Source organism: Papio anubis, unplaced genomic scaffold (assembly GCF_008728515.1).
Source record: "Papio anubis isolate 15944 unplaced genomic scaffold, Panubis1.0 scaffold170, whole genome shotgun sequence".
Lineage (NCBI taxonomy): Eukaryota > Metazoa > Chordata > Mammalia > Primates > Cercopithecidae > Papio > Papio anubis.
In genome coordinates this window covers 1-51192 of record NW_022161691.1, presented here as the reverse complement: position 1 = coordinate 51192, position 51192 = coordinate 1, and the positions used below count along the sequence as shown (strand labels likewise).

Below are 51192 nucleotides of genomic sequence, written 5' to 3'. Positions count from 1 at the left end.
GCACTTCTGGTGCGGTTATGTAAGTCCTCCAGTAATTTAACGCTTATGTAAATAACCTAGAGAAACTCTTGGACCTTTGCTCCAGGAGACAGATAAGACTGTTCAGAGCCACGCAGCTTACAGTAACAAAAGTTGCAATGTTTATTGACAGAAGATGGAGAAACGTGACGTATTCATCAAATGGATGGCAGTCAACAGAAAAACCATATGAACTGCAGCTATAGACATCAACAGGATGAAGCTCAAAAACAATGCTGGCCGGAAGCAACTCACAAAAGGAACATACCATGTGATTCCATTTATGTAGGAAAAAACCTCAGAGTACGTTATTTAGAAGTCCATACAGGATACCGTTGGAGGAGGGAGGAGGTAGATTTGGAGACGAGCACATAGGGATGCAGTGATCAGCTGTCCAGGCTTCCTCAGAGTAAATGGTTAACTAGGATCTGGGACATTCAGTGCCAAAACCAGGACAGTTCTGGACAAACCAGAAGGAGGCAGTCACCCCTTGGACAGGTTCAAAGATACTGGTAATGCTTCAGTTCATTACAGCTGAGATATGAGAACATGGTGGTTTTTTATTTTTGTTTAGTCTTTTAAAATGTATGTATATGTCACATAAACTTTTGTATGTGTGATATATTTTACAAGGTGTAAAAAGGTGCAAACTGTTGAAAAAATATACTAAGAAAGATACACCATGACAGAGGATAAAACTAAATCAGTACAACTTTTCTGGAGGGCACTTTGGCAACAATATATTTCAAAAGCCTTAACAATAGGCATAATCTTTAATCCAGAAAGTTAACTTGCATGATTCAACACACTGGAAAAAAAAATCAGATAAGTGAACACAAATGTATACATAGAGGTGTTCATTATTACAGTAGTTATAATATCAAAAAATTAGAAACATGTTAAATGTTCAGCAAAAGGAAATTTTAAAATTAAGGAACATTCATATGGTTTATAACTCTACACCCATGTATTTATTTATTTATTTATTTTATTCTTTTTTTCTATGGCTTTAGGGGTACCAGGGTGCTCATGGGTTTTGGTTACATAGATGAATTATATAGAATTCATCTACTACTGGGCACAACGTATACTCCTCAAGGGACTGGCGCACTGAAATCTGAGACTTCAGCACTCCTCACCAAAGTAGTGTACATTGTACCCAACATGTACTTTTAAACCCTCACCCCCTCCCCCTTCCTCCCCCTGGGTCTCCACTGTCCAATATAACACTCTGTGTGCCCTGTGTACACATAGCTTAGCTCCCCCCTATAAGTGAGAACATATGGTATTTGGTTTTTCCATTCCTGAGTTATTTCACTTAGAATAATGGCCTCCAGCTCTATTCAAGTTGCTTCAATAGACATTATATTGTTCTTTTAACGGCTGAGTAGTATTCCCTGGTGTATATACACTACATTTTCTTTATCCACTCATCAGTGGATGGGCACTTAGGTTGGTTTGATATCTTTGTAATTGTGAATTGTCTACACCAATATAAATCACATTAATTTCTAAAATTAAAAGCATACAAAAAAAGGACTGTGGTTGTTGTCACAAAACATCTTCAGAGGCTGGGCATGGTGGCTCATGCCTGTAATCCCAGCACTTTGGGAGGCCGAGCTAGGTGGATCACCAGAGGTTGGGAGTTTGAGACCAGCCTGACCAACAGGGAGAAATCCCACCTCTACCAAAAATACAAAATTAGCCGGGCGTGGTGGCACATGCCAGAATTCCCAGCTACTTGGGAGGCTGGGGCAGGAGAATCACTTGAACCCAGGAGGCAGAGGTTGTGGTGAGCCAAGACTGCACCATTGCACTCCAGGCTGGACAACAAAAGCGAAACTCCGTCTCAAAAAAATAAAAAATAATCAGAGACAAGAAGACTTCTCTTTAGTTTAGGAAAATACTTCAGTGGGCCATTTTCTATATGAAAGGTGGAGATACCCTGGAAATGGTGAGGAAGGAAAACATTGCAGGCAAATAAACTATCTCTGAAGGGGAACGTGATAGTAATTTGTCTGCCAACTGACGGTGACCAACAGACCTTTGGAACAGGAACAAAGGAAAGCTGGGAGAAGGGTCTCACCTAAGGGGAAAGATGGACTGTGAGGAATTTCCACAGTGGGGAAAAGAGATGTCTAATATTCTGGGGTAAACCCTAACCACCCTTCACCACTCCCAAACTTTGAGGGGAGTGCTCACACTCATGACCACCTTACACCACTGTCACTTGGGAATGAAGGAAGAAGTGCCTGGCCAAAACTCTCCTAGGGTGGGGACTAAGCATCACTATTTTCTTTGAAAATTTCCTCAGATATTTCTAATATGCAGCGAGAATGGAGCGCTATTGGACTAGAGTAAAAATAAAAACTCAGGCCAGGCACAGTGGTTCATGCATGTAATTACAGGCAGGGTGGCTCACACCTGTAATCCCAGCACTTTGGGAGGCTGAGGCAGGTAGATCACCCGAGGTCAGGAGTTTGAGACCAGCCTGGCCAACATGGTGAAACCCCATCTCTACTAATAATAAAAAATTACCTGGGTGTGGTGGCGCACACCTATAGTCCCAACTACTCGGGAGGCTAAGGCAGGAGAATCGCTGGCACCCGGGAGGCGGAAGTTGCAGTGAGCCGAGATCACACCACTGCACTCCGGCCTGGGTGACAGAGCAAGAATCTGCTTCAGAAAAAAATAAAATAGAATAAAATAAAAAATAAAAGCTCAAATTGATGGGGGCTGGCTGGGCTAAGCCTTATACTAGGTAGTTACTCATTTAAAGTTTCCAACTTGATGAGGTGGATACGATTCCTTCCATTTCACAGATTTGGAAACTGAGACACATGGAGGCCTAAGTAGTCCAAGAAAACTGAGATGGACTGTGGGTCTTGCAGGCTGTGGGAACTGGAGAGGAGCTGGGGGAGCACTGAAGGGAAGGGGGAACAGTGTGGCAGGGCTGGAGTAGGCAGCACACGGTAGGCCAGGGGTACATGAACAGGTGATAAAGACACTCAGGGGCATTCGCGCTGTCACCAGGGACAACTTCACCCCTGGAAATGGGAGACATCCTCTACTTGAGCCCTGTGTGGCAGCCGTGTGGCCATGGGGAGCAGGGGTGAAGAAATTGTGCTATTTTTAACTAAAGTTGCAATGGGAGGATTGAGGTCAGTAGAACATCATCGACTTGACCAGAGTTTGGCTTAGACAGCAAAGCTGACACCCTCTCCTGTGGAGAACAATTCTGGGAAACTTGTTTTTATTATTATTATTTTTTCGAGACAGGGTCTTGCTCTATCACCCAGGCTGGAGTACAGTGGTGCAATCTCAGCTCACTGCGACCTCCCCCTCCCAGGTTCAAGTGATTCTCCTCTCTCAGTCTCCTGAGTAGCTGGGATTGCAGGCACCCACCACCATGCTCGGCTAATTTTTTGGATTTTTAGTAGAGATGGTGTTTCGCCATATTGGCCAGGCTGGTCTTGACCTCCTGACCTCAGGTGATCCGCTCGTCTCAGCCTCTCAAAGTGCTGGGATTATAGCCGTCAGGCACTGTGCCCGGCCAATTCTGGGAAACTTTTAAGGTCAGCAAGGGCTAACAAACTTAGGGTATTAAGAACCATTTACAGAGAGAAACTCTTAGCCCCTCACATGACTTTCAAACCTGCCCACTGAAAAGAGCTACAAACAACAGCTAACCTGGTAGCAGTGAGCAGCTCTAGAGCCCAGATTATGGCCTTGAAATACAATTTCTCACCAAACTATAAAAATAAATAAATAAACACAAACAGGGCTTCTTGGAGGAATGGCTGAGTCCAGGTCTGGGCAAAATGAGCCCGGAACAGATATGTGCAAGATAAGCCTGGAACCTATTGCTTTACCAAATAACAATAAAGCTACCGAAGATAACTAGGATTATGTCAGAAAGATTCAAGAAGAAGCCACTTGAAGAGAATTCTAAAATAGCACCTGTTATGGGTTGCATTGGGTTCCTTACAATTTATACACTGGGTCCTAACCCCCAGTACTTCAGAATGTGACCTTATTTGGAATAGGGTCATTACAGATGTAATTAGTTAACCTGTGGTCATACCACAATAGGATGAACCCCTAATCCAATATGCCTGGTGTCCTTATAAAAGGGGGAAATTTGGATACAGATATGCACCCAGGAAGAACACCACATGAAAATAAAGGCAGAGATCAGGGTAATGTTTCTATAGCCCAGGGAACACCAGTGATTGCCAGGAAACCACCTGATGTCAGGAGAGAGGCATAGAACAGATTCTTCCTCACAGCCCACAGAAGGAACCAAGCCTGCTGACACCTTGAACTTCTGTCCTTCAGAACTTCAAGACAATGCATTTCTGTTCAAAACAAAAAAAGTGCACTAGGAGAAAGAAAGGTTTCAGATATGCTAAAAATAATTCTACTAATTGCCATCAGTTGGTAAGAAGCACTCAGTGGAAAAGAGGTCTTATGTGTCTGAAGAAGCATAATGAACCCACCCCCTCACCTTTCAGATGCCACATACACGTGTGGCTTAATGGAGACTATTGATAAGGAGGAGGAGGAGGGAATTATCTTCTTCTTCCCACTCTTACCCACCCAGAAGCAATTAGTGAACAGGGAACAAAGAAAGGTACATGCCTTCTTGTTCTAAGACTTAGGAGACTGGAGCCAGGTGAGGGAGAGAGGCACCCTGGGAAATGTTTGCATCCCAAAATGTGACAGAGCCCGGCAGTCCACTGAAAGTGACAAACATTGACTGAGTAGCCAGTGGATTTCCAGGTCTAGGGGAAGTATTCTTCCCGTCCTGAGGAATCTATTTAACTCTTGACCGAGAGAACTGGGAGGATGGGTTGCAAAGTAGCTCTTATTGGGCATCTACTAGATGCTTTGGTACTGGTTGCATACTGTATCAGATACTTTCACACTGTAATTTTAGTTAATCCCCATAGCCATCGGCATTAGCGTTTTCCAGAGAAACAGAACCAATAGAACATGAGACTATTTAGAAAGAGATTTACTGGCCAGGCGCGGTGGCTCACTGTCATCCCAGCACTTTGGGAGGCCAAGGCAGGTGGATCACCTGGGGTCAGGAGTTCAAGATGAGCCCTGGCCAGCCTGGTGAAACCCCATCTTTACTAAAATACCAAAAATTGGCTGGGCATGGTGGTGGGTACCCTGTAATCCCAGCTACTCGAGCCTGAGGCCAGGAGAAGTCACTCTGAGCCAGGAAGCCAAGGGGTTGCAGTGAGCTGAATCATACCATTACACTCAACCTAATTGCTCAAAACAAAACAGGAAGGAAGGAAAGGAAGAGGAGGAAGGGAAGGGAGGAGGGGGAAGAGAGGAGAAGAAGAGGAGGAAGGGAGGAAGAAAGAGAAGGAAGGAAGGAAGGAAAAAGAAGGAAAGGAAGAAGAGGTGCAGGAAGAAAAAGAAGGAAGGAAGGAAGGAAGGAAGGAAGGAAGGAAGGAAGGAAAAGGGAAGGAAGGAAGGAAGGAAGGAAGGAACAGAAAAGGAAGGGAGAAAGGGAGGAGGAGAGGAATACCTCACTGAAACATCAGAATAATGTTTGGCCAAATATCCCATCCCATCATCAATAATTCAACACATAAGTAACCATCAACCATCTGAAGTTCGTCTCCTCTAATTTGTACAGAAATTCAGAGCTCAGGGTCGTGGTAACCTTCCAGTATTACCGCAAGCTGATTCAGAGGATCAGAATATGATGGCTCCTCCTCTTTCTGACTCAAAGTTTAGGGGCCAAATACTACCTATAATTGAATCTCCTGGAAAGAAAGAAAATGCAGTTCTCTCCACCACCATGTCATAACCCTCAACTGTATTCAGTCAAGCTATGAAAATTTTAAAGCCCTACTGGCCTCTGAGCTGTCAGAAGTAAAATATGGCCCACAAATCAGAGCAAAAAGTCACAAAAGTCTGTAGCGGGTCTTATTTTCTCTCTGGTACAGGTGCTGGGCAGGAGTTGGGGGTGGGAATGGAAAGTTGAGTCACACCAGAAGCGGGCAGCAGCGTGGGGACCAGGACCCAGGTCTGTCACCGCTCCTACTTTGAGGCCACTTTCCCTCAAAGGTGGGTGACCACGGGAAAGATTAAGAACTCAGGCTCTGGGAATGAGCACTGACATCAAACAATTCCCTTTCACAAGGGGGGCTGCCTGCCAGGGTCCATTGAGAAAGAGGGCAGGCATTCCAAAAGTCACTTATTTCGGCAGGATGTAGGCAGAAACTATTCCTTTAGATGACCAAAACGGGTCACACGGGTCACAGTCATACAGCAAATGTCCCAGAACCCTATCGCCCACGTTCCCCCACACCACGACACTTGATCTGGTGCCTCAAGTACGGTTGTGAGTGTGAGTTTCACCCCCTCAGGAAGCCAACTTCTCCCTCCACCGCAGCCTCCAGGTTTGTCCCCAGACCTGCCAACTGGTGTGGCCTCCTTCCTTTTGGTGGGCTGCAGGACCACTGGTGACACCTAGTGACCAAGGTGGCAGGAGCAGCCGAGAACCAGAATTCCTGATTTTCTCTCCTGAAGCTGAGAGTAACGACACTGTCCCCCAGGACCAAGGAAGCCCCCAGGGAGGGGGTGTGTGAGATTTTCCAGGACGGAGATCCCCCAGGATGAGAGAAGAAAGTGAGGCATGATAAGGGCTCATGACACCCTCATCATAAGTCATGTGGTTTGAACATTAAAAGGAATGTGACCGGCCGGGCGCGGTGGCTCAAGCCTGTAATCCCAGCACTTTGGGAGGCCGAGACGGTCGGATCACGAGGTCAGGAGATCGAGACTATCCTGGCTAACACGGTGAAACCCCGTCTCTACTAAAAAATACAAAAAACTAGCCGGGCGTGGTGGCGGGCACCTGTAGTCCCAGCAACTCTGGAGGCTGAGGCAAGAGAATGGCGAGAACCCGGGAGGCGGAGCTTGCAGTGAGCTGAAATCCGGCCACTGCACTCCAGCCTGGGCGACAGAGCGAGACCCCGTCTCAAAAAAAAAAAAAAAAAAAAAGAATGTGACCTCATTTCTTATTCTAAGCTGATCAAGGGGCACCTATGTTAGAAAGCACTGAGAGGCTCTTGGCTTTTTCTTGATTCCAGTCCCCCAGAAAGGGCCAAGAAAAGACTTCCAGGGTCTAACCCCTATCTGAGGCCCCCTTTGCAGCCCTCTCCTCTCAGCCACACACCACTGTCCCATCCTCCCGGCTCCATAGCCATGAATCATATGTGGCTATCTAAATTAAATTAATTAAAATTACGTTGAAAACTCAGCTCTTCAGGCACACCAGCCACACTTCAAGTGCTCAGCAGCCACAAGTAACTAGTGGCAGCACACATTATAGAACATTTTCATCACCACAGAAAGTTCTCATAGACAACGCTGGTCTGTAGGCTAGAAATTTCTTTCCAGGCATCTTAAGATTTTTTTTTAAATCAAAGTTCTCTTTGGAAAGAAGAAAAGGCAGAAATCGGGGTGGAGCTGTCATCTTGGTATACTGTGCTTGGAAGCACAGGCTGACAGAGAACGAATTGACGCAAATTTGGCTTGAACTGGGTTTTTTCCAGATGCCACTTTACCGTGTGTCTCTCCCAAGAACAGGAGCCGTGTGGGCGTGTGTGTTTCAGGCTGCGTTTGGCACTGGAGGTTAAAACAGGGCGTTCTCTTCCTTCTCGCTTTCTCTTCAAGAGAAATAACTTTTTCCTCAAACTTATGATAAAGAAGACACTTGGTAAAAATGTTTGGGAACCTCTGGTTTGGGCTAAATGAAGGCTCTTTGGAGACACACACTAGCCAGATTCTAAGGCATAAAAGAAGTCTTGGACGCCAGGGGACACTGGACTGGCCACCAAGATGAATCATCCCATGGGGTCTCTTGGTACCTCATTCATTCACTCATTCAACCAGCATTTACCAAGCGCCCGCTACGTTCCAGGCACTATTCTAAGCTACAGAGATACATCTGTAAGCTGAACAAAGACCTTCCCTCATGGAACTTACCCACAAGAATGGAAGAATCTGACCTACAGTATAAATAATGGTGTCACATCAGTATCATGGATCCAGGCCAGCCATACACTGATGATAACAATAGCTGCCTCGCTTTGAATTCCATAATCCCACCACTATTCTGTACCAAGCACGGTACACTCCTCTCTCAGTGGATGGTCATAGTCCTCACAGCTACCATAGTAAGTCTCAGTTCTATCATTAGTCTCATCTTCCATTTGTGCAAACACAGAAAGGCCAAGCAAGTAGCTTAAAATCATACCACTGTACAGGCGTGCACCAGTGCTCCAACCCTGGTCTCACTCATGCCATATGGTAGAGGGAAAGCATACACTGTCAAATATTCAGGGATTCTAGAATGTTGCAAATAGAAGAATGAACAAGACATACCCACTGGTAAAGACAGATACAGTGTGATGTACCTCATGGTCAATAGAAAATAGAAGTCACTACCGAAACAGAGGAAGGGCATATAAACCAGCCTCCAGGGATGTGACCAGGGTGTTATCAGGGAATGCTTCCTGGAGGAGGTGATACATAAATGAAGTCCTAAGGGAAAAATAGAAGTACAAGTGTTGAAAATGTGGGGAGGGAAGAAGGTATGCTGGGCAAAGGGAACAGAAGGGCCTAGGCCTAGAGGGAAGCAGGTATTCAGTGTGGGTGGTGTACAGTTTGGAAGAAGAAGAAAAGGGCCCAGTGATGGATTTTACAACCTTCTCAGAAGTATTCACTTGACTTGGAAGGTTTGGGGCAGTCATCAAACAATGCTGCGAATGAAAGCATGGTTAAAAAAAAAAAAAAAAAAAAATGCTCCTTAGTATCTACATCAGGAAGGTCGCTTGTCACCAGCTTGAGATGGTGGCAAGAGCGCCATGAATATCCACCTTAGCCGGGCGCGGTGGCTCACGCCTGTAATCCCAGCACTTTGGAAGGCCGAGGCGGGCGGATCACAAGGTCAGGAGATCGAGACCATGGTGAAACCCCATCTCTACTAAAAATACAAAAAATTAGCCGGGTGCGGTGGCGGGTGCCTGTAGTCCCAGCTACTTGGGAGGCTGAGGCAGGAGAATGGCATGAACCCAGGAGGCGGAGCTTGCAGTGAGCCAAGATCACGCCACTGCACTCCAGCCAGAGGGACAGAGCAAGACTCCGTCTCAAAAAAAAAAAAAAAAAGAATATCCACCTTAGGCTTTTACACACAGCCCTTTGTAGTTTACAAAGCAATTTCATGTGCCCAAACTCCTAAAGCTGTTAAATGGCAGCGCCAGTCCTCTGCAAGCTCAGATCAGGGCTCCAGCCTCTATTCCACAGCCAGCCTGCCAGACCCAGGGGTTAGTTGGCTGACTGTCCTGGAAAAAACTAAAAGCAGAGAGTTTCCATTGCAGATGACTTTGAAAGGACCTGGGGATGCCATCCTGGTCTCCAGGCTGAGGCAGTGAGTCTGAAATCAAGAAATGCTCTGGTTAATACTTCTACAGGCTAGCCTCAAATTCCTAGCCTCAAGTGATCCTCCTACCATGGCCTCCCAAAGTGCTGGGATTATAAGCGTGAACCATAGTGCCTGGCCAAGAGAAGATTCTTGACCAAAGTCTGTACTTAAAAGCCCTGGCCAACATCTCACTGAAACTTATGAGAGACTCTGAGAAAGAACTGCCCAGCCAAGCTGCTCCCAAATTCCTGACCCAGAGAAACTGAGAGACTGTTTATTTTTCTTTCAAGCCACTAAGTTTCAGGGTCATTTATTAAGCAGCCACTCATCTAGTTTATAGTGTGTGCCCTCCAGGGGGACTGCATTTTAATGGGGGACTCAGAGAGGCTGCCCATGGAGCAGAAAAAGCCCTAGGCTGGAAGTCAGGAGACCTGGGCCTGGTCTTACTTCTACCTCATAAAAGCTGCGTAGCCCTGGAAGACATGCTTCAGGGCTCTGAATGTCAGTGTTCTCATCGTAAACACTTTTTTAACGGAAGGGGCAGGTGTTGAACTAGATATCCTCTCAGATCTCTTCCAACTTTCATTTTCTAACTGTTGGAAGAGAGAAACTGGGAGCAGAGCACAGCACTCCCGGCCAGGCCAGCAGCTACTTTCTCCCCAGCTCGCAGGCAGAAGCCAAGGCCACGGGAGGAAAGGAGGCCCCTGGCCCTTTCCTTGATTGAACCCAGGTTCTCCATTCCCGGAGTCGGCCTGTGACCCTTTCAATTTGGTGGGTGGAAGTCTCCAAGAAGACGATGTACAAGTCACAATCCAAGCCCTCTGGAAAAGACTGAGGCTTAACCCATAAGCAGCAATGGAAAACGAAAGCTACAATCTCTAAATCAGTGGTTCTCAACCAAGGACAGCTCCCAGCTCGCAAGCAAGGACAACTCCTGGCTCTCCTGGCCGGACATCTGACATTTGACAATGTTTGTGACACTTTGGGTTGTCACAACTGGAAGTGTAGGTGCTACTGGCATTATACTGCTGAGCTCCTTCGCTCGCTCACTGTCTCATCCACACCCATATACTCACACACACCCCAAGACACTTGTCTCTGTGGATGCTTGCCCCAGTTTCTCAGCAGCTCTGGTGGATCTGGGGGTTAGGGATCTAGACTGTCGAGGGGGCAACCAAACTGAAACCTGGAGTGGAGCCACCAAGAGGCAGAGCCTGGTTTTGTGGGTCTGAAACATACATACTTTCAGGGAATCTCATATAGATATATGCATGAACATGGCCTTGGGGTGGCAGAAGCGTTAGCGTTTTCAGCTTTGGGGTAAATCCATTCTCTGGAACCTTGGCTTTAAGGAGCCCCCGCAAAGCGCAGAGCTTTCTTCTGGGGACGCATTTCTGCAGCCCGGAGTCAGCACGGTCCGCTCGCCCAGAAACATCCCCGGCGGCGAGTACAGGCAGGCACGCGAGAACTCTCTCCTGCCTGCGTGGGAGGCAAAAGCCGCCCTGGCTGCCCACGCCGCAGCCCTGTGCCCCGCGCCCGCCAGCCCCCAGTCCCACAGCGACGCGCCTCCTAGTCCCACAGCCCCGAGCCCCGCAGCCCCGCGCGCCTCAGCCCGCAGCGCTCTCGCCCGGCAGCACTGCCCCCTGGTGGGCGCCACGAGCAGCGCCCGCCCTCTCCTCCGACACCCAGGCTGAGCTGCTCCCAGCCCGCTCCAGACACTGCACCCACCGGGCTCCGCTCCACACGCCCGCATGTCCCAACTGCCAGCCTTAGGACCAAGCAGAAGTGCATCCCTGACGTTCCTGTGGTCCCAGCGCACAATGGCCAAGACACCACAATCACAATGTATCTTGCAGGTCATAGCTCCCCTTTCTGATATTTTCAACTCATGGGCATGGCTCCTGCTGGCCTCCTTCACGCTTGCTCTGCACAAAAATACACACACACTCACACGCTCACACTTGCGCGCGCGCGCACACACACACACACACACACACACTCCTCAGTACTACTGACATCCAACCAGGTGCCGTGGACAGAAGAGCCATCATCTGCCCAGCGGTCTGGCACCCTGGAGACCTTTCCCCTGGCCTAGTTCTCCCGGCTCCTCAGGTCTCAGTTTGGACGCCCCATTCCAATCCAGGAAGCCTTCCTCACCCGGGCAAGGTATTCTCACCACACCCCAAACCTCTTTTGCTCTAAGGCAAGGTGCCACATCCCAGGCCGCAGACCAGTACCCGTTTGTGGCCTGTTAGGAACCGGGCTGCACAGACGGAGGTGAGCCGTGGGGCGAGGACGAGCATGACCGCCTGAGCTCCGCCTCCTGTCAGATCAGCAGTGGCATTCGATTCTCATAGGAGCGTGAACTCTGTTGTAAACTGCTTATGGGAGGGATCTAGGCTGCGTGTTCCTTATGAGAATCTAATGCCTGATGATCTGTCTCTGTCTCCCATCATCCCCAGATGTGACCACCTAGTTGCAGGAAAACAAGCTCAGGGCTCCCACTGATTCTACATTACGGTGAGTTGTAATTATTTCATTATATATTACAATGTAATAATAATTATTATTCTTACATTACAATAATTATTTCATTATACATTACAATGTAATAATAATAGAAATAAAGTGCACAATAAATGTAATGAGCTTGAACCATCTGAAACCATTCTACACCCCACACCTCCAGCCCTTTCCAGTCTGTGGAAAAAAGTGTCTTCCATGAAACTGGTCCCTGGTGCCAAAAAGTTTGGAGATCGCTGCTCTAAAGATTGATTGGTTGATAAATTGATGTTCGGATTCAGTCTCCCAGGCCCTGGGTTTGTCTCTGGGAATACAAAGAGGAGGAGGCCATGTGGTGCAGGCAGGGAGATGCCAGACTGGATGGCCTTATCCCTCCAGACATCCTAAGATTTGGGAAGAGAACAGGTTTTCTTCCAAGTGAACCCCCAGGCCAGCTTCCTAAAACCCCCTCCTTCCTAGTTCAGCCCACATCACTCTCCTCCTTAGTGCTGCCTCCCTTCACTGCTTCTCGGGGTATTTTCCACAGCTGGTTGTAGATAGGGGTACTCCTCCCTGCCTCAGAGGGAGAGCATGAAAAGGTATTACAGGAAATTTCACCAGGGACCATGGGAGAGAAAGAGGAAACCCTGGGTACGTGTGTGCCAGCACGTGTCAGTGTGCACGTATGTGTGCATGCAAGGTGCATGCACACACGGGGGGGAGTCTAGAGGTTCCACAACACTAAATCCATTCTGGCGGTTTTAGCTAAAAGTGGGGAGGGGATTCCACATGCTTGGCACATGACAGTGTAGTGGTTCAAATAATGTTTCCCCAAAATTCACCTTCACCCAGAATCTCAGAATGTGACCTTATTTGGGAATGGGGTCTTTGCAGATGTCATTAGTTAAGGTCATACTGGATTAGGGTGGACCCTAAATTCAATGACTGATGTCTTTATAAGATAAAGGAGAAACTTAGACACAAGGTCACAGGGACACAAGGAAGAAGCCCCGTGACAATGGAGGGAGAGACACAGAGCAGATTCTCGCTCGGAGTCTCCAAAAGGAGCCAACCCTGCCCACACCTTGATTGTGGACTTCTGGCCTCCTGAACAGTGACAGAATAAATTTCTGATGTTTCAGGCCACTAAGTTTTGAGCTGATCTGTTACACAGCAATGGAGACAGGCCCAAAGGCCATGTGAAGGATCAGGAAGAACACACAAAGCTCTGAGAGACTCGAGTGAAGGGAATGAGGGGGAGATGCTCAAAACCAGAAAGACTGGCAAGGAAGGCAGGGACCAGATCGTGGAGGAGACTTCAGATCACACTCAGGGTCTCCAATAAGGTTTGCTTTGTTCTAGGAGCAATGGGGAGGAACTGGTGGGACCTGAACAGGAAGGACACTGTCAGATTTCACTCTAGAAAGACAGCTCTGGCTCCAGAAGGAGGACAGATGGGCAATAGATGGTGGCACCTTCTCCAGGATAAGGAGAAATGGATGGATTTGAGACATTGGAGAAGTGGAATTAAGAGGATTTATATACTATTAGATTGGATATGGGTTGGGCACAGCGGCTCATACCTATAATTCCGACACTTTGGGAGGATCACTTGAGCCAAGGTGTTTGAGACCAGCCTGGGCAACATAAAGAGACAAAATTTAAAAATTAGCAAGGCATGGTGACACATGACTGTGGTCTCAGTGACTCAGGAGGCTGAGGCAGGAGGGATCCCTTGAGCCCGGGAGATGGAGGCTGCCTTGAACTATGATTAAACCACTGCACCCAGCCTGAGTGACAGAGCAAGACCCTGTCTCAAAATAGATCAGATATAGACAACTGAGGGAGGTAGGGACTGCCTCTGCCAACTGAATGGAAAGTGACACCACTCACTGAGAAAGTGGACAAGGCCCAGATTTAAGAGAGGTATAAGTACAGGCAAATGTGAGGTGTCTATGGGCATCCAATAGAGATGGCCAGGAAATAAGGAGACTTGCAGACCTGTCACTGAGGAAAGAGAGATAGCTTGTGGCTCCTCACTATGGCCACAGGATTGTTAAGCAGTAGATTGTTTTGATTACTAGCTGCCATTTACAAAAATCTAAGGATGCTCAAGTCCAGGATATAAAATGCAGTACTTGTATATAACCTATGCACATTCTCCCCACACCCTTTTTTTTTTTTTTTTTTTTTTTTGGTCTGAGACAGAGCCTTGCTCTGTCACCCAGGCTGGAGTGCAGTGGCACAATCTCCGTTCACTGCAACCTCCACCTTCTGGGTTCAAGCAATTATCCTGCCTCAGCCTCCTGAGTAGCTGGAACTACAGGCGTGTGCCACCACGCCAGGCTAAGTTTTGTATTTTTAGTAGAGACGGGGTTTCACCATGTTGGCCAGGCTGGTCTCCAACTCTTGACCTCAAGTGATTCGCCCACCTCAGCCTCCCAAAATGCTGGGATTACAGGAGCCAGCCACCGCTCCCAGCCTTTCCCTATACTTTAAAGCATCTCTACATTAGTTGTAATAACTATTACAACGTAAAGGCTACATACATAGTTGTTATATTGTATTGCTTACAGAATGACAAGAAAAAATACTTTCCGCCGCCGCCGTCCCCAGAAGCCGCCAGGACCCTCGCGCTGTCGCCGCCGCGGCCCAGATCCCCGCACCTGCCGGGGGAGACCTTCAGGCAGGGCCGCACCTTCGAACAAAGGGTAGATGTCCGACTTATTCGAGAGCAGCATCCAGCCAAAATCCCGGTGATAACAGAACAATACAAGGGTGAGAAGCAGCTTCCTGTCCTGGATAAAACGAAGTTCCTTGTACCTGACGTTCGAGACGTCAACGAGAGTGAGCTCATCAAGATAATTAGAAGGCGCTTACAGCTCAATGCTAATCAAGCCTTCCTCCTGGTGGTGAGCGGACACGGCGTGGTGGGCGTCTTCATGGTCTCAGAGGTGTATGAGAGTGAGGATGAAGATGGATTCCTGTACATGGTCTATGTCTCCCAGGAGACGTTTGGGATGAAATTGTCAGTGTAAAACTAGAAAAATGCATCTATTCTAGAATTTTTTTAAACCTTTACCAAGGCAAAAAAAAAAAAAAAAAAAAAAAGGGATGTTGCCAACTGAGATCGACCAGTTCATCTAATCACAGATCATCAAACAGTACTGTTCCCACCTACGAGTGTTAGAAGTTGTGTTTGTATTTCAAGCAGAAAAACTGAGCTCCAAGTGAACTCAGTTTTGGAAACCGTATTATTTAATGTAGGCCAGCTTGTTTTCAAATTTTAAAAGTTTAAAAATAAAATACTTTGTGTTCTAAGTTGCCAATGAAATAGACCTTCAAGTTATTTTAATGCTGTTTTCTCACTAATAGGAACTTGCAATTCCAGCAGTAATTTAAAGGCTTTCAGAGAGACCCTGAGTCTTCTCTTCAGGTTCACAGAACCCGCCGCCTTTTCGGGTAGTTTTCTACTTAGCTGGAGAGATCTCCGTAAGAGGATCTGTAGGCCTGAGTTGTGAAGCATAATCCCTGCAAAACGCATTTGCCGTAATAGTTGGCGCAAACGCAGGGTAAATGGGGCGTGTGTAAGAAAACAGCCCTGACTGTAAACGCTGCTCGAAGCTCCTGACTCCTAACAGAGCTATACCCAAAGTCCACACTCTTGCAGGGGTAGACATTTCTTATTTGGTTTGTTCTCTAGATAGTTACACACATAAAGACACCACTCAAAAGGAAACTTGAATAATTTATAATTTTGGTCCAGTTTCTTAAAAGACCCCGGAGGAAGGGTGGCACTTCTTCTGTTTCAGGTTTTGTCTGAGTTCAAACTAGTGCCTGTGTTGGTGTGGAAAGAAGCAGTGTAGCCGTGTCATTCTTTAAGACAGTGGTAGAAACCACAGAATAGTATAACTAAAAGCATTAAAATTCAGACACACTCCCTTCTACCTTTTGGCTTAAAGCTATGGATGATCCATGTTTTTCTTTTTGTTTTTTTAATGTTAAATGTGTAACTCAATATTATTGAAAAGGTTCCCACATTTTTAACAGTAGTTCAGTTATCACTGTTAGGTCAAACAGCCATCAGAACTCCCCTGCACTGAATGCATGTCAGCTGTGGAGAAAACAGAAAAAGGAGCCATGCACTCTTTACAAATACTAATGTCAAGAGTTAAACCTCTTCAGGTTCAACCTATGATAAAAGACCAGTGCTTCCCACTACCTGCATGGGGTTCACTATTTACAGTTTTCTTGGGAGTATCACAGGAAGATCACAGTTACACCACTTTAGACTGTACATGTAGCAGGTCACAACTTACCCTCGTGTGTTCAGATGTGTATGGAATACCTGTATACGTTAGTGAAAGCTATTTACTGTAACAGGGGAAGTCCAGATTCCTTGCATCTGAGCCCTGTACTGATCGTTAAAGGAGTTCCTATCACCTGCTCTCCCCGCTGCATGCATCTGTCCACTTGGCTAGCTTTTAGTATGTATATGTTTACATCATGTAAATTCTTAACTGGCCTGTCTCGTTTAGACTGTATACATCATATCTGACATTATTGTAACTACTGTGTGATCAGTAAGATTCCTCTAAGAAATACTGCTTTTTAAAAAAATAAATAACATGCTGAGGGGTGACCTATAGCCCATGTTAGTTTGTAGGATCTTTAAAACAAGTACATTTTTAATGAACTAAGTGGAATAAAGGCACAATTAAAAACTGTAAAAAAAATACTTTCTACATATTCAGTACTGAATTTTTTAAGTGTTTTTTATCTAAGGCTGGTTGAATTCACAGGTATACAACCCGTGCATATGAAAGGCCAACTGTATTTTATCCCATTATTTGTACTAATAGGACACTTTTGAAACTGGTAATTCCAATTTGATGCCCACCTGCATGAAAACCTTTAACTCATTTGCATTAAATCCTTTGTGGAAAGAGAATTAAACCTGAGAGTCAAAAGTCCTGGGTTCCCATCCTTGCAATAGCAGTGGTCAAACTACATTTCCAAGCCTCAGCTGTATCATATCCAAAACAGGAATAATGGTAATGCCAGCCTCGCAAAGTAGCTGAGAAGAGTAAATGAGACCACTTACGTGAAAGATAACTTATGTGATGGGCTGTCAAATAAGGTTTGCTTGTAAGAAAATTCCTAGGGAGTCTACCAATTATTTCACCAGACTGAAATTCCATATTATATGTGGCTCGTGGTTTATCAGTTAAAGCTTACAATTCTCAAGTCCCAGCTCCTCCCTGGTGAAAACTCAACCACTGTCTCTTTCCTGCCTCCCCAACACTGTTGATTTCTCTCTACTATAGCGATTCGGCAGAGTCCGGGGCCTTCGTCTCCCTCCCCACATCTGAGCTGCTCCATCCATCCCTATAACCCTCTGCAGGCAGCATAATAGTTAATACCAAACAGACACTTGCTAAGTGTTGATTTAAACTAGATTCATCTTTTAAAAGATGTGAGTTATAATTACATTTGACTTGTGTAAATTGAGCTATTAATCCCAAAAGTTAAATTTCACTCCAGTGGATTAAAAACTTCCTCCAGACTGGCCGGTGGCTAGTGCCTTTTGTCCCAGCTACTAAGGAGGCTGAGGCAGGAGGATTGCTTGAGGCCAGGAGGTTATTGCTGTAGTGTGCCATTATGGTGCCTGTAAATAGACTCTACATTCCAGCCTGGGCAACATAGCAAGACCCCATACCTAATAAACAAACAAAAAAAACAAAACTTTCTCTAAATCACAACTACCTTAAATTGGTTTTAAATACAGCCCCTTTGTAACCTCAGGTTCCACATCCACCTATTCAACATGGATCGAAAATATTCAGGGAAAAAGAAACAGTAAAAAATCATAACACAACAATAAATAATAATACAAATAAAAAGCAATGCAGTTTAACAACTATTTACACAGCATATACATTGTATTAGGTATTATAAGTAATCCAGAGATGATTTAAAGCACACAGCAGGACGTGCAGAGGTAATATGTAAACACGATGCTATTTTATATGTAAGAGTGGAGCCTCTGGGATTTTGGTATGCGGGTTGAGGGGTCCTGGAACCAATTCCCTCGAATACCGAGGGCCAACAGCATTTGCTTTATCACATTGGACAACGTGTAAAACACCTGGGGCGAGGAGTGAAAACTGAATTTCTAAGGGAAGAGAGGAGAGGAAAAGGAAGGCAGAAACATGCTTGGAAAAATCCAGGGAAACATACCTGGGCCCACAAAGAGATTACATAACTTGGCGTTTTGAGACAATGGGCGACCTCTGGGATGATTAGGAACTGGGAAGGGCTTCGCTTGCGCCACATAGCAATGCCTCAAAGAGCCACAAGATGGCAATATTACTCCAGGAGAGTCTTCGTCCCGCTCACCCCGGTAGCCAATGGCTTTCTTTGTTCACAGGAAACCCTCTCTCGCAAATATCATCAGTGCCACTGTACGTTTTCCATTACTTCACGCTCCTGGCCTTACCTTCAGCCACTTCCCTATCACTAGCCCAAATATAAAAATAAACTACCGCTATTTGTTACATCTTAAAAACAGCACTTTGGTTTCTGCGCTCAATTGCCAAAGCAGCTGAATCAAATGTTTTGTTTTAATGAGAAGCATAAAATAAACAAAAACCCAGATGAGGGTGATGTCTTCCTTTTTGTGAGTTAACACCCAGACAGACTTCCCAGGTAAACTAGGTGTCGCCAGACTGGAGACAGTTAAGAGACAGAAGTGCCACTTGAGACAAGATTCAGTTCTCCAGTGGGAGACAGGGGCTGCCAGCCCTCTTAAAACGGTGTGGGAAAGAAGGCTGAGAACCCGCTCTGTAGAGAGTGGAGAACAAAAGCTCAAATACCATCTTTTAACTTCTTATTATGAAAAAATCCAACTATACAAAAGTAGACAGAATGGTATGACAAACCCAAATACCATCTTAAGAACTGTGAAACTGTAAACCAGGAAACAGTCTGCAAGGAAAAAATCTAAGTTTCCAGTTTGTTGAGGACCCCTGAGATGTAAGTTACCAGAACCCTGGGTCTGCCCATTCCAGCCCTTTATAGTATAGTCCTTTAACACAGTCTTTCAACGTAATGCTCTTTTAATGAAAAGTCCTTAAAAGAGAAGAGTGGGAGAGGCTAGCCCCTGAGCTCTGGTCTTCAAAGGGCAAGCTGGAAAAGGGAGCAGGGGTGGCTGCATCAACTCCTGGTCAGACTCAGAAAAAGAGGTCACCCATGAGGAGACACAGATAGTCCAGACTGTCGGGGAGAGAGGCAAACACACCCGTGCCAGTGCCCCAAAAGCAGAGCCCTCAACTTCCTCAGCCACTGTCCCTGACCATAGCCTCAAAAAAGTTCAGTCCTGAAGACTGAGTAACCAATTTCAGCACCAAAAGGATTTGAAAGGTTGCTTAGTCTCCTGCTGGGCAGAGGCTCTTTACCTGGATGGACTACCAGAGATATCTGAACACCCAGAAAATTATATACTGATTGAATGTCCCTTATCCAAAGGGCTTGGAATCAGAAATGCTTGGATTTCAGATCTTATCAGACTTTGGAATATTTGCATTATACAGCATCCCTAATCCAAAAATCAGAAATCTGAAATGCTCCAAGGAACATTCCCTTTGATTGTTATATAGGTGCTCAAAAAGTTCCAGGTTTTGGAGAATTTCTGATTTTTTATTTTTGGGTTAGGGATATTCAACCTGTACATGGACGTTTTCCTACAGCTTTTCTATTGCCAAAGAACTCTGGGGCCACTCCTTGTCCCCTCACCTCTGCCAGAAAAAAAAAAAAAAAAAGTCTAAAAAAACCACTGTAATGATACAGATAATGCTTAACCAGTCTTTCTTCTCTTACGGTCTTTTTTTTTTTTTTCTTTGAGAGAGAGGGTCTCACTGCTTGGCCCAGGCTGGAACACAGTGGTGCGATCTCTGCTCACTGCAACCTCTGCCTCCTAGGCTCAAGCAATCCTCCCATCTCAGCCTCCTGCATAGCTGGAACTACAGGTGTGCATCACCACACCTGGCTAATTTTTGTGATTTTGGTAGAGACAGGGTTTCACCATGTTGCCCAGGCTGGTTTTGAACTCCTGAGCTCAAGCGATCCACCCACTTAAGCATCCCAAAGTACTGGGATTACAGGCGTGAACCACTGCACCAGACCTGTATTTGAGATTTATATCTATATGACATGACTATAGAAGTTTTAGTAAAAATAGGCCGGGCGCAGTGGCTCAAGCCTGTAATCCCAGCACTTTGGGAGGCCGAGACGGGCGGATCACGAGGTCAGGAGATCAAGACCATCCTGGCTAACATGGTGAAACCCCATCTCTACTAAAAATACAAAAAAAAAAAAACTAGCCGGGCGAGGTGGCAGGTGCCTGTAGTCCCAGCTACTCGGGAGGCTGAGGCAGGAGAATGGCCTAAACCTGGGAGGCGGAGCTTGCAGTGAGCTGAGATCCGGCCACTGTACTCCAGCCTGGGCGGCAGAGCAAGACTCCGTCTCAAAAAAAAAAAAAAAAAAAAAAAGAAGTTTTAGTAAAAATAAACTGTTCTTAGGTACTTTATGCTGGAAATATTCTCATGTATTAACTTCACAGCTCTGAGAAGAAACCAACAAGTAACTACAATTATTTTAAGCATTTTTAATAACAATGGTACCCAATTCATTAACAAATGAATTCAGGCAATGTGCTTTGCTCTACAATCCATCAGATACATTTTCACCGCAGATAGTTCAGAAATCATTTTGGAAATAGACACACACGTACATATTCATTTGCTGAAAATGCCACTTACAGTTTTAATATCAAATATAGTTATCATAGTTCACAGAAAAAGTATAAAGTGCAAAAGCTCCACTTCAAAAGGCCTTAAATCACTCCCAAAGCAATGGGGATTAAATTTTACCACAGCCAGTGGGCATGCCACCCTTATACAGCACATCTACATAAGGTATATAACAAGGTATATATCTGAAAATACGAGATTGCTCTGATTACATATTGTGGTTATAAAATAGTTTTAAATCTGGTTTAACATATAGAGAAAGATACAATTCAAACAATTAGTACTATAAAGTAGGGGTCATTTTTTTTTTAAGTTTGTTAAGGGACTTATGTCTATAAAATCCATTGAGAATCCCAATCTGGCCCAAGACTTCTCTTTGGCCAGCTGGAATAATAGCACCTAGGCAAAGCCTTGGCTATGAAAGCGTTCAGATTAATTTCAGTGTAAAAGGAGCTAGGAGAGGGGCCCTGACCGGGTGAGCTTCAGCATCCACCTGTCCCTCAGAGATGGTTCCATGTCTGCCCCAAGGGATAAAGAGCCAGGAAGACTCAAATCCCAGTCCTGGGGACTCGACATGGCACTGGCTCATGGAAGCACGATGAACTGGCGAGAGAAGTTTTACACACCTGAGAGATCCAGTAAGTGGAAGAGGTGGTTGTATTTTTACAAAGCCTTGTGTTTGATGACCATCAAGCTTTGTCCCTCAACAGAACATCTTTGATCTACAATTAATGTTTTAGGCACTCTTCACTGGACAAGCATAGAGTTCCCCAAAAATGCAGCCCGTCCCCAAATGGATTCAGACATCTCATCTCCACGCACCTTAAATGTGTTCACAGAAGGACTTGATTTATAATGATGTAATAAAGGGAAGAAAAGATTACTTTTTCTAATCAACAACTAAACACTGTAAAACATGAATCATTGACGGAAATGATCACTCAGAAACATGAATGGTTTTTTATAACCTAACTCCAGTTTCTGCTGGGTCTTGATCTTGGGCAAATTCTGACCAGAACAAAATCTGATTAGCCATGCCAAGTAACCACCACCATGACCTAACTCCTAAGTGTCAGCCCTACTGGAGGGAGGGAGGTTCTTGACTGCCCATCAATTAATGAAATAAGCTGTTCATTTTTTACAATCTGAACATATCAAAATCTGTACAGTCACATATTTAACAGCTATTTATGATGACTCACCAAGCCAAGTGCAGAGGCACATCAAAAAGTAGAATTCCATTCATTACTTTTTAGGGCCCATTCATGTCAGGCTTGATTAAAAAGGTAGACTCAGTAGTCAGTCTCAGAAGTCAATGATCAGCATTCAAGCATATAGCTAACTCTAGTGTATTCCAAACCCACACTTCATGAAAAAATACACAACTGGCATGTATATGCCATTCAAGCTACAGGATAAATGTCAAATCTGAAAGACATCATTTATTTACAACTATATTGGGGGGAAAAAGAGGAGACTATACCAAAATATTAACAAGGATTATACCTGGGCAATAGAAATATGGGTTACCTTTTTTTTTCTTTGACTTTTCTGTAGTTTCCCAATTTTCTTTAAAGAGTTTGTAGTGCTGGCCGGGCGCGGTGGCTCAAGCCTGTAATCCCAGCACTTTGGGAGGCCGAGACGGGTGGATCACGAGGTCAGGAGATCGAGACCATCCTGGCTAACAGGGTGAAACCCCATCTCTACTAAAAAATACAAAAAACTAGCCGGGCGAGGTGGCGGGCGCCTGTAGTCCCAGCTACTCGGGAGGCTGAGGCAGGAGACTGGCGTGAACCCGGGAGGCGGAGCTTGCAGTGAGCCGAGATCCGGCCACTGCACTCCATCCTGGACCACAGAGCGAGACTCCGTCTCAAATAAAAAAATAAAAAAATAAAAAAAAAGAGTTTGTAGTGCTTTTACATAAATGAGTGATGCCATAAATCCAACTTAAAATAAGATGGGTATATTTCTACTCTTTTGGTTTATATCCCATGCTGGCAAGCTAGAGTGATTTCTGTTCAAAAGTGAAATAATGTTTTGTCCTCCTCAAATATACTCCATTCGACATTTCTTTCCCAGCTCATCTCTTTAAAACCGTTTCTAGAAACACATTCTGCTTCTCACATTAAAAAAAACAAAAAAAAAAGCTGGGCTTAAAATATACAACAAACCCCCTACCTTGGAGCATTTATACCATAAAGTAGATGAGACCAGAATCCATGCCTGATAAAGTCAATCTAAAATAAGAATGGTCTGATATTTGCCTTTAAAAAATTCTAGACTTGGCCGGGCGCGGTGGCTCAAGCCTATAATCCCTGCACTTTGGGAGGCTGAGACGGGCGGATCACGAGGTCAGGAGATCGAGACCATCCTGGCTAACACGGTGAAACCCCGTCTCTACTAAAACATACAAAAAACTAACCGGGCAAGGTGGCGGGTGCCTGTAGTCCCAGCTACTCGGGAGGCTGAGGCAGGAGAATGGCATAAACCCGGGAGGTGGAGCTTGCAGTGAGCTGAGACCTGGCCACTGCACTCCAGCCTGGGCGACAGAGCGAGACCCCGTCTCAAAAAAAAAAAAAAGAAAAAAAAAATTATAGACTTGAAACCCAAAGGACTTAACAGCAGTTCTGTTACATCAACCACATAGGTCTCAAAGAGGTACATTAGAAGTTCCACGAATATTTAATTCAAATATCGTTTTAAAAATATTTTTTAGGCCAGGCGTGATGGCTCATGCCTATTCCCAGCACTTTGGGAGGCTGAGGCGGGCAGATCTCTTGAGCCCAGGAGTTCAAGACCAGCCTAGGCAAAATGGTGAAACCCCATCTCTATGAAAAAATACAAAAATTAGCTGGGAGTGGTGGCATGCACCAGTAGTCCCAGCTCCTGGGGAGGCTGAGGTGGGAGGATCACTTGAGCCTGGGAGACAGAGGCCACAGTGAGTCATGATTGCACCACTGTACTCCAGCCTGGGTGATACAGCAAGATCCTGACTCAAAAACAAAACACACTCTCTCTATATATATAAGTATAATAAAGCAACATATACACTCATTCAACACCTAATTCTTCTACCTTGGAAATTACCAATTTGTTAATTTGCATTTTTACCACCTCATATATTATTAAGTAAATGCTAGAAATTTGACCTTAAATTTAAGTTAATAAAATACAATTTATTTCACACACTGGGGTTCCACAAAGATTTCTTACTACAAACAGGGTTCTGCTCTTGAACAAGCTACATAATTTGATAACCACAGATGTAGCATAAAGTCATTCATTTTTAAACTCTAAATTCAGTTGCTTATTGGGGTTTTCACCTTGGATCTTGTACAAATTCTAACTAGAGTAAGAGTTCCTGGATGTGCCAAAAATCATCACCTTCCCAACTCTTACATATGTAGGACAGTGACATGACTCCTGCCCACACAAGAATGCACCTGTCCTGCCCTCTCCCAACAACGGAATGTTACAAAGCAGGACATGCCTGAGTTAAAATGAGTATCCCTGAGGTTGATAATTCCCACCATGCACCTTGAAGACAGTTCTTGAATCTTGCATTCAGCCCGACGAAGAGAAGATTCATTGTAGCCAATGTCACATTAGGTGAGAAAAATTCAGAAGGCAACAGATTTGCACTGCTGCATCAGCGGCCCAAACTAGCCCGTGAGTGCATAGTTACTGCCAGCACTTGAGAAAAGTGAGCCGTTGGATACTCTGGGAAACCCAGAAAGCACCTTCTACCGCAAGAGTGAATAACATGATGCCCACAGAAAACACAACAGAAACAAGAAGTGAGATTCTTGAAGGTAATTTCCAGAATAGTACAGCATACTGGAGACTTTAAATGAGAGAAAGTTTCCAAAAACTTCATGTGTGCTCCAAATTTTGAACCAGAACCCCCACCACAATTGTGAGGAGCCCTTTGGTAAACTTATGGAGGTCAAGTCTTAAAGATGGTGGGTCTGTGGGAATGTTCATGCCATAATTCTTCTTCTCTGTGGATTTGAGGCTGCTGAGCTGGGGTGGGAGGGGGAAGCGGAAATGATGTCAGTATTTAAAAACTGTGCTCATCTTCAAGAATGGCCTACAGTGGAGTGTAGGTTTTGGCAGAGAGGGTTTTACGCGTTAGCTTCACCTTTATCTGAAGTCTCTCCATCTCTCCACAGAGGTAGTAGTAAAAGGATTCACAGATGCATGTTAGTTGAGAAATGCAAGTGAAAAACTAGCCTTTTTTAGCCACAAGTCCTGTGTGTGTTTCATCTGTTTGGTTTTGTTTAAGGACAATTACCCCAAAGGAAAATCTCTGGCATCTTCCATCAGAGAGTCAGAGGGTCTTGTCTGTCAGAGGGTCTGTCTGTCATCAGTAGAGTCCACTCCAAGGGTGCCTGGGAATGGTGGGGTCTGGAGCAGGCCAGCTTTCTCCAGGACGAGATGCATTGTACAGGGCTGGATCCCTCAAGGGACTGCTCTGCCATGGCCATTAAGGACGCAGCCCAACAAGTCACTGCATCTGGAAGCGATGCTGAGAAAGATGCATCTAGTGTCCCTAAGCCCTCCATTTTCCGTCTTTGGGAAAGGAATAGACACTTTTCTCCTTGCACAGGGGAATCCTGGTGGTCCACAGACATATTAGTGAGAGCCTCAGCAAACAGATTTTTGAAAAGATAGCCCACATCCCAACTCTTCGAAATCCCTTGGCTGTCTTCCTAGCAAAGGAAGCCCACTGCATGAGGGGCGATAAGCAGAGAAGCCAGCCACCACCTTGCCATCACGTGATCTTGACTGATGATTTCTTGTTGGCACACAGAAGGGACACGTAGGGGACACCAATGAAGGCCCATTTCTCGCTGGGCCAGAACTTGATGACAGGGCCTTGCTCAGGAATCTCTGAGGCAGCATCAAAGTAGGCAAAGCATACACAGCCCAGGTAGGCAGCAAGGCAGATGAGGATGTGCCTGCAGAGGGAGACAAGAGGTGAGAACCTGATGAGCATGAAGACTCCGCTGGCCTGAGTTCAGCCTGCTCCTTCTTCCAGTGTAACCACCCACCTTGCTGACTGTACTTGCAGCCCAGGGGCCTCTTCTAATTAGGAAAGGATGAAGATTACCAACAATCCCTGGAACAGCAGGATGATAAATCTTCAGCAATTTGGGACCCATTTTAGAATGTTCTAAAATATTGCTACTGGATAATAGGAACAAATGTGCAAATAAATGCCTTTGGGCCTCAAACAAGAAAACTGAGGCCCAAGGATTTACAACAGAGGTGCTAAGACGGAAGTAACTGAGCACATCTGATTAGATCCCACCTTCTCACTTTAACAACTGGTTACAGATATTTTATGTCCTTCATCAGGAATAATTTTATGTTGATTAAACCACTTTTGCAGTTTAGTGGAAATTTTAAAAAATTTATCCTCACTGGGGCCGGGCGCAGTGGCTCACGCCTCTAATCCCAGTACTTTTGGAGGCCAAGGCAGGTGGATCACGAGGTCAGGAGATCGAGACCATCCTGGCTAACAAGGTGAAACCCCGTCTCTACTAAAAATAATAATTAAAAAAAATTAGCCGGGCATGGTGGTGGGCGCCTGTAGTCCCAGTTAATCGGGAGGCTGAGGCAGGAGAATGGCGTGAACCTGGAGGCAGAGCTTGCAGTGAGCTGAGATCACACCATTGCAGTCTAGCCTGGGCGACAGAGCAAGACTCTGTCTCAAAAACAAACAAACAAAAAAATTTATCCTCACTGTACCTGTAAAAAGTTTTAATTTAATATTAATCTTTATCAAACAATAGACCATTTAAAAGCATATAATCCTTTCTTTTTTTTTTTTTTTAGATGTCACCCAGGCTGAAGTGCAGTAGTGCAATCTTGGCTCACTGCAACCTCTGCCTCCCAGGTTCAAGCAGTTCTCCTGCCTCAGCCTCCCAAGTAGCTGGGATTACAGGTGCCTGTCACCAGGCCCAGCTAGCTAATTTTTGTATTTTTAGTAGAGACGGGGTTTCACCACACTTGCCAGGGGTGGTCTCGAACTCCTGACCTCAGGTGATCCACGTGCCTTGGCCTCCCAAAGTGCTGGGATTACAGGTGTGAGCCACCGCGCCCGGCCGCTGTTACAGTCTTTTCTTTAGAGTTTCTGGATTTTGTGTAGGGAGGGGGTCTTTTAAAAAGACCCCCTCCCTACACACCATCCAGAAATTCTATAGAAAATACTGTCTTTGCGGCTGAGCGCAGTGGCTCACAGCCTGTAATCCCAGCACTTTGGGAGGCCGAGACGGGCGGATCACGAGGTCAGGAGATCAAGACCATCCTGGCTAACATGGTGAAACCCTGTCTCTACTAAAAAAATACAAAAAACTAGCCGGCCGAGGTCGCGGGCGCCTGTAGTCCCAGCTACTCGGGAGGCTGAGGCAGGAGAATGGCGTAAACCCGGGAGGCAGAGCTTGCAGTGAGCAGAGATCCGGCCACCGCACTCCAGCCTGGGTGACAGAGCGAGACGCCGTCTCAAAAAAAAAAAAAAAAAAAAAAAGAAAAGATTAACAGATGTGACAACATGAAAGTTTGAAACCATTATGGTACAAAAATATTAACATACTGAAAGACAAACAGGAAACTGCGGTGGGGGGCAGGGAATATTTGCAGCACATGACAAAGTTTAAACCCTTACATACAAAGAACACTAAAGAAATTAATCAGGGTCAGGGTGGGAAGCAGGTGAGAATGGTATGAACAAGATTGGCCTCATGTTGATATTTATGGAATCTGGGTGTTGCCTATGTGGGGGCTCAATGTATTATTCTCTGCACTTGTGAAAATGTTGCAAATATGCATAAGTGGCACATAGTAATGACTGTCTACTATGTGCCAAGCCTAGATGCTGGATCTAAACTTTTTTTTTTTTTGAGACGGAGTCTCACTCTGTTGCCCAGGCTAGAGTGCAGTGGTGCAATCTTGGTTCACTGCAATCTCTGCCTCCCGGGTTCAAGCGATTCTCCTGCCTCAGCCTCCCAAGTAGCTGGGACTACAAGGAAATGCCACCACACCCAGCTAATTTTTTGTATTTTTAGTAGAGATGTGTTAGCCAGGATGGTCTCGATCTCCTGACCTTGTGATCCACCCACTTCGGCCTCCCCCAGTGCTGGGATTACAGACATGAGCCACCGCATCCGGCCGATATAAACTTTTAAAAATAGAAACACTCAATAGACCAAAGAAAATTAAAAGGGGAAATACACGTCACAAATTTACATCTGAAAAGATGCCCAACAAAAATACTAATTTTGTTAAAAGACATAGTAATAAAAACAAAATATAATTTTTCTCAATCAGGTTAATGGGGATTTAAGTTTCCAGTATATGTGAAAGTGTGGGTAAAAGATGCTCTCTTATAGACTTCAGTAAACAGTGTTAATGGTACAGTTTCTCTGGATTTGGCAATATATATTATTAATTTAATATGAAAATATTCAGAAACTCAAATCAATCTAGGTGTTCATTATAAAAGTGTTTGCAAAAGTGGAAAATTAGAAATAACCTCAATGTCCATTATCAGAGAGAGGCTGGTTAAATAAATTATAAAGCATCCATATTATGAAGTATTAATTAGACAAAATAATGAAGATTTTATATGTATGTATTGGTATGCAATGATGTCTGTATAGCATTAGATCTATGTAGTATAGATTTAAGTATTTGGTTGGTAAAAAAAAAAAAAAAAGTTGGGGCCGGGCTCAATGGCTCATGCCTGTAATCCTAGCACTTTGGGAGCCCAAAGCAGGTGGACTGCTTGAGCCCAGGAGTTTCTGACAAGGCTGGGCAACATGGCAAAAACCCATCTCTACAGAAAAATTCAAAATAAATTAGCCTAGTGCAGTGGCATACACCTTTAGTTCCAGCTCCCTGCAGGGGTGAAGTGGGAGAATCACTTTCAGTCCGGGAGGCAGAGATTGCAGTGAGCCGAGATCGCCCCACTGCACTCCAGCCTGGGCAACGGAGCAAGACTTTGTCTCAAAAAAAAAAAAAAAAGGTTTGCACCATGTATAGAACTATTCTATTTTTTTTAAGTAGATATATATATGTGTGTGTGTGTACATATAAAATCTCAATGGATATATGTCAGACTGTTAACAATTATGTTTCTTTGGGGCATAGAATTATAAGAGCCATTCTTTCTATACTTCTTTGTTGTTTAAATTTGTTATAAAAAACATATATGTCATTTTACAACTGGAAAGAAAAGATGGTTCAACTTTGAAAAAGCAGAAATAACACCAAATTCAGAAACAAATTAAGTTTGAGTCAACATTATTACATAGTTTAAATTTTGAATTTGACTTAAATCACTAGTGTGACAAGGGGACTTAGATAGATAAAAATGACCATCTTGAATGAGGTCATTTACCTAGTGTACACGTTTCTCAAAATTCACAATATACACATAAAATCTGGGTGTTTTGTTATCTGGAAATTACAATTCAACAAATATATAAAGTATATAAATTCGCTAGTATTAGTTGAGGTTGAAATCTAAAAAATGTTGAACAATAGATCCTAAGACTGTAAACTCCAACTTGTGCTGTTTGAGTTTTGTCTTTTGCAAATGCTCCTTGAAGTCCCCAAGTCTTAAATTTAGAGTAGGGTGGGTCTCATGGTAAACATATAGAAGTTCGCATGAGCAAGGGAACGTAAGTGAATTCTATCAAATTGTGTATCTTTAGCCCATCTCTGGATAGAAGTCAACCTTTTCCTGAATCTAGATCTAACAAAGTTTTTCCATTTCTTCACCACTAGAATTCCTTCCTGGGTTCCCTCTATCTATAGGGGATAATCTACAGCAGATTTCTCCTCCTCGTGATCTTTTGCAATCAGAAGTCCTGGAGGAGAGAAAGGAAAGATCACTCTGGGTTTGAGGCTGAAGCAGTTCTAGGAAGAAAGCCACTCCGATTTCCCCCAGCTTTCTCAGAATTGGATTCTGCCTGTATTTTGTAACCCACTTTTTTTTTTTTAACTTAGTGTATCCTGAGCATTCCAAAGTATAGATGCTCCAACTTGCTATTATTGAACTCCAAGGCTGTTTTCTACAGAAACAGGTGGGTGATATTAAACAATTCACTTTAGCTCTCTGGTCTTCTGTATCCACTTAGAGAAATAATGGAAGAGAATGTCCCTAAATGGCCTGTGCGGCCCCTCCTTTCACTTGGTCACTCAGGCCCTAAAGGTGGGGTTCCTACTGAGGACACTCCCAGCCCTCATATCACCCCTTTCCCCAGCTTTCCCCTACCTCTCCCCTCCCCTAACACCTAGCTAGAGCTCAGGTTACAGGTTCAGTTCTCAAGCTCCTTTAGGCTTTAATGATGGAGTTAGAGGTAAGAAACTGCAGACCTAAGCATGACAATCAGGCCTTTTGTTCCAGCTAAGCCTGCTCCCTGGAGTCAATTCAGCTTTTTACAAAGTGAACTTTCAGTGGCTTCTGAACCATCTGACAGTCCACCTGAGGAGAGAAGGAAGCCAGCAACCCCCAGGACACCTGTGCACCACCTGCAGGGTGAACAGAGCCCAACAGCAAGCGCAAACACACCTGTCCCCAGCCACCTCCCCATTAGCAGGGGCTTACCACACGCAGTGCAGGTAGGGGAAGTTGAAGGACGACAGCAGCTCGCAGAAAGCTCGGTCACTGATCCAGCAGAACAGGGCCAGGGTCCACCAGAGGCCCGAAAAGAGGCCCAGCTTAAACACACGCACGTTGTCACATCTGCATGGGGGTCCAGAAGGTCACTCACCGTCAGAACTGGTCTCTACCTCCTCGCCGGCCACCTTTCCTCTGTCTCCTTCGCTGGTTCCTCTCATGCCCACAACCCCTTGGCACTGAAGTTCTTACCCAACACACAGTCACTCCACAGTCTCATGGATGTAAATACCATATGTACACAGATGGCTTACAGACACCCTTCCCACCCAGGCTTCTCGCCTGACTCCAGACTCATACACCCAACTACGTTTTTGACATGAGCACCCTAATATGGATCTAAATTTAACAAGTCCATAACCTATTGCTCTCCCAGTCCTTCTCCTCCTCAGACAGCCCACATCCAGTCCATCAGCTCTCCCTTCAAAATATCTCAAACCTGACCTTTTTCCAACACCTCCTTCTAGATCCACGCTACCGCCATCTCATCAGTCTCCTTCCACCCTTGCCCTTACAGCCAATTTAACAGCCTCCAGCATCTTCCGGTTTAACCAGAGGGAAAGCCAAAGTATTCACAGCGGCCACAAGGCCTTGGATGCATGATCTTCCCTCTTCCCCTTCACCTCCTCTCTTAGGTACTCTTCCCTCTCACTGCCTGTACTCAAGCCACTGCGGGATTTGTGCTGTTCCGCAAATATCCCAAACATGTTCCTGCAAGACCATAGCACACACTGTGCCCTCTTGCCTGGAATGCTCTTCCCCTAGATACAAATCTTTGCTCAAATGTCACTCAGTAAGCCTTTTCCTGATGCTATTTTTAACAACTGCAACACCTGTCTCCACCTCCCAAGTGACTCTCCCTAAGGCCTCCTTCCCTCCTTTAATTTTTTCAGTAGTGATTATAACCTCCCTGACACCCGCTGTGTTTCACTTATATGTTTCCAGTGTATGTTTATCCACTGACATGGAAGCTGTTTACTGCCGTATCCCAGCACCTGGAAACATGCCAGACACAGAAGGCACACAACATGTGTTGAATGAAAGAGTAAGTCATTATACACACTGGGACAAAATGGTTTTCTGAAACAAATCCTAACAGCTCAACGAAAATTTCAATTGCTGTCTTCTTTCCTTGTTAAAGTCTTGCTCATAAAGTGGGTGACTTCTATCCCTGGGGAGGAATGCCTGGAGGCAGCTGGTGGCTGAGGGTCCTTCTTCCCCGAGGGGACCACTCCTGCATCAGTAAGATCTCCTACAGGACTCAGAATACAACACAACATCTGCAATTGAGAAGCAGCTTAATTCCTATTTGTTGAACACACAGACAGGTGTTAAAAGCCTCACTGGCTAGTGCCCTTCCCAGCTGCCTTTCAGAAACATCAGCGAAAGCATCAGTAAAAGTGGGACAGGTTCAGAAAGACCTGCTCAAAAACAAACCAAAATACTCTTGTAGGAAGGCTAAAGGCATCCCTTGAAGTTTTTAGAAAGAATAGAGGCCCATGACACAGGAAGACTTACATTCCCAGTTACTAAAACAAAGAGGTAACAATTTCCATTTCTCACTTCTGCTCACCTCTCTACCTTGAAAGCCTCGCCTTTGGGCTGGTTCCCTCTCAAAAAGAGCTCATCTCCTCACCTTGACCCACCCTCTCCTTCTCTCCAGGGCTCAGTCTCCAGGCTTCTTCTGACACTCCATGCCAGCTACTCCATGCCAGACTACAGGTCTCCCCGTGGTGCAAGCTTGTCCAAAGCCGTGGCCCACAGGCTGCATGCTGACCAGGACGGCTTCGAATGAGGCCCAACACAAATTCATAAACTTTCTTAAAACATTATGAGATTTTTTTCTGTGACTTTTTTTTTTTTTAGCTCATCAGCTATCATTAGTATATTTTATGTGTGGCCTAAGACAATTTTTCTTCCAATATGGCACAGGGAAACCAAAAGAGCCGACACCCCTGCCTTAGTGCACTCTCAGGGCACCCCGCCATGTTCCTTCATCACAAGCTGAAACTATGGATTATCTGTGTAACATCTGGTATTAAACTAGCCTAGAGGCCAGGAGCAGTGGCTCACCCCTGTAATCCCAGCACTTTGGGAGGCCAAGATGGGTGGATCACTTGAGGTCAGGAGTTGGAGACCAGCCTGGCCAACGTGGTGATATCCCATCTCTACTAAAAATACAAAAATTAGCCAGGGGTGGTGGCACGCGCCTGTAATCTCAGCTACTTGGGAGGCTGAGGCAGGAGAATTGCTTGAACCCAGGTTGCAGAGGTTGCAGAGAGCTCAGATCGCACCACTGCTCCAGCCTGAGCTTCAAGAGTGAGACTCCATCTCAATAAATAAACAAACAAACAAACCAGCCTAGAAGCCCAATGACAAGAGGAACTACCCCTGTTTTATTCACTAATGCATACTCCATGCCTGGCAACTCTGCCAGGCACTGTTAAATGCTCCCTGAATTAATGGATAAAATTATGAATAACTGGACTCTAATTTGGTAATTTGTAATTTGGGCAGAACATTATTTTTAGATTATTTAAGATTATCGGCCGGGCGCAGTGGCTCACACCTGTAATCCCACCACTTTGGGAGGCCAAGGCCAGGGGATCACGAGGTCAGGAGATCGAGACCATCCTGGCTAACATGGTGAAACTCCGTATCTACTAAAAATACAAAAAAAATTAGCTGGGCGTGGTGGCAGGCACCTGTAGTCCTACCTACTCTGGAGGCTGAGGCAGGAGAATAGTGTGAACCTGGGAGGCAGAGCTTGCAGTGAGCCAAGATCGTGCCACTGCACTCCAGCCTGGGCGACTGAGCAAGACTCTGTCTCAAAAAAATAAATAAATAAAATAAAAAATTAAAATTAAATTAATTTTTTAAAAACACAATAAATTAGCCGGGCATGATGGCATGCATCTGTAGTCCCAGCTACTCGGGAGGCTGAGGCAAGAGTATCGCTTGAACCCAGGAGACGGAGGTTGCAGTGAGCTGAGACAGTGCCACTGCACTCCAGCCTGGGCGATAGAGCGAGACCCCATCTCAGAGAAAAAAAACAAAAGTATTGATTGGGCATCAAATTCTATGCTAGGCACTATAAAATACAAAATAAATAAGCATCTTGCCTTGAATTTAAAAAATAAAATGAAAATAGTCAAGAACAAATATCAACAAATATATAGACAATTAGTCTGGGACATGAGGATCCACGAACATCCAATGCAATTAAACCTAGAAAGTTTGGCTTAAGGAACACACCAGAACAGAGAGCAAGGTGCTGGAGATGTCCTGCATGGAGGGTATCAACTGAGAGGCAGCATGTCCGGACATTAGTCACTGCAAGCGCCAGGACAGGGCAGGCTTAGCATGTATGAGGCAGGAGCTGGGCTCTGTAGAGCCTGGTCTCAGGGCAGTCTGTTACTCTTCCTTTCTCTGCTTCTAGAGGAAGCAGGTCCTGCTAAAAGCTGCTGACCAGCCTTATTTGCACTCGGGGTTTGTCCAAACCTAACCGGGGGTGGTCCGTTCGGTTTCGCTCCCATTTTTCAGGGCTTTTATCAAAATATCAATGTGAAGTGAAAAGTGGGGGACAAAAATCATATGTACAGCAAGACCTTATTCTACAATAGAAAAATCTTGAGAGGAATGTCTACCATTTCTTTTCTTCTTGACCCTTGATTGTATTCTCAAATTTTTCTTAACAATAAAATCACTCCTATAATCAGAAAAAGTATTTTTTACAATATTATAAATGTATCCGAGTTACTCGGCAATGTACTTAACACCACCAATTTCAGTGTCAGGTCATGACCCAAAATCAGCATAAACTTCTGTTTTCTCATGGTGTGAGGGAGAGGTCAGAAAAGACAATGGAAATACTTCTCAGGAAGCTGATTACAAGAAATGACTAGAAACAAGCCTTAGGAAGAAAGGCTAAAGAGAAAGAGAAAGTGAGAAAACCATTCCTCCTCTATTTCCTCTGAGCAAACGAGCATGCAGTGAAAAACATTCAGCTCAGACATAACATCATCGCGGGTGATAACCAGGGAAGATTCAGGAAAGAGGTCCAAGAGCGATAAGGGCATCCTTTTGTCTGGGTATTTTATCAAAGTAGGGAAACAACCATCTTTTCTTTCTTTTCTTTTCCTGGCTGGGAACTGGTGTGGTAACTGGGACACAGCAGTGAACAAAGAGACCCCATCCCTGCCCACGTGGAGTCGATGTCCAGCAGAGGGGACAGACACCAAACAAAACAATACAAATAATCTAATTACAATCAGGATGGGTGCAATAAAGAAGTTCAGGGTCCTGAAACAGCATATAAATAGTTCAGCCCAAACTGAAGGATGAGTAGAAGTTAGCCAAGCAAGAGGGCCAAAAAAAGGGACTGCATAAATAAGGAAGGGCCTAGGGCTGACAGGTGCAGGGTCCACAGAAGACACAGAAGGTTAGAATGGCTGAGGATGGAAGGCAGAGGAGCTTCTTGTGGGAGCGATCAGCTCACAGGGGAAGGCTGGAGCATGTCAAGGATTTGGAACTTCATCTTCACTGCAACATCGACTGGTAGAAAAATGACTGTGCTCGGGGCTGGGCGCATGGCTCATGCATGCCTGTGATCCCAGCACTTTGGGAGGCCGAGGAGGGCAGATCATGAGGTCAGGAGATCGAGACCTTCCTGGCTAACATGGTGAAGCCCCATCTCTACTAAAAATATAAAAAATTAGCCAGGCATGGTGGCGTGTGCCTGTGGTCTCAGCTACTTGAGAGGCTGAGGCAGGAGAATCACTTGAACTCAGGAGGCAAAGGTAGTAGTGAGCTGAGATCATGCCATTGCACTCTAGCCTGGGTAACAGAGTAGGAGTCTGTCCCCAAAAAAAAGAAAAATGTGCTCAAATGGCATGTGTGGGGAAGGAAGAGGATGTCAGGCTTGAGTAACTGGGTAAATGGTGCTCCCCTTTTCTGCAACTAGAAATATGATGAAGAGAACCAGAGCTAGAAAAGGCAGATCAGGAATCTGGGTTTGGACAAGTTGAATTTGAGATGCCCAAGATACATGGAATTAGGTTAGGTAGGCAGCTAGACACATAATAGTAGAGTTAAGAGGAAGGACTGGGTTGGAGACATAAGTTTAGGAGTCATCTGCATATGTAAGAGAATTAAAGCCACAGAAGTAGAAGAGATCTTTCAGGGGGACATATAAAGGGAGAAAAACAGTGTCTTAATCCATGCAGGCTGTTGTAACAAAACATTGTATACTGGGTGGCTGATGAAAACAGACATTTGTTTCTCATAGTTCTGGAGGCTGGGAAGTCTGAGATCAAGGTGCCAGCAGAATCAGTGTCCGGTGAGGGCCATTCCTTATAGATCACACCTTTCAGCGCTGTATCCTCACATGGTGGAAGGGCCCAGGCAGCTCTCTGGGGCCTCTTTTATAAGACCACTAATCCCATGTATGAGGGCTCTACCCCCACTGACTTAATCACCTTCCAAAAGGCCCACCTCCTAATATCATCACCTTATTAATTAGTATTTCAACATATGAATTCAGGGGAGACACAAACATTCAGACCATAGCAAGCAGGGAGTTGAGGGTGCACCTTAAGGGAGTCCTACATGCAAAGCTGTGTAGAAAAGTAGCAGTCTACGCAAGAAACTGAAAAGGAGCTGCCGAGAGGTAATGGGAAATCCAGGAGGATGTGCTATCACAGGAGCCATGGCGAAGAACATTTCAACCATGGGGAGGAGAACTAATTGGGCAAGCAGCTGAGAGAATAACACATAAGATACAGGGGGGCTGAAAACTGATCACTGGGTGTATAGCCTACAGAGAGGGATTTGGGTATCGAAGTAGGGGCAGAAACCAGATTGGCAAGAGTTGAAGAGCAAATGAGTAAATGAGAGGTGAGGAATAGAGGGAGCTTTTTTTTTTGAGATGGAGTCTTGCTGTGTTGCCCAGGCTGGAGTGCAATGGCGTGATCTCCACGCACCGCAACCTCCGCCTCCTGGATTCAAGTGATTCTCCTGCCTCAGCCTCCTGAGTAGCTGGGATTACAGGCATCTGCCACCACACCCAGCTAATTTTTTGTGTTTTTAGCAGACATGGGGTTTCACCATGTTGGCCAGGCATGATTCCACCACGCAGAATCACCTGGGCAGGTTCTGAGGGTTTTTGTTTTGTTTATATCTTTGTTTATAGCTTTATTGGGGTATACTTCACATATCATAAAATTCCCCTATTTAAAGTGTACAGTTCAAGTCAGGTGCGGTGGCTCACGCCTGTAATCCTAGAACTTTGGGAGGCCAAGGTAGGCAGACTGCCTGAGCTCAGGAGTTCGAGACCACCCTGAGCAACATGGTGAAACCCTGTCTCTACTAAAATGCAAAAAATTGGCCAGGCATGTTAGTAGGCGCCTGTAGTCCCAGCTACTCAGGAGGCTGAGGCAGGAAAATTGCTTGAACCCAAGAGGCGGCGGTTGCAGTGAGCATTGTGCCACTGCACTCTAGCTTGGGCGACAGAGTGAGACTCCATCTTAAAAAAAAAAAAAAATGTACAGGTCAGTGTGTTTTGGTATCTTCAACCCATTACCACAATCTTATTTTATAATTTTTCCAACACTCAAATACGAAGCCCTTACTTATTAGTAGTCATTCCCTTTTCTGTCTCCCCTACCACCTCCCTACATCCCCGCTCTAACTCTACCCTCACCCCAACTTCAAGACCAGACTGGCCAACATGGCAAAACCCCATCTCTACTGAAAATACAAAAATGAGCTAGGTGTGGTGGCAGGCACCTGTAATCCCAGATACTTGGGAGGGTGAGGCAGGAGAATTGCTTGAACCCAGGAGGCAGAGGTTGCAGTGAGCCGAGAATGTGACACTGCACTCTAGCCTGGATGACAGAGCGAGGCTCCATCTCAAAAAATAAAAAATAAAAAAAAGCATTTTTTAAATGGCTGGAAATAAAAAGAAGTGTTTTCAAAGAGCATTAAAATAAGGGCAGTGATTAGATGTACTTCAGTTGGGTCTAGAAGAGGACAATGATGTACCAAGAAGCGCTAAACAAAAATGTTTCTGGATATCAACCTGAACTCTGAGTACACAAGTTCCCAAAGGAAAATGCTAGTGCAAAGAGCAAAACCTTTGCCTAATAGATTGTAAATGAGACACTAAGCCTCAAAGAAAGTATCATAGTCAACTGCAGTCCACCTGATGTGCATATTTTCTTATAGATACAAACTCATTTTCCCTGCCCTCTTTCTCTTTTTCCTTCTGTGTGTGAATGCAATAACCTCTCTAGGACTTTTCTTTTCTACAGAATTAAGTCTAGACAGCCTGGTCTAGGCGCTGAGATGGTCCTGGTAAGCTAGCTTGTGATCAGTAGGATGCACTGCATCTGCAAAACAGCTGTTCCCCTCTTACTAAAAATGAGATTATTAGCATTTTGAACCAAACCATCAAACCTGCTTCCATCCAACAGCCAGCAACTAACTCTTCATGAGGAATAAAACTCTTCTTTGGCTGCAGGACAGCAAAGAAGCCCTGAGCTGGTGTTTTCCTAGCACAGGGAGAGCTAAAGGGTAGGCAGGAATGACGGCACCTACCTCTTTAGCTCTGCGATGAGCAGTGCAGTGCAAGGAACTCCCAGGGTCATCAGAGAGATGTTGTTGATGGCAGGCTTGACAAATGCCAGGCACGTCGTAACTGCAGACAGGACACAGACCACCACCTTGAACCTGCCCCTGAATCCATGAAAACAAAACCAAATCCATTAGAAAAGGAATTATTGTTTGCTTGTTTAATGTTAGCAAGGTACAGGCATTGCCAGAAATGCAGGCTGAAACGAAATTCTGTGCTAAGTACCAAGGTTCAAAAAGCCACTCACACTCATTGGCTTAGGAATTCCACTTCAAGGAACTTATCCTTAGGAAATAATCAGAGACTTTCAAAATATTTAGCCATGAGAATGGTAAAATTACAGTCAACCTACATCACTGAGGGTGAGATATGGATAACTGTTTTCTTCATGCGATTTTTCTATATTTTTTTAGATATTCGATTTCTCTGTATTTTTTCAGATGTTCTACAGCAGGGTTTAGCAATTTTTTTCTATAAAGGATTTTTGGGTTTGGGCTAGGTATGGTGGCTCACATCTGTAATCCTAGTGCTTTGGGAGGCCAAAGTGGGAGGGTGGCCTGAGCCCAGGAGTTTGAGGTTACAGTAAGCTATAACCTAAAAATAAAATAAATTATATATATATATTTTAAATTAAATACATGTTTTTATATATAAGTGTAAAGAATATATAGTATATAGTTATATATAACTATATTATACATATCTAAATATAGTGTAACTATATGGTTATATATAAGTATAAATATATAATTAAATATATGCATTAATATGTGTAATCATATTAAACATCAATTATATTTAATAAATCATACATACATACACACATACACACACACACACACACACACACACACATATATATAGGTTTTGCAGGTTCTAAGGTCTCTGCCACAGCTACTCAACTCTGTCATTACAGAGAATAAGTAAATGAATGGGCACAGCTGGGAGCCAATAAAACCTGATGTGCAAAACAGAACCCTTTAGGCCCACAGGATGTAGTTTGTCACCCTCTGTTCTACAAAGTGAACATGTATAACTTTCATAAGTAAAACACAGACCATTCACAAATCATACAGCATCCTAGTTTAAAAGAAAAATTATCCTATGTGTCTAGCACACCCAAAAAAAAGTTTTAAGAAAAAATTTCAATAGACTAAGAAAAAATAATCTATATTTACTGACAACCTACAAGTCTAGTATGCACTAGAATCTACATGGACAAGTTTTTGAAACGACAAGTCTTAGACAAATAATTGATACTATCTTCACACCCCTCAGTGGAGGTCATTTCAGTAGAAAGAGCCAGAAGTGGCGACGTGATCCTAGACATGCTTTTTTTACTCCCTGGGACCCATTTCCTTATCTGTAAAACGAAAAGGCTGGATGAGACGATTTCCAAGGCCTCATTCATGACTTAAATTTAGGAGTACATGATTTTCCTGAAGTTTCTGTTATTCCTCATTAGCACAATTTACTTTGGCCAAGAGCCCCTGGAACAGGTCACAGTTAGGAAGCCAATTTGAATGAAATTCCATTATAAAGAAATTAAAGGGCATTGAACCCTCAAAATACAAATTTATCTTTTAAATAGGAAAGCCATTCATCATCAAGGCACAGGAAATCATTGATCAAGCTGCCAACTTTCAGACTGGAATGAACAGGAATTATAGCTCTGAACTTCTACCAGAGGAAAAAATATATGTGGGAAAGGCTCCAGGCAGCTAATCCTCAGGAGAGGCATGTTTTTCTCCTGGCCTCGGCTGGTGTCCTTCATCTACTGGAGGAAAGGCCGCCTGCTCCAGCCTCAGGGTGACGGCCCACAGCCATCACGTGCAGGGCCCTTGGGGACCCACAAGAACTCTTCCACTGGGTTTGACACATGCCAAGGCAATTTGGCCTTTTCGTTAGGATAAACACATAATCAGAAATGTCCAGAGTGCATCACCTCTCTGTACCCAGTGGTTTAAGAACTAGGCACAGATCAGAGAGGGCAACAGAGTGATTCAAGGCATAGGTGTTCCAGTGAGACCGATATGCATTCAAATCCTGCTTGCATTACTTAGCAGCTGTGAGATCTTTGGCAAGTAACTCAACTCTTTGAGCCTTTCCCACATAAAAATTAAGACGCTCTACCTCATAGTGTTCTTGTAAGCATTAACACAGTGCCTGGTACATGTTATGTGCTAATAAAATTCATTATTACTATTATCCTTACCATCATTTTAAAAATAAATACTACTTTAAATAATATTCTTGTTGTTGATATCATACTCTCAGGGAAAATGTAACTGAGCTGCTGTTGCAATCACCAAAGGCTCCACAGAGTACTGCCAAATGGTTTAAAGGCAGTAAGCTTTAAAAATGGGTTTTGGCCGGGCCGTGGTCAAGCCTGTAACTCCCAGCATCTTGAGCCGGTACGGCGGTCAGGAGAGATCGAGACCGCATCCTGGCTAACACAGTGAAAACCCCGCTCTACTAAAAAATACAAAAACTTAGCCGGCTAGGTGGCGGGATGCCTGTAGTCCCGACACTGGAGGCTGAGGCAGGAGAATGGCGAACTGAGGCGGAGCTTGCAGTGAGCTGAGATCCGCCACTGCACTCCAGCCTGCGAGGAGCGACCCGCCTCAAAAAAAAAAAAAAAAAAAAAATGGGTTTGTTGTTGTTGTTTTGTTTTGTTTTTGTTTTTTTTTAAGACAGAGTCTCACTCTGTCACCCAGGCTAGAGAGCAGTGGCACAATCTCAGCTCACTGAAACCTCCGCCTCCTGGGTTCAAGCTGCATTCCTCCTGCCTCAGCCTCCCACAGCTGTGGGACAAGCAGGCTTCACCACCACACTAAGCTAATTTTCGTATTTTTAGTAGAGATGGGGTTTCACCATGCTGGCCAGGCTAGTCTCAAACTCCTGACCTCAGCCTCCCAAAGTGCTGAGATTACAGGCATGAGCCACTGCAGCCAGCTGCAAAACATGCTTTCTTTAGAGAGGTCATCTGCAGACGACTCCCCATGTCAGGTCCAGAAGGTGTACAGGAATGTGCAGGCCAACAAAGACATCCTGTGAACACAAACAGCTGGGAGAAGTAAACAGAGGCCATGTGGGCAGCAGAAAGACAGCCAGCCAGCCCAGCAGACCCCAGAGTCAACAGAGGCCCTGGGTACAAGAGAGCTAGAAATATCCAGGAGTAAGAGGCCCTAACGGGGTGTTTTTCTAAACTGTGATTGATGACAGCCTCCGGTCCTGTTTTCAACTTTCCAGCCCATTAGGGTCTCACACTGAAACACAAGGTCAGGAAACCCTTAGCACCACTGCTTCCTGTATTCTGTAATCCAAAATCTAATAACCCAGTACCATCATCAAAATATTTTCATAGTAAAGCTGCTACTGTTATCATTAACTACCCTTTAAAGTAGTGGTTTTCAAGCCTATATCCTGTGTCCTTTTTTACCAAAGTAAAACTTTGTTTTCCGGCTTGAAAACTACTATCATTGGCTTTTTTACCAAAGTAAAAAGGGACACAGGGTATAGGCTTGAAAACCACTATCACTGGCTACCCTTAAAGCAGTGGTAATTTCATTTCTGAAATGAAATAAAATTTATAGATGATAAAACCTCCCATCATAATGACCACCAAAAACATGTCCACAAGATTTCTAAATGTCGCATAGGAATTGGAAATGTCCCTGGTTAAGATCTACTGCTATAAGCTACCAAAACTTAATCTATTTAGAACAGCCAGCCCTTGCTAGTCACAGCACTATAGCATTTGGTCATGAAAGGGACCTCAGAGGGGTAGTCCAACCCTGTTATTTTATAACTAAAGCACTAAGGCCCAGAGAGTTTAAGATTCTAGCCTCAAGTCATCCAGCAAGAATGCTAGCAGGGCGGGCAGATCCCAGACTGCTCCCTTGCTGTTCAAGATTCGAAAAATAAAGTAGATTATAAACTGAAGGCTGTCCTGATATTTTCTAAAGATAAAATCATAAAAACTACAGAAGAATAAATTATTTAAGAAGTGGATACAAGGTTGGGCACAGTGGCTCATGCCTGTTATCCCAGCACTTTGGGAGGCCAAGGTGGGAGGATCTCTTGAGCCCAGGATTTGAGACCAGCCTGGGTAACACAATAAAACCTTGTCTCTACAAAAAAAAAAACAAAAATTAGCCAGGTGCAGTGACAGGCAGCTGTAGTCCCAGTCACTTGGGAGGCTGAGGTAGGAGGATCACGTGAGCACAGGAGCCAGAGGTTGCAGTGAGCTGTGATTGTGCCACTGCACTCCAGCCTGGGCAACAGAGTGAGATCCTGTCTCCAAAAAACAAAACAAAACAAAATAGATACAATTAGCCTACAATAGTTCCTTGTTCTCATTTTTTTCTCAAAATAAAAATATCTAAAAATTATTAATAACCATCAACAACTGAGTATATGTCCTGAAGAGTCTCAGGACATTCTAGGCAAGATGAAAGAAAGTTTTTTTTTCTATAAATCCAACATTTATATCCCATTGACATAATGAACATTAATAATTTCCCTATATAAAATATGTGCAACTATTATATATCAATAAAAAATTCAGGCCAGGCACAGTGGCTCATGCCTGTAATCCCAGCACTTTGTGAGGCCAAGGCAAGCGGATCACTTGAGGTCAGGAGTTCGAGACCAGCCTGGCCAATCTGGTGAAACCCTGTCTCTACTAAAAATACAAAAATTAGCTGGGCGTGGTGGCAGGTGCCTGTAATTCTAGCTACTCGGGAGAATGAGGCAGGAGAATCGCTTGAACCCAGGAGGCAGAGGTTTCAGTGAGCCAAGATCACACCACTGCTCTCGCCTGGGTGACAGAGCAAGACTTCATCTCAAAAACAAACAAACAAAAAAACAAAAAACAGAAAAACAAAAAAAAAGAACCACTTGTCCATAAGCCATTCATAATAACCACCAGAACCTATTGAGTCTTTACTCTGTGTGAGCCATTGTACCTTACGCACTTTTCTCATGTATTTCTGACCGCATCAGGAAGATACTTTTGTCATCTCCACTTTACGGACAAGCAAAATGGGGTCCCAGAGCCTTTTTTTTTTAAGTGAATTGTTATTCAAAGCCATGTTGCCTAATCCAAACTCACTTAGCCACCACACTCTACTGTCTCTTCTCCAAAAATCTCATATTAAAATGATTTTTAATGTGTGTTTAGAATATTCCAGCTAAGGCCAGATGTGGTGGCTCACGCCTGTAATCCCAGCACTGCGGGAGGCCAATGCGGGCAGATCACCTGAGGTGAGGAGTTCAAGACCAGCCTGACCAACATGGCAAAACTCCGTCTCTACCAAAAACACAAAAATCAGCCACATGTGGTGGCATGTGCCTCGAATCCCAGCGACTCAGGAGGCTGAGGCAGGAGAATCGCTTGAACCTGGGAGGCAGAGGTTGCAGTGAGCCGAGATTGCGCTACTGCACTCCAGCCTGGGCAATAAGAGTGAAACTCTTGTCTCAAAAAAAAAAAGAAAGAAATAAAAAAGAATATTCCAGAAAAGTCTAGATCAAGAAGAAAAGGAAAGAAAAAAGGAAGGAAGGGAGGGACAGAGGGAGGGAGGGGCAGGCAGGCAGGCAGACAGGAGGGAGGGAGGGAGGGAGGGAAGGAAGGGAAGGGAGAAAGAAAGAAAAGGAGATAATTTGTTTACTATTTGGTAAGTTCAGGCAGATAAACCAGAAATCCTTGACCTACAGAAATCCTGATTTTGACATGATTTTTTTGGTCTGGTCTGCCACTTCCACTGCAGAGCTGCCACCTGTCCCATGTCATGGGGAGTGAAGTACATGTAAAGGGGCTTGGCCTTTTTGCCCTCCCTGGTCACTGGAAAATTGAAGATGTGCAAATAGAGTTGAAATCTTTACTTTTTCCTTAACATGCACCTTTTATTTCTTTGCTCATTAAAATTTTCAATGTTCATTATCTTCATCAATTTATATGTATATCTCAGAAATGCCAGGCAGAACTCTCCTCTCCATGCTCCAGGCTGTCAGGAAAGCTAACTTTGACTGAGCCCTCTCTGTGTTGCTTAGTATTATGCTAAGTGCACTACAGGATCGTCTCAAAGATGAACACTATTGTTTACTTAATTTTATAGACAAGGAAATAGAAAGAGTCAAGACAAGTCATACAGTTAGCAAGTTGTAAAGCTAGGATTCAACCCGGACTGTTTCCAAAGCCAGGGATATATACACATATGGTATCCAGTGCCTCCAGAGGAGGACAGAGTGGCTATATCATCACATCTTCCCCAGAGAAATGCTGCAGGCTGCTGGTGATGAAAAACTCCCAACAGTCACAGACAACTCTGCCTCACAATGTGTTTTCATTATTTTTTCTATTTTTTTAAATGAGGTTTCACTGTGTTGCGCAGGCTGGGCTCAAGCTCCTGGGCTCAAGAAATCTTCCTGCCTCAGCTTCCTGAGTGGCTGGGACTACAGGCGTGCACCACCTCAACAGGCCCTGTTTTCATTATTAAAGTTGGTAAGTTTTAACTACCAATGTCATCACCCCATTTTCTTCTTTCCTGCTCAAACAACATTCCCCCTACCTCAATAACCCAGAAAAGAAAAGAAAAAAAAGTTTTCTATAAGTAATACATTAAAAACTGTCCCTTGGAATTTCAACCCAGGCCTCCAGAATGCCACAAACAAATACACAAAACCTTTATTCCCATTTCTTCAATTTCTTACTCAGACTTGAAAAATAAGTTATCTGAGAAAAGCAATTCCTCAGCTCTCAATGTAACGTACACCAGGTTTAGAGAAAGCATGGCGGTGACTGGTGGGTACCTTTCAAGACAGAAGGAAAAGTCAAAGGGTAAATGGCTTATTTCTCAGGCAGAGTCAAAAGGTCCCTACCTGCAGAACCACCTCATGACCCTACCTGGTGCCCTCTACCTCCACCTGCATCCTTAACCCCTTCCTTGCCTCCCAAGGCTTCTCTTAAAGTTGAACAAGGAAACTAAACAAGACTGGAAACTGGTGACAGCATAAACCAACCTGGCCACATTTGAAAGCATATTTTCCCTGCTGATTAGAAGGCCTCACCAAGATGGAGAACCACTTTTCATCTGAGATGAGGGACTTCTACTTGTAAACAGCCTTTCTCTGTCTCTCATTCCCTTGCTCTCTTTCTCTCTCTCTCTCTCCGCTCCCCCCCCCCCCCCTGCCCTTTCACGCTTTCGCTTTTATTTTCTGATAAGTAACCTTCTTGAGAGTACTTCTATCTGCTAGTGGATACTCAGAGATAATACTATGCAATTCAAATCCTGCTTCCCAGAATAAGATTGTACAGCGAATCCAATTAAAGTATGTTTTCTCCCTATCTCATTTTAAAATAAATATTTAGTAATAAAATTAGGCCATGGCCAAGTGCGGAGGCTCACACCTATAATCCCAGCACTCTGGGAGGCCAAGAGGGGAAGATCACTTGAACCCAGGAGTTTGAGACCAGCCTGGGCAACATGACGAGACCCTGTCTCTATTTAAAAAAAAAAAAAATTAGGCCAGGTGCAGTGGTTCACATCTGTAGTCCCAGCACTTTCGGAGGCCGATGTGGGCAGATTGCTTGAGCCCAGGAGTTCAAGACCAGCCTGGGCAACATAACGAGGCCCCTTCTCTATAAAAAAAAAATACAAAAATTAGCCAGGCATGGTGGCGTGCACCTGTAGTCCCAGTTCCTGGGGAGGCTGAGGTGGGAGGATCAGCTGAGCCTGGGGAGGTTGAAGTGGCATTTAGCCAGGACTGCTCCACTGCACTGCAGCCTGGGCACAGAGTCAGATGAAAGAAAAGAAAGAAAAGAAGGAAGGAAGAAAGGGAGAAAGGGAAGGGGAGGGGAGGGAAAGGAAGGGAAGGGAAGGGAGGGAAAGGAAAGGGAGGGAAGGGAAGGAAGGAGGGGAAGGGAAAGAAGGGAAGGAAGGAGGGGAAGGGAAAGAAGGGAAGGAAGGAAAAGAAGGAAAGGAAAAAAAGATAGGAAAGAAAGGGAGAAAAGGAGAAAGAGAGAGAGAAAGAAAGAAAGAGGAAGGAAAGAAAGAAAAAGAAAGAGAGAAAGAAAGAGAGAAAGAGAGAGAAAGCAAGAAAGCAAGCAAGAAAGATTAATGTGTTAATTTTGTTAAAAAAAAAAAAGTCAACCAGTCAGATGAAAGGTAAAAGCGGCTATTCCTCTCTGCTGCAATGCCCAAGAACAGCCAATGGCTGTAGTTAGGTGTCCTCACCTCCCAGGCACTTTTGTGCTAATACAAAAACATACTCAGAAAGAGTTTAGTTCATTCATTCTAAAATTAGGATATCACATATACAATTATATAATGTGCCCCTTGCAGCCAGCATTTTTCATAGACGCTTCTCCATTTCAGTCCACAGATAGCAGCCTTAGTTCTCAGCAGCTGCACAGCTCCTGTTCCTTTTCAGAGTGCCAGTAAAACTGTAATGAATTATTTTCTTTTCCTGATATAACTCTTCCATGGGCACATACCGTTTGCTTCACTGAATCCATAGTTTTAGACTATTTAGCCATATATGTATATTTTGACCAAACAGTGTTTTACAGAAAATGTGGGTAATATGTTCCAGGAGCGTTTCTCATCTTTATTGGGCTGAATCTCCTCTGTGCCTCTAGACAGTAACAAACCTCACATAGCTCCTCAGAAAGACTTTCTCTGACCAAACTCTAAATCAGCAAACTAAGTCACCACTATACCCTTATCAGCTTCACTTTTTATCACAGTACCTGACATATCCTAACATTATATTATTTACTTGTTTGCTTGTTGATTTGTAATCTCCCCAACTTCAGTGTAAGCTCATTAGACTCTGCTGTTTTGTTTACTGTGATATTCCAGTGCCTAGAAAAATGCATAGTAAAATACAAGTGTTGAAAAATATTTACTGGATGAATACCTGTATAACCCTAACACAATGGCTATTAAAATGCATCCCTTCCTGAAATTCTGGGTTTCCAATTTGAACATATATACGGTATACGAGTGTGTGTGTGTGTGTGTGTGTGTGCAAGTACACACAGGTGCACAGCTCTCATCGGAAGCAAAAAGAAAAAAAAAAAGACAACTTGAAAACTACAGTTCATTGGAACTACAAGTGTAGCTCCAAGAACCAGTTCATTAGTCCGGATTCTACTTCAGATGTATAAAACTGGTAGAGTTGGATTAGTCTCAAGGAAATGTTCTAGCAGAAAATCAATGAGTATTGAATAACCATTCAGTAATGCCGCCTCCACTGAAGGTCTTTCCACTCTTGCTCATATCAAACAAGGGCACTATTTGACTTTTGTTCCTAATGTTATATCAGTTCTTCCCCAAGCATTATTAAAATTCCCTCTCTAATCTGTCAGTTTACTTATATTGTCAGATCATAAAAACAATCAACAGATATTGAACAAGAATATGATAAGCTCATCACTAGGCTGAGTTCAATCATGTGCTATTTTTCTTCATATATACATTGTTATATTGGGTACTGTACCTAGTGGTAAATGCAAAAAAGTTTAGTGCAAGCTTACCGGTCATTCCGAAAGATCTTTGGTAGATACCTTCTGGGGAACCACATGGCCAAAGCACACATCAGAACCCAAAGGATTGCAAGTTCATCAAGCATCTGACCCAGGAAACTAAGGGTTGCATGGAAGTAGACGGATCCAATTCCTAGAATCAATTACAACCAATAAAAAAAGGTCACCACAGAAGAGACACAAATTCAATACACTGCTTAAGGATAGTGCTCTCACCAATAGTTATCACAGTCACCAGATCACTCTCTCCCTCTGAAAAAAGAAACTGAAGAAAGAAACTCACACCACCCAGGCATGCACGCCTCAAGTCTAGAAAGAGGATTTCAACTAGGGCTCAAATATCAGCACATCAGAACTTTAACAACTCCACAGTTAAACACATTCTGTCTTCATCCACTGAGCCTTTCTGGGAAGAGGCAGTAAATAAAATTCAACAGTCCCTCACTGTTAAGAATTCCCAGCCTGCCTGTGGGAGGAAATGGAAATGACACAAGTATTTCACAAAACAATGAGGGATCAAACATCTACATTTTCTTCTTTAATTTTAGTCCATTAGAAACCAGTCTCCCCAGAGATCAATTGTTTCATAAGACTTTCTTCAGACATTCCGAAAATTGCACTGGCATAGCCCCAATAGCTACTACACAAATGAAGTCTCAAATGCACGCAAGTGATAGTAATGCCAAGCTTGTTATCAAGCCTGCATTCAAGAGTCCTTTTGCCATCAAGTAAGTGGGAAAAAAAGTATGCTAAGACCTCAGAGTGACTTTAGTTTACAAAACATTATGTTCAAAGGGGACAGGAAGTGTGTGGGACTCCTTCTACCCTCCCAACACCCTGTTAAGTCCGTGTTCCCAAAAGACTCCACTTACCCACTACAACTAAAAGAGTCCAGATTAAGTAGATGCCGCTGTTGAAGCATGTTGCATACTGACGAAACAAGCACATGCAGATGGGCGGTAAAATGAAAAATAAGACATTGCTGATCTGCAGGAAAAAAATGTAAAACAGAAAGATGAGAATTAAGTAAAAAAGGCAAAAAATAAAGTGGCCTCTTCCAAGTATGTCCTTGCAAACTGGGATAAACGTGGTCATATATCTTGTTTAAGCTCTTGCACATTTTTTCTTTCGTTTTTCTTTGAGATGGAGTCTCACTCTGTCACCCAGGCTGGAAGGCTGAAGTGCAGCGGCACAATCTCGGCTCACTGCAACCTCTACCTCCCGAGTTCAAGCAATTCTCCTGCCTCAGCCTCCCGAGTAGCTGGGACTACAGGCACCCACCACCATGCCTGGCTAATTTTTGTATTTTTAGTAAGACAAGGTTTCACCATATTGGCCAGGCTGGTCTTGAACTCCTGACCTCAGGTGATCTGCCTGCCTCAGCCTCCCAACGTGCTGGGATTGCAGGTATGAGCCACCACACCCAGCCTCTTACACTTTTTCTGACTATAGATACACAATCAGGAGAACTTAAAACTTTTAAAATGACCATTTAAGGGGCTCCCCGCTGCTTCTTTGATCATAGGAGTAACTATAAAAGCACTGCAGTCTATGAAAGCTGCCCAAGCTCCTCTTGATTCAATGAACCAGTAATTCTCATTGCAATGTTAATTATGAATCATTCTAATTTACTTGCACTTACTTTTTTTTCACAATCTTTTTTTAAGAGACTTGGTCTAGCTATGCTGTCCAGGCTGGGCTGAAGTGATCCTCCCACCACAGCCTCCCAAGTAGCTGGGACTAGGCACATGCCACCATGCCTGGCTGCATTTATTTTTTTATTTTTTTATTTTTGAGACAGAGTTTGTTTCTTATAGCCCAGGCTGGAGTTCTCTGGTGCGATCTCAGCTCACTGCAACCTCCGCCTCCCGGGTTCAAGCAATTATTCTGCTTCAGCCTCCCGAGTAGCTGGGATTACAGGCACTCACCACCACACCCAGCTAATTTTTGTATTTTTAGTAAAGATGGGGTTTCACCATGTTGGCCAGGCTGGTCTCAAACTCCTGACCTCAGGTGATCCACTTGCTTCAGGCCTCCCAAAGCGCTGGGATTATAGGCGTGAGCCACTGTGCCCACTCGCATTTGCGTTTTTAAAGATAAAGTCTGCATTAAATAAGGTAAAAAAAAAAACAAAAAAAAGTTTAATGACGGCATCAAAAAGACTAGACATTGTCCAGCTCCCAATAATCCTCCCCAGCCAGGCTAGCCTTTTCCCCTGGGCCTACACGAAGTGAGGACTCTTTCTAGTTTCCCCTTTAGTCGCCCTTTGTCAGCTTTCTCATTCTAACCAAAACTTATTTTTAAGTAAAGATTATATTTGAAAGTTTCTTCCCAGCTTTAAAATGGTATCATTTTATCTTGCAGACTTTGGTATGGATTTAAGCCTCTCTGTTATGTCTCCATGGTCATTCAACTTTTTAAAAATTTTAATAATCTATCTTATTTAATGCAGTGTACTCAAAATATTGTCATTTGAACATGTAATCACTATTAAATATCATTAATGAGATAGTTTCCTTTTTTTTTTTCCTTAGAGACAGGGTATTACTCTGTCAACCAGGCTAGAGTGCAGTGGCGGGATCAGCTCGCTGCAGCCTCCAACTTCCAGGCTTAAGGGAGTCTCCTGTCTCAGCCTCTTGAATAGCCAGGATTACAGGCATGTACCACCATGCCTGACTTTATTTATTATTATTACTTTTTTTTTGGTAGAGATGGGGGTCTCACTATGTTGCCCAGGCTGATGTCACACTCTTGGCCTCAAGCAATTCTCCTGCCTCAGCCTCCCAAAATGCTGGGATTATAGGCATGAGTCACCACGCCCAGTTTAGTTTATCACTGCGCCCAGCCTAGTTTACATTATTTTGTTCACATGAAAGCCTTGAAGATCAGTGTAAATTTCACAAGCCTCAGTTTGGGCTAGACACATTTCCTGTGCTCAACAGTCAGCTACATGTGGCCAGTGACTGTCATATTGGAACCTCCTCCCTAATTTTTTTTTTTTTTTTGAGACGGAGTCTCGCTCTGTTGCCCAGGCTGGAGTGCAGTGGCACATCTCAGTTCACTGCAAGCTCTGCCTCCCAGGTTCACGCCATTCTCCTGCCTCAGCCTTCCGAGTAGCTGGGACTACAGGCGCCTGTCACCGCACCCAGCTAATTTTTTTTGTATTTTTAGTAGAGACGGGGTTTCACCATGTTAGCCAGGATGGTCTCGATCTCCTGACCTCGTGATCCGCCCGCCTCGGCCTCCCAAAGCGCTGGGATTACAGGCGTAAGCCACCGTGCCCAGCCTATTTATTTATTTTAAAAATCAATTTCTTTTTTTTCGGGGAGCCTGCTCTCACTGTGTCACCCAGGCTAGAATGCAGCAGTGCAATCATAGCTCACTGCAGCTTGAACTCCTGAGCTCAAGGGATCCTCCCATGTCAGCCTCCCCAGTAGCTGGGACTACAGGCATGCAACACCACACCTGGCTAATTTTTTTGTGTGTATTTTTGGTAGAGACGGGGTTTCACCATGTTAGCCAGGATGGTCTCGATCTCCT

The 51192-nt window shown here is 44.3% G+C and overlaps 2 protein-coding genes across 5 annotated transcripts; one reads left to right on the top strand and one right to left on the bottom strand.

Annotated features, from left to right (window-relative positions):
- Window positions 1-11123: 11123 nt before the first annotated feature.
- On the top strand, window positions 11124-15299 carry LOC108582275 (microtubule-associated proteins 1A/1B light chain 3B-like). 3 transcript variants are annotated; one of them, XM_017949436.3, is made up of 4 exons: window positions 11139-11638; window positions 11935-11992; window positions 13117-13320; window positions 14551-15299. In XM_017949436.3, the coding sequence occupies exons 3-4, from the start codon at window positions 13225-13227 to the stop codon at window positions 15010-15012; spliced, it is 558 nt and encodes a 185-aa protein (XP_017804925.2). In that variant the 5' UTR covers window positions 11139-11638; window positions 11935-11992; window positions 13117-13224; the 3' UTR covers window positions 15013-15299. The 3 variants fall into 3 exon arrangements, 2 of the variants coding, with proteins under 2 accessions (XP_017804925.2, XP_021783169.2); XR_001895525.3 differs by lacking the exon at window positions 13117-13320 and having other exon boundaries at window positions 11124-11638; window positions 14551-14633; XM_021927477.2 differs by lacking the exons at window positions 11139-11638; window positions 11935-11992 and having other exon boundaries at window positions 12079-13320.
- Window positions 15300-23931: 8632 nt separating this feature from the next.
- ACER2 (alkaline ceramidase 2) lies at window positions 23932-48852 on the bottom strand. 2 transcript variants are annotated; one of them, XM_031661473.1, is made up of 5 exons: window positions 48525-48848; window positions 47644-47785; window positions 38069-38206; window positions 30401-30538; window positions 23932-25745 (listed from the first exon to the last, which is right to left on the bottom strand). In XM_031661473.1, the coding sequence occupies exons 1-5, from the start codon at window positions 48745-48747 to the stop codon at window positions 25559-25561; spliced, it is 828 nt and encodes a 275-aa protein (XP_031517333.1). In that variant the 5' UTR covers window positions 48748-48848; the 3' UTR covers window positions 23932-25558. The 2 variants fall into 2 exon arrangements, with proteins under 2 accessions (XP_031517333.1, XP_031517334.1); XM_031661474.1 differs by lacking the exon at window positions 30401-30538 and having other exon boundaries at window positions 48525-48852.
- Window positions 48853-51192: the final 2340 nt, after the last annotated feature.

Excerpts from the sequence above, each read along its gene's own strand:
- ACER2 (XM_031661473.1), bottom strand. The coding sequence starts at position 48,747 with ATGACCACGTTTATCCCAGTTTGCAAGGACATACTTGGAAGAGGCCAC. Across the intron at positions 47,786-48,524 it reads GACTCTTTTAGTTGTAGTGG|GAATTGGATCCGTCTACTTC; the intron begins GTAAGTGGAGTC and ends AATTGATTCTAG. Across the intron at positions 38,207-47,643 it reads AAGATCTTTCGGAATGACCG|GGGCAGGTTCAAGGTGGTGG; the intron begins GTAAGCTTGCAC and ends TCATGGATTCAG.
- LOC108582275 (XM_017949436.3), top strand. The coding sequence starts at position 13,225 with ATGAGGGGGAGATGCTCAAAACCAGAAAGACTGGCAAGGAAGGCAGGG. Across the intron at positions 13,321-14,550 it reads CACTCAGGGTCTCCAATAAG|AATGACAAGAAAAAATACTT; the intron begins GTTTGCTTTGTT and ends TATTGCTTACAG.